Source organism: Accipiter gentilis, chromosome 19, assembly GCF_929443795.1.
Source record: "Accipiter gentilis chromosome 19, bAccGen1.1, whole genome shotgun sequence".
NCBI classification, from domain to species: Eukaryota; Metazoa; Chordata; class Aves; order Accipitriformes; family Accipitridae; genus Astur; species Astur gentilis.
In genome coordinates this window covers 19,174,375-19,246,463 of record NC_064898.1, presented here as the reverse complement: position 1 = coordinate 19,246,463, position 72,089 = coordinate 19,174,375, and the positions used below count along the sequence as shown (strand labels likewise).

Below are 72,089 nucleotides of genomic sequence, written 5' to 3'. Positions count from 1 at the left end.
AAATGCCAATAGGAAAATCACAAAAATCACCTTAGCCATCAAAATATTCAGGGCTTTGTCCTTACAATTCAGCATAGTACCTAAGCATGCTATCAGATCAATTGATGTGATAGGCAGTATTCCTCTTACCTCACTTTGGGCTTCTGTGATATAGATTCATTACTTTTTTGCTACAGCTCTGGTCATACCAAGATGCAATATCAAATTTTAATTTAATAAACCATGTTCTCTTTTCAAAAATCATGCCCACTAAGACACAGAACCTTGCTCTGTTGCAGTCCTGTAAACTGCAGTCCTCCAGGGTTTTAATATCACAACTGTCCATGTAAATTAAGTTTTATGTGTTTGCTACCATTCAAAAGCTCTGCAGATTATCATCTTGCTGTGTGACCTTCTCCTGAACCTGTTAAAATAATCAGGATTTTGATTCAAGTAGAAAAACAAGATGAGAAATAGCTCCACATATTTTAGAGCTTTCCTTTTCCTCAATTTCATATCAATTCTCTGATTTTCATAGGGGAGAAGTTGAGCAGTCAGTCTTCCAATTTGGTTTTTTTGGGGGGGGGACGGGGGACGGGGGACTGTGCTGAAATCAGTTTACAAAAAAGGATGGAATTCAAAACATTCAAATGGACCCTCAGAGAAACTTCCCCCCCCCCCCCCCAACACACACACGTCAGATGTGGCAAGTGCAGATAACTATCCTCATGGACATCAAGAGGAAGACGCAGTTAGCACATCTTCAATTTGTGGAACTGGGAATTTCACCTCACTTTACCAGCCAATGGTATAGCACAGAGATTGCTCCAACCTTCATCTAAGCCTAGAGATCAGCTAGACAAGAGAGCATGAAACTTTGGAATTAGACTCATACTTATAATCAGGATGAAAATATCCATAAATTAAATCAGAAAACTTCATCTTCCCAAACTAAGACTATAAAAATGCATGTCTATTGAAATTCCATCAGTTTGTCCACAATGCTTAGGATTACTCAGAAAAAATGGATTTTATTAATTTTACTTAAATTTTTGCTGTAATTGCAGCAGAATACACAGCAAGAGTCATCACTGTCTGGCCCTTCAGTGGACATGATGTGACAGAAGTCAAGAATTTCAGACAACAAAAAGGTTTTATTAGCCTTCCCCCCAAAATACTACATTTTGAAATAAACACCTCTATAGATAGCAAGAGTAAACAAAAATGAAATACAAGTTAATAAATGAAATACATAATTTCAAGAATTGAAAAACTCTTTGTGTGTTTTCAAAACTTGCAGACATTTGATATATTGGAAATAAAAGAATGATCTAGCAGAATAGTAAAAGCCTGTTTATACTTCTTGTATTATCCTTTACTGTCTCCTGCAAAGGACAGTAGTGCAAAGCAAATATCTCGATGGATTTTCGGCATTCACATACTCCTGAGATAGGAGATACACTTGGATGATATTCTGCTCTGACGAGCTTTTGATGTCTGCGTGAGAAAACAAGGTTGGAACTAGCATTTCTACACCTTCATACAGATACAGATTCAGATAGACTATCAGGAAAGAACATCTAAAAGGTCTTCTAATATTTAGAGACCTAGGAACTGACATTTCTTGCTCCCTCTTTCCTTCACTTACGGCAGAAAAAGCAAACAAATAGAATAACATTTCTTTTGCCCAGAATGAGTACTGAGATGCAAACCTCAACACATTTTTTTCCCCACATGCCCGTAATCAACAAGTCGTTTCTTCTGCGGTAAAAGCTGTTTGAAACGTTGCCTCAAAAGCACCGCAAGAAAGGCTGATAACACACTTCACCATTTTAGAGGCAGCAAGGACCGCGCACACTCAGTGCAGTTATCACCTAGGAAACAAACGATTGCATCTTATTTTTGGCATAAGGCTGTAGGTGTACGAAAGATCTGAAATACGCTCCCACACAGTGCTGAACTCATTCCTCATGATGCCAACAAGAGTAATGAGCGGAGCCGCTGGGAAGCACCTCCCAGCAGTCGCCAGAGAACCACCCACGGGCACTAGACGTGATGTCAGGGCTCCTCACCGCATGAATTCCCCAGGAACACTCTGCTACGGCCGGCGTAACGCACAAGTCAGGCCAGGCAATCATAATAGGTTCTTTGGGGCTGAAGTTCTCCTAATAAGATCTGCAAGGCACCCAGAAGCAGCGTGCATCAAGATGTAAAAGCATTCAAATGGATTTTAATGAAACAATTAATTTAAGTGCTCTTCAGATCTTGATGTAAATTGCCTCTGCATCACAGCATTACAGCGGGTTGCTTAATAAATTGATAGATTTTAAGGCCAGAAGGGACCATTATGATCGTCTAACCTGACTGCTTGCATAGCACAGGTCAGAGACTCTCACCCGGAAATTCTGTAAGTAAAGCCCATAACTTTGGATTAAGCAAGAGCATCTCTTCCTGAAAGCCTTCCAAACTTGGTCTAAAGACTTGAAATAACAGAGAAACTATCTCAGTCTTCGGTAAATAGTTTAATAGGGCATAATCATAACTCTTAAGGTTTTGCATCTGATTTTTAATCTTCACTTTCCAGATTTTTACCCAATGTTGTTTTTCATGCAAGCAGCTTGCAATGTAATTGTGACCTACTTGGAAAGAGCGTGATTGTGAAATCACGTGCAGCTTTGCCGATCACAAAGTACATACGTACAATTGCCTTTCCCTCTTTTTTCCTTCTTCCTGAAAAGCCACCCCTACAACATTCAGCATCATTTTTTCCATCTGCTACATGTAAATATTTGCCATGAAAATGTAGCTTTTGAAAAACAAACCTTTCCTTTGATTCTGGTGTCATTACAGAAGATTTTCCTAAAAGGAGAATGTCTGCAAAGCAATATTAGGCATAAGTTTATACAGAAATGGATATTTTACACTGTCTTTCCACATGTACATGTTAACTGCATAGTAACAGAAAGGTGATTAACTCTGATTTCAAAAGAAGAATGAGCTCATGCAAGATTATTAATGCACTACATGTTCACTTTACCTCTTATTTCACAGTTGCCTCCCTCTGTAGACAAGCACAGAGTGCAAAACGATGTCTCATTCTAATTTGAACACGCATACATTCAATCTCATTGACAGCAGGAAAGATCACTTGTGATTTATACCTGGAAAGGAAATGAGAATGACCTCTTCCAGAGGGCTGCACATTAAATGGAATCATATAAATATGATGGTTTCGTTAAATCTGACAGAGTAATGCCGATATGTACCATTTAACAATCTAGTCTGCCACCATTATGGTTTGTAACATTCATCCTATCTGTGCTGTGATGGTCCATCTGCTAGCACTAAGACTAAGTTTTTGTCTCTGCAGTGCCTGGCACAATAGGGTCCATGGTTAGGGACATATGCATGTTACTATAGCAGAAATAAGAAATGCTAACCATAGTTTACTTCAGTGGGACTCAGTGTGCACATATGGTCTGTCCATATGGAGCTGATTTCAGGATGGGTTCCTTTATGTGAAGAACCTCATGGGTTCATCGATAAAAAGATGAACTTTTCAAAAACAAAAATAAGTAGAGAAGCAAAAAGTAAAGCTGATGGCCAGAGGCCATAATATTTTTTTTTTTTTCCTTTTAAATTTCACAAGTTAAAAACAAAGAAAAAAATCAGCCACCCCGAAATTAAAATTCTGACTGCCTAGATTTGAGTTGCTCATTAATTCTGGATACTACTTTGTGTCACCTAATGTTAACACCATAACCAAGATGTATGCTAAGAGAATTAATAGCTAAAAGAAATGATCGTATGTTGGTGAGGGCTGCTTCTGTTTTTGAGCAAAATAATGGATAGCTCTCTTCCAGGCTGATAATGTTTCACAGCTTATAAACTACTGCTTGGTAGGCTGAGGTTAAAATGATCATCTAAAAATTCCATGTCCTGAGACATCTGTGAAATGATTTCATCTTTCCAAAGGAGAATGCACGCAAATCAATGTTAATTGCAACATTCATATTTCTGACTTAGTCAAACGCCTTTAAAGCTTGATGATAACAACAAAGCTGAAATCAGCAAAGAGAATGTAGCAAACTGGAGCCGAAACAAGGACCAAGTGATAAGAAAGCAGAACATTTCTGGCATCTAAGCCACCACTTTGGAAGGCTCTGTCCATTGAAAACAGCTTGACCTCTTCCAAAACATCTGTTTTTGCAAACAGCTCTTCAGAGAGGCTGTACAGCATGGTTGCCAGCAATCCTGTTGCTTCAGTGCTAGGTCCGTAACGAAAGACACCACAAAGTGAAGATCAAAGATGGTATTTTTACTTGGACAACAATGAGTTCTCATGACGTAAAGGCTACAGGATGAATAACTAGAGCTTTGTAGGTAAATTCAAAGAGGTCTAAATGTATGTGATGGATCACAGCTAAACTGCCTGTCTCTGCAGCCTTTATTAACATTACTGTGAATTTCTGCATGTGGCTAAGTGAAGAGCAGCCCCCAGAAGTCTCATGTTAGGACTGCATTTACTCCTGTAACTACTGGTATTTGTTCATTTTCATTTTGACATTCTGAAGTCAATGTTTACAGCAAACTGTGCTACCCCTCTTGGTTTTTTTTAAAGTAATTATCTTAAGACTGTGTTAGACTGAAAACAAGTCACACATTCTTTATTCCTGACTCAGATTTTCTTCCTAGTCCCTTGTCTACGTGTGGCTCAGCAGGGTTTTTCTGGAGCTTCTGTCCTTTACATGCAGTTTTCAGGAACTGTCACTTTTCGGGTACAATAGCTCCAGAACTGGCCACCTGCTTCTCACCCCCAGGCTGTTCAGCTCGTGTCTGTATTCCACAGAGAAGCTTGCATGGGATACTGGGAAGGGGCAAGGTGTGGAAGACACTACTATATTATTTTACATGTATGTGTGTCGTAATAAGTTCAGGACTGCCCCAATTTCTTATTGAGTTTTATAGTTATAATATTTAATCTCTTGTTGACTTTCTGCCTTTGTAAAGGAGACGGATTGTAAAATGACTCCTCTACAGTAGCCAGACTCATAACATGTATTAAGTGAAATGATCTATTACACAGGCTACAACACTTTAAGACTGGAAGTGTCACTTTGTAATTAAAGTGTCAGAACAGCTGGGAAGATTTATAAGAGTGATATAATGAAATTATTATTCTGAGGTTTGTCTGTTACTTGTAAATTTTGTCTGCCACTGGCATGTGCTTTAGCCCTGTGGTATTTATAGCATGGGCTTTCCAAGCATAGTTTCAGGGATTAATGTATGAAAAATTAATGTATCAATCTTTGAAAATCAGATTAGCAGGATAAAATAATAAGAACATTGTCAAGATAAGAATAACAGCCTGGCTTCCCAATGTGTTAATTCTATTTTGTAGGGCTCTGAAGACATAGCACAGGTTTAAATGTGCTGTGCCTTACACATAACACTGTTGGATGTAGCCGCGTGCAGATTCATCTCGCCCAAGGGAGTCCTCCTGTGGAGCACAAGCTAAAAGCATTGAGGACATGGCCAAGCAGAGGGAAATGTGAGTTCACAAATGGTGATGCTTATTGCTCACGATGGTGCTTCAAAGCCACACAGGTAAATAAATTCAGCCTGCAGAATTTCCTGAACGGTTTTCAAACTCTGCTCTGAGCTGCTCTTTCGTGCAGCTGAACTCCAGCTCAATGTACACGTAAACACGACATTCGACCCATGTAGGTACTACAGGGTACTTCCAAATGCCTTTCAAATACGCAGTTTATTTTTCACTATTTATAAACACTGTTTGGTTTTGTGGATAATCAGATAAAAGTGACCATGAGCTTCTTCAGTAAGATTCTGTTTCAGTTCAGGACTCCCATGTTTAGGTCTCACTACAGAGGTATAGACACAGGAGCTGGATGTCTAAGTTTCTTCCACTTCTGCCGTGGAGATGTAGGGCAGGAGGCATTTGTCTAAATATAGATATCTGCTCACATCTGGGACAAAATGGGACTCTGAGACTGCACTGGACTGGCAAAACAGCACGGGAGGTGAGGGAGACTTGCACCTTTTTGGATTCTGAGGTGGGACACTATTGGGACATCCTCAAGACTCAAATGTCACTAAGTGCCTACTCCTCAGTGGCTGAATCCCTGTCCTAGTCAACGTGCCTGGTGGCACCTGGAGAGATGATGAATCCTACAGGTAGATTCCTATAGCCCTATTCAGTTGCTCAGGTAAGTGGCATCTAGAGCCATTTGAGATGCCCAAGATTATTCCACCAGGTTTCCAGCTGCCTTGTCCAGAAGGTGCCGGTCTGTGTGGTGGTGTATCTTTGAGCCCTCTCCATCTGAAATGGCTCAAACATCTACTTTCCAGAACTAAGTCCCTGCCTCACCTGTGACGCCTCCGTGGAGATACTTGGATGCAGGTATCTAAATTTATGCATCTTAACTCCCAAAAGAAGTTGTATCTGTCAGACACAATTTGGGTTTGAATTGGTTTCACCTTTTGCTTTTCAAGACGCCACACAAAGCCTTTATAGTCTAAAAACAAACATTGCAAGAAAATGTCAAAATAAAGCTGGTTTAATTTGAAATTTAGCAATTTATAAAATATTTTGCACATATGAGTTTTCCTCTGTGTGTGTGTGTGTTTCTTCTGATGCCAGATTGTGCGACTTCAGATCTTTGAACAGATATTTAGAAGACAGCAAACCATTTTTTCATTAATAAATATAGGTTTGATCACTCCAAACCAGAAGCAAATTCAGCTTGAATTCAGCTAAAAGCCTAAGAGGAAATTAAGACAGGTGAAGATTTACTTTGAGTAATTTTAATAAAATACATGGATTTTTCATTTTAAAATGGCATTTCAGGCTAACTATCAATAAACTAAAATAAAATGAAAAAAGATTAAAAACTTTAGATAAAACATGTGGTAAACCCAAAATGTAATGAGGGGTTTGGATTTTTCTGTGAGAAAATGGTACTTTTTTTTTCTTTTTCTTTTGAACTACAGTGATTTTTTTTCCACTTTGGGAGAAGTGGAAGAAGAAAACTGTACTGAAGAAAACTATAATTATTATTATCCAAAACCAAAACTGTAATATCTATTAAAGTAGGATCAAGAATGAGGATCCTCAGTCTTCTCTACATTGCTATATTTTCAGACAAGACTGCTTCTCCTTCCCCCATTTTAATTGTACTCAAAACCCCCTCCTTTATCCCCATACAATATGTGCAATAATGCTAGGCAAACTCTGAAAATTTAATGGTTCTGTGTTTTAAAAAGTGGCAATACAGCTATTATTCCGTCTCCTACATTCCCAAGAAATATATAGCAGCAGTAAAATCCTCAAAATTCCTGATTACTCCTTGGTTCTCTGCAAAAGATGTAATTTTTTAAAATTAGGACTAGACATTTTTTTCACACATTGTTTAATGCAAATTGCTTGTTTTCATTTACACAATTTTTATGTCAACCAGTATGACATATTCTAGATCTTGCAAGCTTTAACATTTTCTGCCAATACCATCTTTCACAATATAATTTTTACTGTATTAAAATTTGAAATGTCTGTGACATATTTTTATTTCTGCCAAAAATACATTTTAAAACATGGATTTCCAGTAACTGGAAAATCATTTTAGTTAATAAAAGACTTGAAACACACCATCAAGTCGATCAGTAATACAAACAACCCCTCTGGAAGATTACGTTTTCATTATTTATCAAATACTAATTAGTTTCCAAGTTTCTCGGGATTTTTTTCTTAATTTTTCACAATTCTCTTTAAAGTGGGCTGTTTGTCAATGGGGAAATAATATGGGAAATACAGATTATCCTGTATATGTACCTAATATTCGTGATATAATACATGATAATATGGTTATGTTTAGCAATATATTTCTATATACAAATGTAAATGTTCTGCAGACTCTCTTTACAGTAAATAGTAAGAAATAGGCGCTTAGAGCATGCAGTTCAGATCATTATGAAGTAGATGTCTGTAAAGGTCATATGGATTGCAACTAAAATTGTCCATTTCTCTCCCTTGATTATAAAAACCTGGAGTGACATACTCAGATGCATACTTCTGCAGTGTTATTTTTACTTTGTAATTTTTGAAAGTGAAAAAGATTTTTACAAGTAGATACCCCCAAATTTTGCGCATTCAAAATTATTAGCCTCTAAGAAAAAAAAAAATGTGTTATTCATGCCTTGCCAGCAAAAAGGAGGGCGTAGAAGTTGAGGAATGGAAATGACATGCAGGAAGACTTTTCCTATAGAATTCAGCCTGAAAACCTTCAGCTGTAATTCTCAGCAAGGAAAAGACTTGAAATCAGTCCAGGCATGATTTTCAGCTTGGCACGCGCTGAGATATCCTCTTTGTTTGTAGTTTCCATAGTAATTGCATTCCGAAGTCAACATATGTATAGCCTCCTTTAGTCAGAATCGGATATTTTATTCTAAATCATTCTGCTTTACATTTCCAGTAATGTTTTTCTAGAAGGGGAGAAATGCTCCATGTCATGTATTTGCCTATATATCTGGTAACATCGAACTTTTCTTTCCATTTATAGAAAAGCTACTGTTCACTGTTAGAAGGAAAGGCTACATATCTCTTAATATTGTTTCTATTTCAGAAGGTTGTCCAGAAATATAATAAAGAATACAAAACAACTGATACTGCAGGAATCAGTCTTCCTCTGATTTACTGATTTACTGACTTCCTCTGTCAGTACTTAGAATTATATAGGTGACACAGCTCACATTTAAAAATTAGAGCATTTATTTATCTAGCCCACTTCTTTGTAAGGATGGCCTGTATAACATTAATGGAAATTTGTCAGTACAGCTGAAAAAATGCATAGGCAAGTTCATTTTTGTGATAGCTGTCTTTGGTAACTCAATCAGCAGCTCATTCAGGGCTGGTTTTATTTCTGTTGCTTTTAAGTAATAGGAAAATGTTTCAGTGAAGCTGAGTACGAAACCGTGCCATACTGGTGGGCAGCAAATGGCGTCTTTGCTGGGTTCGAGGACTGCTCAGGCTTATTCTGGTGTGCCAATGCATGATTAAATGCAGCGTTCAAAATCACCTTCTTTACATCTCACCCTGCTTCAGATGTCTGCGACTAGGCTGGCCACCTTGTCTTTTCTTTGTAGTGACGGAGAGAAACTGGCACTTTCTGAAAGTGATTAAACTGAACTATCCTGGTTACCCATTTTAGGGTGAAATGTCTGCACTCATGAGTTGCTGGTATGTCCTCTGAAGGAAGCCCACTGTTACTAGCTCAGGTCTGGACAACCGAAGTTAGGGCTCCACTTGGAGTTTCATTCATTTGTATTTACTCATTTATCACAACTGCTATATAAAGCTTTGCATACGATATGTCCTGTTTCACTATTGGTAGGAAGCAGAACAGCAAGTATCCCACAGTTTTTCAGCCATGAGTCAATATCTGTGTGTTTAGACTATACATAAAAGAATAAATAAAGATGTAATTCATCAACTGTCAAACACAAAAGACTTGAATACTTAAGATAAAACATCCAGTGTCAGCCACATCTCACCAAATTTTAGATTTCTACAATGTAGATATCATACAGCAGAGTAACCTCAACTCCCATAATAATAAACAGAAAGGAGTAAGTACTTCATTTAGACTATTTTAGGTATTTGCTTTGCTTTAGGATGAGGTAATTTACATCCTAAAATTTTCTGGTTCGCAGAATCACAGAACAACAGAACGGCTGAGGTTGGAAGGGGCCTCTGGAGGTCATCTGGTCCAACCCCTCTGCTCAAGCAGGGCCACCTAGAGCCAGTAGCCCGGGAACTCATCCAGATGGGTTTGGAATGTCTCCAAGGATGGAGACTCTACATCCTCCCTGGGCAACCTGTGCCACTGCTCAGTCACCCTCACAGGAGAAAAGTGTTTCCTGATGTTCAGAGGGAACCTCCTGTCTTTCAGCTTGCTCCCACTGCTTCTGGTCCTGGCACTGGTCTCCACTGAAAAGAACCTGTCTCTGTCTTCTTTGCACCCTCCCTGCAGGTATTTATAGACATGGATGAGATCCCCCTGAGCCTTCTCTTCTCCAGGCTGAGCAGCACCAGCTCTCTCAGCCTTTCCTAATAGGAGAGATGCTCCAGTTCCTTCATCGTCTTCTTGGCTCTTTGCTGAACTCTCTCCAGTATGCCCATGTCTCTCTTGTACTGGGGAGCCCAGAACTGGACACAGTACTCCAGGTCTGGCCTCACCAGTGCTGAGCAGAAGGGAAGGATCCTCCAGGAAGTTCCCTCTCCAGTAGCTTCTCTCCCGTAAGGATAAATCAGTCCAGAAAAGTAGCTCAGATTCAGATAGTTACATTTGATTAGAAATATTCAACATATAAGGTGGGCTTTCCATTGACAACAAGGAGGTTTATCTATATCCTTCTCCTTGGAAGATTTTTTCTTCATCACAGTTTAGTCCGTCAGTGAAGGCAAACAGTTTTCCTGCACGTTGGGCAAAGATAACATTGACTGAATAAAGAGTGAGACAGTCACTTGCTGGAAATGTGGCAGGTTCATATGTGACAAGAACTATTTTAACTCTCAAGCTAAACTAAATGAGGAGACGGAGAAACTGGCAATGATACTTCCATCAGTTCTCTTCTGCTTTATCTTCATGAAAATGAAATTTTGTTATTGTTGTTAGCTTTGCTACAAATTCTCAAACACATTAAAAATAGGCTTTGTGTGGCCTCGGCACAGGCTGCTTTTTTTCTCTCACCCTCATATTCTTTACCTGTGAATGAAGGCAAAATACCTAATTATATGTCACACCAAAACATTAACCATTTGCAGTTCTCTGGGTGACATGAAATACTCAAAGCCCGAGATGTTAAATATAGGAACATACTGATCACTCTGAAATCAATTGCATGCAAGGACAGTTTAAAAATGAGGCATGCCTGCAGATCGGTCTGGTGGTTATTAGCTTTTCTTTGTCCTGTCCATGTAAATAAGTTTATTAATAATTTAGCTAATAAAAACTTTGGCCAAAACCAAAAGAATTTGAGTTACCAAGATTCAGTAGATGGTCACTGCAATGGACTTGCCGTGTATTGTAGACTACTAGGCATTTTTCATGAACCAAACAGGTACTGTTGCTGTGAGTTTTTTAATGAGTACAAATTTACAAGAATTATCTTTGGCCCAATTCCACTGCAGTTAATCAGAGCACCTTAGAGGTGCAAACTGATTTGACATGTCAGGGTGAAAGGACTAGCAGAGTTCAACCCCGAGTTTTTAAGCATGATACAGGAATCAAGGGGCCATGGTCTACATTAGGGAAAAGTTCAGATGAGAGACTTTATCACTGCTTTAGTCTTTACGATGAAGGAGCTGTGAGGTTTTCCATGGCATTGACCATTCCTGATAGCAATTTCACAACCTGCATAAGTGATACTGATCACGAGAAAGAAGAAAGCAGGCTTAATGAGAGTGAGGGAGCTGTGCTATCACCTCACTGCTATTACTACGTAGCTCCCAGGAACAGAGCTTGCACAGGGCATGGGGACATGTTTAGTGAAAGGAAGGAAGGCTATGCCCCTCTACTCCCCTGATAACCCATACGAAGAAGCCTATATGCTAAATGCAGTTGCAGAACCGACATACTTCTTTGAGTAGTTGAATTCTATCCATTAAACTTCTAACATGCAAGGCATATGAGAAATAGAAAAATCAGAAAATAAAAAAAGTTATCCGTAAAAGTAACTCCCCTGCAAAACACCAGTTACCCAAATAGTAAGGCTGAAGTCCAATGTTTTTCAAGCACTGAAAGATAAAACAGGAGCTTTGCCCCCATGAAATGAAGACATTCCCAAAAGTAGAGCAGAACTGACACTTACTGCTAGTTCTGGGAGATCCCAAAATATCAGACCTAGAAAACTTGAGACATCACTCCATATAGAAAAGCTACAGGCAAATGTTTTTAGGAATTTCTGAGCTTTATATCTTTTCCATTGGGGAATCTGGTATCAGCTCATGGCATTGAGGCAGTGTTTGCTTTTAAGCACGATGTGCAAAACAATCACAAAATACTCAAAAAATAGACTCCTCAAGAAAGGATTCATACAAAAGGGGTTGAACTCCAACTCCCTCTTCATTATTATTTGCTCATTTTTGGTGCAAGGGGCAATTAAGATTAACTATATGCACACTGTTGGTAATTTTCACACTGTGACCCACTTTCAGTACTTCTTTCATGCCATCCTCACCACTCCTTAGTGAGGAAGCCATCTTTGGTCACGCTGGTAGGCACATGCTATCAGGACGAACAATATTGTCCTGCAGTTTCCACGTGTTTAAAAGCATTTTACCTAACGTAATGTTAGGTGTGGTTTTGTTTTTTTAGTGGAAGACCAAGTTCAAAATAAACTTGGCTGTATTTAATGCTAGATCACACTAAAATTTACTAACATGCACAAAGCTTCTTCTAGCAAAACTTTTTCGTGTCTGACATTAAATTTATTTTAAAAGTCTAGTAATGCATTGTTGTTGGTGTGTCAGTCCAAATCTCTGTAAATGCCCAGCTTTTCATTGGTGCAAACCACTAAAATTTCACTGTCACTGAAACAATATCATTTTACTATAAAACACCAATTTGCACCAGCTTGTTTTCCCTAACCAGCAGCATACACACACACAAAATAACACCTATGCATTTCTAATGTAGGCAGATACTTCTTGTGAGGAGATAGCTGTGTGCTTATTGCATCGGGAGATGAGCAAGTGGTGACAAAAAGATTTTAGCATAAGCACAAGGGCTTTTAGCATTTTTATGTGTTCTTATAAAAATGTAAGGAATGGTATAAAGTTCCTTTTGGGAACTCACTCTGAATTCTTTGCTTCTCCCTCCTCCCAAGTGATCTGCCAAATCACTGCTCTCAGAGCCCAGTCAGTCCTTCACACTTACTGAAATTAGCCTTTCCTCTCAAGACTTCCGATGTTTTACTGGAATGGTTTTTTGACTAAAACATACTTTGACAAAAAGATTTTGATGATAAAATTACTTAGGCCAAGTCCATCCCATGTGGCTAGGAATAATTTAAGGTTAATTTAAACATTCTAGTCACAAGAATCTCTTACACTTATGTCAGAAATCCTAAACTTATTTCTTCCTAAATAAACCTCTTTAATTTGTCTTAGTTAGTAACATAGTACTCTGCACAACTAATGCACCACTTGCTTTTCAAACTATTTATTTTGGTATCTTCTACATGTACGATGTCTGGCTTGGGAAGAAGAAAGGAATTCCAGGAACATACCTGGCCATTCATTTCTTTCAAGTGTCTTTCTAGGCGCATGAGTTCTCCCAGGACAAATGAAGCACAGATAATGTTTACAGTATCTATTTGAATAACCTTGAAGAAATCTGTTTTGTTGGCCACAAAATCTATTTTTTTTCATCCAGCTCTTTGCTTTTTTTTCTGAAAAGTTGAAAACAGGCCTACTTTTTAATTTGTAAAACAAACCCCAAATCTTTTTGCATTCTCCTTTCTAATTACTCCAGGATCCTTGCTGTCAAATATCAAGTTGATACGTGCTGTAATATTTGCATGCTCTGCAGCAGAGACCAGGAACGGCCTGGTGGCATCTGTGCTAAACATACCACTGGCTGCAATGGAGCAATATTTAATCTGCTTTTGTCATAGGAATGGTCAAAGCAAAGGGTTGTGTCGTCCAGTATCCTGCCCCCACAAGGGACCATGGCAGATGCACTACGGGTCTGGTAACAGAACACGTCTGTGGAGACATTTCCCTGGGGTGATCTCCCCTCCTCAAACAATTTAGGGTTCAGAGATTTCTGGAGCCAGAGATGGTGTGTTTGTACTGAACGGGCCTTGGTAATTTTTTCTTCCTGAATTTGTCTGGTCAGTTTTTGAACCTATGAAAATTTTCAGCTACAAGGGACCTAGCAGCTTAATTATGACTTGTAGGAAGAAAATCTCTTTTTGCTTGTGTCAAACATACCGTATCCTAATGGCAAAAAAAATAAGGAGAAAAATAATTCATAATTCACCTTCTCTGTGTTACTCAAAACTGTCAGCTATTATCAGAATCATTGTACATTACTCTGGAATTATTTTTTTCCCCCTTTTTCCCAGATGCTTAACATCTTACCAAGACATTTTGTTCTTTATTCAGGGAGTTTTCAGCATGAGAAACTGAGTTTCCTCTCTGCTATTTGCATTGAAGTGAAATTGAATGTCAAGGTCTTATTTATATATTTATTTAGCTGTGGATTAATTAGTGAAGTTCTACAGAGCAAGTCAAATTCAGTACAATTTGATTCTTCATTACAGTTATTATTAGGAAGATGAGGGGAATCAGAGACTACATCTAATATTTGATTCCTTTGTGTAGCTGGGACTTTGAGCATTGTCAGACAGTTATGGAAGGTTAATAAGATTTTTTGAATTCTAAACAATGTATGTCTTTTTCCCTTATCTTTCGTATACTGTAGAGAGGTTTAAATTAATAGAAATGTGAGTGGAGCTGTTATAATTGCCTACTTTATTATCTGCATTTTCTCCCTGCAATGACCTGGGACTGGAGAACCGCATGATCTTCTCCGCTCTGCAGAGCGGGGGAAGCAAAAGTCAGATGCATGTCGTTCTCCCACGGGCACTTCGGACTTGCAGGTCATCTCTTTCTTGCTCGTTGCAGCATAGGAGGACACTGCTTGAAAATCCTGCAATAATAAGCAGATATGCAGGTAGCAGTCTGGGAGATTAGGGAACATTTGCTTTCCACAGCTTTCCTTCTCCCATCGTGTCTCATGGAAAATGCCTGTTTATTGTAGTGTCCTTCAGCCTGTTTTTTCCCCATTTGCTCCTTCTACCAGAGTTACCAAGATAAGGGGGTTTCAGGCAAAGCAAAAGCTGCAGATTTTAAGATTCCATTAGCAATAGAAAGTCATGATGTTTAAGGGATTCTCTGAGGTATCAGAAAGTCTAGCCAGCCAAGCTGCTTTTCAAACCCAAAAGAGGTAAAGCTTACTGCAGGTTAGGATAGTATTCAGAGGAAAGAGTCTGAATGAAACATATGAGATTAATTTCTTCTGTACATATTTTCTTCCACTATAATTAGCCACATTTAATCACATTTTTGGTGGGGTTTTTTTTCATTTTAAAAGATATTCTATAGATGTGAACGTGCCAGCATCTTTTCTCACCCACAAAGTTTTCAGTTACCTCAGCAAACCTCTGGGATACGCTTTAGAACAACCGTAGCGTTATCCTCCCCATTTTTGAGCATTCAGAAGATTTTTGGTAGTACGTTAAAGGGACAAATTTATGACTAAAATAATGTGTGCTTAAAATTGAGTGAAAAATATGCATGTGAACTGCTTATCTGATGCACAGGTACCCCTTCGACCTACAAGCAAAGGCAAGGTTTCATGGAAGCCCAGCTGCTCTTGGCTCAGAAGAGGTTGTCTGAGGTGACCTCAGCCTCAGAGGGTCCCAGCTGGTTTATATACACATACCTATCCCAACTGATTCTCTCATTCCTTTTCCAAATTTAGTTTTCGACAGCGCAAAGCTGTGTTTACCTTACCACCAGGAGCTGCCGAGACCTCCTCTGTGTTAAATGTCACTCTCACGGATTTTAATACACTCTTTGATTATCTGGTTTCCAAAGCATGCACACACACAAAACCAACAGACAGCTACTGGGAGTTTTTCTTATTCTTCTGTGTCTCTGCAAAGCTGGATAAATGGAGCAGGGACACTTAGTAGACACGGCAGCTTCTGAAGAGGAGCCAAGCACGATGGGCAGCCCAGGAGGAAGGTTCCCCCCAGTCAACCTGCAGAGAGTTAAGTTTATCAGAGGACACTGGAAAGGAGGAGGAAGATTATAGGGTTTTACTGCAAAGTAAGACTCTGCAGTTGATTGAGACCCAGCTGTGGGGTACCTGGCACAAGGGCAAGGCATGCAGCTTTGAAAAATGGGTGAGCCAGTCTAAGAGACCTCCAACAGAGCCAGCTGACCTTGCCTCTCCACTAGTTGTTTCCACCACTAGTTTTGCATGAATTAGAGTGCTTGCCTGACCCCTCAGCAGGCCAGCTCCCCTTGGAAAGTAAGAACATTAACCCAGCAAAAAACATAAATCGTTTCCTTGTAGGTTGCTGAAAAACTTTCTGTGCTTTCGGCCTCAGTGAGCTGTTAGATGAGACGGGGATTTCCTGAACCAGCACGCTATTATCCACCTAGTTAAACCTGGGCCCTAGCCTGCTATTAAGGCCAAATTCACGTATCAGCCTCACAGTAGTAAAAAAATTGTATGATACTTTTCCTCTGAAAGCTGATAGGAAAGCATTCAGACCCACTTACCAAAATTTCCACTCTGCCCAGCATGCTCCCAAAAGCCAGAAGCCAGGCTGCCTTTCAGCAAATTGCTGAAAGCAGAGGTGAAGTGTAAGCAAGCGGCGTGTAACAAAACTATAGAAAATATTGCTTCAGCATCCCCCTTAGATGCTGTCCTGTCATCAAGACTGATAGATGTCAGCTAACTTTTGTGTCACCTGCAACAAAAACCCGGATCATGTGGATTGATGGATTAGTAACTACTTTCATACCCTCTTCAGTCTATAACAGGGGAAAATTGCCTTTTGTCTTTTGCTGCTGTTTCTATACTTTTATTGCTCTGATTGCATCAGCGCCTCTTCTCCCTTGCTTTGGACTCCACATCAATGACTTTTTTCTTACTCCTAGGTGTTGCCTGTAATATTTAGCCTACGTTTTCAGACCAGTTCGAATATGTATGTTGTGGTACACTAAGTCTGTAGGGCTCCCAGTATCAGTATTTCTCCTGTTTTGCAGGCACTATAAAACCCATAAAACAATAGCACTGTCCTTGTGTTCGCTAACTGATTCAACAACGCTGAGGCTGGGGATTCATGCATGGACCAGGTTACATTAGGATCAGGAAGGGGGTTGATCTGCTAATGCAAAGATTGCTTTTCGCAACTATGATAACAGAACTTTAGCCTGGGAAACCAAGCACACCCGTGAATTCTTTCTGCAAGAGTTCAGGGCTAAGGCTGGCTGGGGTAACAGGAGTGCTTTGAATTGCTGCACAAGCCAAGCTTATTTGAATCTTGCACCGAATTTCAGATTAGGGGCCCAACATCCCACTCATGACTGAATATGCCCATGGTTACATCTACCAGACTATCAGCTGTGTGGACTGCATATTAGGTATGCTGGTCCTGAGTTAAAAGATGGTTACTTAGAGCATTTGGGATAATTTCTGAGCCTGGGGTTGTCCTTCTTTCATACATCCAAAGGGGTGTTTAAGTCTTGTCTTCAAATATCTTACCAAAAAGTGTGGAGGTCTTTGTCTAAGGCTAAAAAGCTTGTGGGAGTTTCTAGTCTGGTTTTTAGTAAAGAGCTTTGATTAGTAGGGGTGAACTTAGTGAAATTCTTACTTTCTAATGAGAAACTTAATTTTTATCCACCTAAGAATTAAAAGATGATTATAAATAGAAATTGAATATTTTCCTCTTCCTTGCGTAATGTTTAAATGTCTAGCTGCTTCGTGGCTTTTAATGATAAGCAGGACTCTTCTTAAACTTCCCCTCTCCATTTATCAGTAACCAGGAGATGGCTTTTTCGTTCTGGTTTTGACCACAACATAGTATCTATGACAAGTGTCATCGTCCCACATCCACTCCTCTTTTCTTTCTCCTGGGGGCCAGGAGCCACATTTGGCTCACTGGCAAACCACTGCGGAGTCTGATAGCTCCACCTGGCACACAAGTCATGGGGTAAGGCAAAAAAAATGATGCTTTGTCCTTCTGCTACATGAAATGTGAGTTCAGCAAGAGCTCAGGAAAACATCTGAAACCAGGTGCCTTGTGCAGTGCATAAGGATGCTGATGTTGAACAGCAAGTAACAGGTAAGGATCAGAGAGCACAATCTGAGCCTACAGGTTTGTCAGACTGAATTTGCTCTCCAGTTAATAGTTTATCTTTCCTTCCATTTGTCAGTGCTCTCTCATTGTCAAAAGATCCTTGTACTTGTCCATCTCAAATAACCATGTCGGGGGTTTTTTTCCTCTTTTTCTCTTGACAGTTTTTCTTTCCACTGAAACTGAGCAGCACGAACTTTTTCTATCCAGCCTTTGTTCCTTCACGGTTTTATACTTGATGTTTAAAATAATTACAATTAAAAATTATTCTTCATTTTCCCATACCAGGTTTCATTTTTCCGCACTCAACATAAACAACTGGACCTTAAAATCCCCACAGAATTACTAAAAAGTGTTAAAAAGCAATATTAAGAGACGCTTTCTTTGCAGTGTCGTCCATCTACCAGGATTTTTTAAAACCCACTAATATTGCTTGAAACTTTGAACTGCTTCAGTATCAGCAGTCCAGAATTGAATTTTCTTGTGACATCTTCCAAAAGGAAGAAATGACTGAGTTATTTTTATAAGGTAGTATGAACCCCCATTCAATGCCATTGGTTTTTATTTGGATTGTTCCTTTTCTTTGTCCATAACTACATCAGAAAGCCATAGGCCATGTCTATACAAAGTTTGATTTAGTATTGCAGCATAGTGCTGCAAAACTGATCCTAACACCGCAAGCAAGACAGCACATGAACTTCAGGAAGACATCTCACTACTCTGTCTGGGGGGTTTCTTTCCAATAATTATTGACATCTTTATAAAGCACTTAAGAACCTTGTAATGAAAACACACGTTAGATTTTAAAAACTGTCATTACTGTGCCATTCTATTAGACTGAAACCCATACTTTAACTGATCCAGTTACAAACTTAGGGTGGAGTTAAGATTTAGGGACATGAGGCAGCGCTCCATGCTAGTTTGTTGTTGAAGGTTGCCTCTATGGGATCCAACTGTGAAGTGATTCCTGGTCATTTATGCTTTGGAATCAAGTAAAGTGGGATATAGCCACCAAACTCCTGTCCTTCATGTTCTTGGATACAGAAAGTGGTGTGCCTTAGCCATGCTGATCTTATGGTCCACGTAGCATTTGTGTATCTTAAATGAGTAAGCCTTGACCCACACTCAAATGTGGGGACCCAGGTGTGAAAAATGGGTCTCTCAGAGCATACGGCAAGATGATGTCAACCCACTGGCAGAATGCAAGGGAAAGAGTTCTCGGTCAAAAAGACTAAATTCAACTTATGCACAAACTTCATGCAGATATGAAGGCTTTGTCAGATGAACAATGAAATAAAGAGCGCTGGGTTGAAGCACAAGAGAGATGGAAAGTCCCATTAGGCCTTTTTAATGAAGATAATTTTACCCAGATGCAGCATGTAAGGTATGACTCTCTCATGTTTTGGTGACTCTACAGTCACGCATGGGAATAGGAACACATATTTTCTTCTTTGTTTAATGCTTATGGCTGTTCATATATGGAAAGTTTGATTTCCCAACTACTATCTGAATCACTGACAGTTATTCAAAACAGGACTCTGCTCAATAGTAGGTCAAGAAGGGCATGTGCTGCTCCTCAGTCACATTCCTCATTCAGAGTTTCTCATTCATACAGTTTCACAGGGGATTACTCTGGTAACCTGCTGCTTCAGAACCTTGTCATATGACAAATGTCAAGGCTCAGATTCTAATTTTTTAACATTGAACATAAATTCTGATTTGAATATAAAAATAGGATATTGAATGTACTTGTGTGTATGACTGCCTGCCTAAATATATATTTGAGGGCTTTTCTGGTTCGCTCCGAGGCTCTACCTCAAGCCTTTCCCAATCCCTGTAGCTTTTCAGTGAAAATGAAAAAATATGTATCATTATCCTCAGAGATGGCTCTCTTCTCACATATAGTAGTTTTGCACTAGCCTCCATGGGAAGAACAGTAAATGAAATAAATTACAAAGGTTTCCCAAACAGCCAGGCACAGTGAAAATAAAATAAATCAACAAGTAACATTTCTATGATGAAATCTGTTTTACAAGCCTAACATGGAAACCAGGGGAATCAAACAACAGTAAACATCAGCCTGTGGTTAGAAATATTTTTTGAAAAAGCAACTCCTTTTCCTTTGCCCTTCTTGCTCCAAGCTCCCCCATCACAGGCTGCCTGGCAGTGGGACTTGGGGATAATCTCCTGGAATACCTGAAGCGTAGAAGCCAACAGGATTAAAGCACCTCGTGCTCCTCAGCACAGTCATGTGATGACCTGCTGATCCCAGCAAAAGGCATCGTTTCCCAGCACAGTTCTCAGTTCATTTGCCTATAAGTAGTTCCTGCCCCGCTGGGATTCTCCCTAAGCATGAGGAACTAATTCACAATGTTTTCAGTAAAAAAATAAAACCAACAAAACCACTCTTACTAATGACAGTGGTAGCTGAAGAAAACTGCGGATAATTCATGCGATTTGCCCAGCAGTAAAACAACTGTTGTCCTTTTGCTTCAAGGGGCAACTTCAAAGAATGTATGACTTCTAAATGCCACCCATACAGCTCTTAGCTCTGATCAGGCTAATTTATAAGAAGAAAGAGGTGGGTGGTCTGGAGGCTGCCCGGTAACCTATTGAGTAAAGGACATAAATACAGTATTTGCAAACTACCTGATGGGACAGAAACAGGAGTCAAGGTTTGTTTTCCAGGTCCAGAGACAGCTGCTTAAAGTGCTTTCTGCAAATCTTGACCTTATTCCCCACAAAACTGTGGAGAAGATTTGGGTGCAGATTTCAGTGTGTCATTAACTGTGAAAGCATTATGGATTCTGGGGAGCAAAACCTTATTATTTTCTGAAAAGTTTATCGCTCCCCTTGTGAAGTTACTTTGCCGTACACTGTCCCGGGAAAGGCAGCTTACACCGAAATATAAAAATGCCAAACCAAACCATTTATTCTGGTTCTGCCCTATGTTCACGCTTAATCTGACTACTTTTTATGTTTGCTTCCTCTTAAAAAAATAGTTTACCCCCAAATTGTTTATTTTCTCATTTTTAGGTTCACTATGCTTATTTAACTGAATCAGATTCTACTGGGTCTTTTTTTTAAACAACCATTTGTTCTAAAGCATGTAATCAAACGAGGAATTTGAAGAGCCGACAATTGTTTCTGTGTCCAAATTTTAATTTTACTTCCTCTCTGACTGCCAGAGGAAAGCAATCATGTGCTAGGCAGAAGATGAAAGTTTATAATAAATGCCTGTATTTTGAAGCCTGTAGGGGGTGGGGGAAAAAAGTCACTTGGCTTTCACCCAGAACATGTGATAATCAGATTAACCCTGAAGTGTGTTTTGTGTGTAAATGCATCCAGGGTAGGAATGGGGAAGGACCTTGGAGGGTGCACTGTAGCAGAAGTCAGCAGGGAAGCATTCCTGGTGGAGGGCAGGAATTCCTTTCGCAACCAGGACTTTGGAGGGGTCAGGGGAAGCACTCCATGCACTGAAGCGTAACGCCGATGCTCTCCTGCTGCTCCGTGAGGATGTCACTGTTTGCCATGGGTTTTCTGCTAGTCGTCCTTCAGCCATCCACGGGGCAGTTCCCCAGAGCCTGTGCGAACACGCCGAGCTTGCTGAGGAAGGAGTGCTGTCCCCCCTGGGATGGAGACGGGTCCCCTTGTGGGGAGCTTTCCAGAAGAGGGTCCTGCCAGAACATCCTTCTCTCTCAGGCTCCGCTGGGACCACAGTTCCCTTTCTCTGGGGTGGATGACAGAGAGGACTGGCCCTCCGTATTTTACAACCGGACGTGTAAATGCGAAGGCAACTTCATGGGATTCAGCTGCGGGGAGTGCAAGTTTGGTTTCTCGGGACGCAATTGCACTGAAAGGCGACTGAGAACGAGAAGAAATATCTTCCAGCTCACCACCAGTGAGAAGGACAAGTTTCTTGCCTACCTCAACTTGGCAAAGAACACCCCTAGCCAGGACTATGTTATTGCTACTGGGACATACGCCCAGATGAACAACGGCTCCAACCCCATGTTCAGAAACATCAACGTGTATGATCTCTTTGTGTGGATGCATTATTACGCCTCTCGAGACACACTCTTAGGTGGGTCCAATGTGTGGCGGGACATTGATTTTGCCCACGAAGCCCCTGGTTTTCTGCCTTGGCATCGGGTCTTTCTGCTGATGTGGGAACGTGAGATCCAGAAGATAACAGGTGATGAGAACTTCACCATCCCCTACTGGGACTGGAGAGATGCAGAGGACTGTGTGGTCTGCACTGATGAATACATGGGTGGCAGACATCCCACCAACCCTAATTTACTCAGCCCAGCATCCTTTTTCTTCTCATGGCAGGTAAGGACAGGCCAAGGGGAAGGGGAAGGGAATTATCCTACCTGACTTTAGGAACTCAGGCGAGGTGCACAAGCTGGGAGCTTAGCCACGCTGCCTTCCCTTAGATGGTCCCGGAGAGAAAGTAAGCACTACTAGAGAGCAAATCAGATTTTATGTGGACTTAATCTTGATTTAGAGCTGTTCATTTGTCTCACACAACCATTGTAAGACAATTGGTGACTGAATGATGGAAACAGAAGCAAAGAGTTTTCAGACACTCTACCCCTCTCCCAGTGCATTTCTTCATCCAAAAGTTAAAAACTATCAAATTAAGCTAACCTGCTTTCAACTTTAAACAAACAAACAAAACAAGTCTTTAGAGCACAGAAGGACCGGCTGTGTAATTCACATCGCTAGTTCAAAAGAAATTTAAGACGTCATCTCTGCTGCTCAAAGGAACTAAGAAGTAAACTCAATAGCTGTTCCTACCACTTAAAAGCACTGCAAATTAGCTTGTAAACCAAGGTAAATTTACATATTTACTTAGGTGATATGGTCTTATATAGCTGAACTATACTGTGCTGTTCTAACACTGAGAGCTTCTAGACTCTTTTTGTCTCTTGCTTATTACTGCCACATCGCCTAAAATACAGTGACAAAGGTCTATTGGCTTCCATAGACACGCTCCATCATGACAATAGCAACAGTCGCTTCTGGCGCTGAAGTCTGTGATTATGTTGGTGTAAATCTATCTTTGTTCTATTTATTTCTGTAGCAACAGCCCAAATGAAGGTTGGGCAGTTTTAGTGATTTAATGGAAAGTGAAAGAGATAGAAACTCCAGCAGCTCTGTGATATTCTGGCATTACAAAACAGCAACTAACTGGGCTTACTGGGTGGGTTGTACTGTATTTAGTCTTGATTTATGTCTTTGGAATAATATAGGCTGTGTACATGCCTGTAAATTCAAGCATTCCCAGATACTGTAACAGACCTATTTTAGGACATTCTCTGGCATACGTTTGGTATGTATTGACTAGTTCTCCCCCAAACAGGTCCTCTTCAGGGACCATTCCCAGGAGAATGTTTGCATACAGCTACCCTGTTTGGGAGGCTAAGATGATTTTACTGGCATAGACATGGATTATTTCATGCCAAATGGCCCCAGTGGCCATTTCCTGGCCACTTTTAATTTTCCAATGTAGGCATAGCCATAAAAATAGACATAGCTACAAACATGTACTTTCATCCCATTTTCTGAGATTCTGCTCACTTCTAACAGTATCAATCTGGATAAACTCTACTAATTTACTTAGATTGCATTACCAGAATGAAGTGGATCTGATGCTGTTCTTCACTGAGCTGAATAAAGAGTTATGTGAAAATGGTACAAGTGTTAAAATGGATTAAATGAAACTAGAATTTCACTGGTCACATGTATCAAGTGGAGCTATCAATACAGTACATTGCATGAGATAACCAAGGTAGTAGGAGGCAGGTAGCACAAAGGAATCAGCCAGCTGCTCGCAGAATTTTCTAGAAGACCTGGAAGGGTCAGATAGTTATGTTTAGCTCACCTTTTCAAAGATATTATAAATCTTATCCAGATAATTAGAAATTTTCCATCCTGGTAATAAGTATACAGAAAATTGACGAGTCGTGATGAATATATTTAAGAAACAGTCAGGTTTATAACTTCCCATTTAAGGTCAGTTCCCACAAATATATTCTGACAATAAAGAAAATCTTTTATGAAAGAAGTTGCTTTAACAGATATTTTTATATAACTTTAATAGGTGCAACAATAAAAATTGTGCCATGTTTAAAACACATTCAATGTCAGTGTATGTATATAAGAGCACCTAAGTCCTTTGCTGAAGTTTTCCAAGTAATTTCTGAAAACGGGTTCTTATCACTTTTACATTTTTCAGCCACTTCTGGCAAAGTTGCACTTTTATCAAAATTTCCAAAATAGGACTACAATAACTTTACCTTCAAAGGGTATTATTCCCCCTTAGCATCTTCTATCTATGTATATCTCTGCTGTCTTATCTAGAGAAAGAATTAAAAAGACTGAACAGATATGCATTTTCAGTCAGTGAGTTTGGAGTGAAGATACAACACAAACTGGTATTTCTTTATTAGCCTCGAATCCAAATTTAAATAATTGTTTATGATGGAATAACAGTCCTTCGGTTCCTTCAAGTAGCACAAAGTAAAAGATCAGAATCTCACTCCAGAAAATCAAAAGGCAACAAAAATAGCCTTAGCTTGAACCGGAAAACAGCCACAGATCTGCTGCAGAATACGCTGATTATCCAAGCTCTGTAGCCAAACAGCAAGAGAGAAAAAAAAAGAGGAGGATCCAGAAATGTGAAGGAATTTAGTCTTTTAATAAGCATTCAAAATAAAAAGAGGGCAAGAGAAAGCTTTTGAATAACACATCTATAATATGGTGTCCTTTTTAGAATTTACGTCTCTTTACAAAGCATAACAAAACAATGCCTGCTATGTTAGGAAATAGTTATAGATTTATTAAAAAAAGGTAAAGTGCCTATTTGCACAATAGTGTGTCTTTTTTTTAATCCCTAAAGAAAGGAGAAAATACTTTATTCCATTGAGAAGTTGCCATGGCAACATGGATACCCATGAATACATGCTGAAATTCTTGCTTTTGCCTTACTTTTTCTTCAACATACTGCTGTTACCACTTAGCTGATTGAATTATCTGTCCATATTTTTCTCATGTTTATCATTGAAGTGACACTTCTGATTCCTGCCTCTGTTTTTATCAGCAAGACTATCAGGAATCTTTAGTGTTTTTATTTGTTTGCTTGGCTCATGTTTTAGGGTAGGTGGGAAGGATTTTCTCATGTTCGCAGTTACTTGTTTGTGATGATTCAAGTGTTGCATTCAGAATTAGGACTGCATGACACACTAATGCTTTACCAAATTTCGCAATTTCATGTCGACTTAACGGAAAGCTATATGGGAAATGGGGACCTTCCATGACATTTTGAGAATTTTTTTTGTTTAGTAGCCATTTCTATAATTATTCAGGATAATGAATTTGCTAAGAAGTAATTATTATGCCTCACTTAAACAGTAGTAGGTGAAATTCTCCTCTCCTCTGCACTAGAACTAAATTGGAAAAATAACTGAAGTCAGCGGAGTTACAAATGCATAAAAAGCCTTCTGCAAGTAAAAGCAGAATCTTTCTGCTGGTAGTTAACATTAGAGTTTGGGGATCCCCACAGTGTGTCGACAGACAATGAAGAAAATAAAGCAGGAGTATGTAAGCGCTGTTTTAGGTTTACTATCGTGGAAAGCAGGCTACACCACCACCTTTAGCCCCCTGCATTTTGTCTCTCCTAAAAGAAGAGTAACTTGAGAGAAGTAATTGCATAAGGTGGAGAGCTGTCTGCTCTCAGATGTGCTGGTGTAAGCCTGCAGCCAATTCTTTGTTGCAAGCACCGAGAATTTCCCTTAGCACTTCATTCTGTATCACCCTGCAGAACCACTTACACAAATGCAAAGCTACTACAAAAGGGAAACAAGTTACACAAATAGAAGAAGGATATAATGCTCCTGAACTAATAATGACAGTACTTTAGATCCATTACCTGAAAATATGACTTCATAAGGAATACAAAATTCAGCTATTCAGACACAGTTATTTAATTCTAAGCACAGTTTATCAGGGAGCTGTATTGCTAGCTGAATAGTCTGAGAGGATCATTTAAAGCATTATTTTACATCCACCTTTAAAAACTTCAGGAAATTTTCAAAAATATAAACACCAGAAGCCAACACTTCTTCAAATCAGCCAAAGCCTTACATCCATCTTCTTGTGGATGCCTGAGTATCTCATGAACTCAATGACAGTATTTTTTATTGCAACTTAATAGGTTTTGGTGCCAGCTACAGCCTGGTAAATTAAAAAGCCAAGAGCTCAAATGGAGCGAGTAACTGTAAAAGAAGTGTTTATCAAGATTGGTCTCCTAATGATATGCTTACATGGATTATAAATTTGAAACATTTCCTATTACAAAGAGATAAGTCTCCACATGCCACACCTCAGTACCACAGCCAGAGGGAATCGGGGTCTGTGCGCAGCAGGAACAACCACTTGGGCATCCTCAGCCTCTTTATGTCACTGTAATTCCAAAGCAATTCCCCTTCTTCCATGAGATCTCGAGTGGGTGACAGCAGAATTTGGCCTCTGGTTGCTTGGCTGTTCTCTAGCATATAGCCGTGCTTGCTCAGCAGTTGCGTAATTTAAAAGATAACCGTCTTCAGAGGCGTATAAATTAATAGCTAAGGAATTTCATAAAAATTGGGTTTTGTTAATAATTCACCAGAAAAAGAAGCCTACCTATACAGAGATGTGTCTTTGTGAATTTGCAGTAGACACGGAGACAGCAACACTAGCGGTACATCTCAGAGACAGCCAGAGAGCAGGGAATCACCGTCTGCCAAACCAGAAAGTGTTAATGAATATTTCATCAGTAACAGATAACAACGTTTCCTACTCTACCCCAGCACCATTTTGAGGGGCTGGATGGGATGTAAGTTACCCCCCAGTTCTGGGCTGCCTCTGAGCAAAGAGGTGAAACTCAGCCAGGCTGAGAAAATACCTTGAAGGGCCTGGGTTTGTTTCAGGGCTGTCACTTCATGTTTGTCTCATCTCCCTTCAGCTGGAGTTTCACAGCTCCTCCAGTTAATGCACACACTGTAAGGGTCAGAAAGATAATTAACGACCTTAGCCTTGCACAAAGACGTTTCTTAGAATTTCTTTGAAGCTTTGCTTTCCATATTTTCTTCTTTTCTTTCAGTCCCCTGCCTGTTTTACCTTTCCATTCCTGCTAACACCCAGGAGTACATGAAGAACCCGATACAAATATACACAGTCTCTTAAAAACTTTCTGGTTTGGTACAGATGTAGCACCTTTTAAATTTCTGCCTCTAAAGCAAGATCCCAAAGTACAGTTTGTTCTGTTGCAGGTTATTTGGGGATTTCCTTGCATTTTCCCAGTTTGGTGAGTAAATGGCTTCTGAATGCCACTTAATTAGGATTAGATTATGGCAGGCCGTAATGCAGCCAAAAAAGTAAAGATTAAACCTCTTTACGATTGCCAAATGTTTTAAATCCAGTGGGAGGGCTGCACTATAATGCCGTTCCCAAGCAAGGATGTGAGAATAAGTGGAGAAAGACAGAGAAAGGCAATGAATCGGTGCAAAATCTCTTTTGGCTGCACAATGGGGCCCAAGGCTCCAGTTCAGGAGTCCAGAGTTCACGTAGGACAAACGGAGACATGGGGATGTGTCATGAAGTGCCCACATCACCCCTTGGGAGAGCTGGGATGGGTGCCACAGATAAGCAAGTCTGTCTGCTCTGGCTGTAGTCCGAAGTGGCTCTTTTAGGCTCTATTAACCTGGAACATAACTATGAAAACATGCTGATCGAGTTTCTGGCTGGGGGCAGACTCCTGCTTGGTGGGCTCAGGAGAGAAGCAGAGCAATGCCCCAGCTCTAAAGGAAGCAGTGGTGTGGATTAACCCTTTGAGCGGCCATACTTCCCCAGCAAACTAAGGAACTTAGATCACTTGTAAGTGAGCAGCTACTTCAATACCACAGAAAATTATTCATCACCTTTTTCCAGCTGTTGAGGTATATATTACATGTATTGCATGTCCCTGTGAGTGCAGATCTGATAAGTCCAAAGCAACCACAAAGAATTTGTCACCAAAACCCCTAAAGCTTTGAATTGAAAAATATCAGACAAAGGACTGAACACTGCTGAAGGCTCCTGTAATGCAATTCACTTTATTTAGGTGCAGGGGCTGTTCTGTGCGAGCAGTTACAAACTAAAAGGCAAAAGGGTTTCCCATTTGCGAAAAGGTGCGAGACAGCAGCAACGCTTCCGCACATTTACAGTCTGTTTTCTAAGAAACGATACCAAGAGCTGTGCTAAAGATCTCAACTGCAGTGCACGGAGGGATTTTTTTTGCTGGGTTCTACAAGGCCCAGGAGCGATGCTGCATATTCTGGACTGCCATCTACTGGCATTTGCTCTGCTAACTACTTACATAAGCTTTTCCTCCGAGTATCTTCCTAATAATTCCCCGGGAGTCAGCGAATTTATGCATGCAGGAGAGCAGGCACTGGGTGCCCTTTGAATATGAAGCTTTGGCCAGGGTGAACTGAGAAATTTGCTCCGGACTGTTCTGAAAGGGAACAAAAAAAAAATCATGTGTTAACACAGCATATTTCTGGTAGAAAGTCCTCCTGCTGAATGGAAAGGCGGCAATGATGTGACCCATTTTGTGTGTGCTTTATGCAGATTACATCCAGAAAGAACCATTTAACTGACATATGTTCTGTTACCACCTGCACATGACATGATTGATAAAACAGCAAATTGTAGTTTCAGGATAGACCCATAATTTGTATTACCTAAGTTGCACCTTTCTGGAAAATCATCCTGGCTAATTTTATGGCCAGACTTTAATTTTTAGTTCAGAACAAATAGCAGAAGGTCACAAATAAGCATTTTCATTCCTGCCCCTTATGTTGGCATTTGTTGACCATGAGCTACCAGATGCCTTGTAGCATCTGGCTTCTGTTTAGGATGAATTCAGTTAATCAGACAGTATACTGAGACTTAAACAAACAAACAAAAAAATATTAGCACTCTAACCCTTTATAAGCCTCATAACATTAACAGTTGCATTAAATCCCACTGAAATGGATAAACAGAACAAAGGGGAAATGTCCCTTTGTTTAGATATATTTGCACTCATGCTTGAAGATTCCCTGTCTGAATATCTGACAAGCTAGTCTTGAAGGCAGCACGTGATTCCTCTTTAGGACACAAAGGGGATATATCCCCAGGGTGGTGGGGAGAGGATGAAAAGATAGGAGATGACAGGGCACAGAAGCCAGAAGAAGATATGGACCTAGCTAAAGTCCATAGGAAACAGAGCTAAACAGAAAATCCAAATGCATGTAGTGTCTGAGCCAAGGGATCCACTTGGGTTGAGCTTCACCAGCCAAGACATATTTGCCTTCTTCAGTAGTGCCCTTCTAGGGACAGAGGTCTGCGCATTCTTTAGAAACAAAGACGCGACTGGAGCATCTCCCTCAGCCTGAGTCATCCCCCTCTTTTCCTTCTAACAGGAATAAACTCAGTAACACAAAACAATCATAAAACCAGTACCACAGTTACACTTTATGTTTTTAACTGTAGGTCTCTCCCTGTCGCTACCTTTCACTTCTCAGTGGGGCTTCTTAGAAGAGGCTTCTTAGAGGCACACAGTACTGACCCACTTGGCGAGCTTCTGGGAGGAATGTGTACGTGAAACTCTCCGCTGGACCACTACCTACGGCCTCCAAGGGCACCTTAGTACTTTTAACAGACTAGGGCAGATTTCAGCTTATAGAGCAGTCTGTAAGGATAAATTTCTCTATTAAGATTTCTTATCTCCTCAAAAAAAAGATGAGAATAATTTATTCATAGGAAATTCCTCACTTAAGAACTCCAGATTCTTAAGAAATCTAGGTTATATCACCAGCTCCATCATACATTTTCTGTGAATTTTTGGTCAAATCACTTTTAGAAAAGGACTCATCTCATCTCCTTCCACTCATTCAAAAGTTAGTTAGGCAGCACAGAAACTTGCCTTTGGCTCTGTCTTTAGTCACTTCAGAGGCACATCGGTGCCTCCAGGGTGTGATTCATCCCATCCTAATGCAGAAGCAGAGCGTTAAGTTGAACACTCTTAATTTTGCTTCCCTTGCTAACTGCAGTCTGGAGACAGTTTCTGCATTGATTTTTTTACAAATTTTCTTTCATTGACTTAGTCAATGGAGAGAGTTAGGCACCCCTAGAGGGAAGTACATCTCACCTACCAGACATCTGGCTTAGGAGGGCTGAATCACACTCAAGAGATGCCTCTCTCTATTGACTGCAGAGGTCGTCCTAAAGTGTTGCTTCAGTCTGGCAATTTGTACACAGCTAGTGTTGGTGAAATGAATGTCCCCCTCATTTCCTTCACTAGCAGAGAATCTCATGTTCTTCCATATCATTCACAGCGGATATGATTGCTTACACTCACTTTCTTGTTCATTGTTTCAGTCCTTGAAATAGAAATACACCTCCATGATGAAAAAAGTCTGGAGTTTTCAGTTACGTGTTTTCTCCCCATGATGTTTCGCTCAATAACGAGACCTGTTCTTTCTCCACACAAAGTTCTCATTAACCACGTTGATTTCCTGCTAACAACAGAGTCCTACATTTTGATGGGATCCCTGGTGGTTTGGAGTTTTATTTGGTTTGGCGGGTTCTTCAGAAAAAAAGCAAAACAACAGAAAGCAATTTTGCTTCAGACCCTCAGCCTCACCTCAAAGGGATACAAAAAAAATTCTGGGAGTTTTGAGCCACTGTTGCTCTGTTTCATTTTCATAGACCCATCAACGGTACTATTATACACACCCACCAAACCCTCTAGTCTGATTTTCTGTTTGCCATTTTGTCATCATATTTTTTCTCCATCCTCCATCCTGACTCCACATCAGGCAAGTTCCTGAGTATAAAGAAGAAATATGAGTTAGTACTTGTACTAACTCCCTGTAGGTTTATTGTAACAGAATATGAAAAAAATCCTCTGTCTCATTCTGATCACTTCTCTGGCCAAGCAGGAGATGCAGTGAGAACTACTAGAAAAGCTCATGGTCATCAGAAGACCCGTGTGCTTTGGTAACAAATAAGTTACTGTGCTTTAAAAAGAAATTGAGAAGCACCATAGTGATACTTACAGTCTGTGGGGGCACATTTAACCCATGGCAAATGTGAAGGAGTTTGACTCAGCCAAAATTAGCTGCATATCGTTTGAAGTTACATTGAACTACCTTGCTCTTCCAGGAGTCTCAAAATGGACTGGCAGCTTCTATAGAGCATCTGAAAAATAATGACTTGTTATGCCGTGGTAACTGGACTTTGCCTGTGAACCCAGAACATTTGTGTAAATGATGCTGGATTCTGACAGTATTTAATATCTGTATCCGTCTTTCTGCTTCAGGTCCTTTACTAATACCCATCACTACGGTATGTCAGTTGGTGATACATGTTCATCCCCACAACATTCCTGGGAAGTAGAGCAGCGTCTTTTCCCATTTTGTACGTATGGCATCAGCAAGACATAGTGACACTAAGTGCCCATTTAGTCTGACAAAGCACAGACAGGTATTTTCAGAATAAAAGATATTTTTTTTTTCATATTCCAAGTTAACAATTCCCCCTCTTACTGTGTGGGGAGAAAAATCTGTGATAATGGCTTTGTTCAGCAGTCTGCTGAGGCCAAAAAGCCTCCATTTAGCAACTGCAGCAGCAGATTTAACTCCGTTTGTGTCCTGCTGCACTGGTAGGTAACACTGAATTTAGCCCCGGTGAGTTTTCAAGGGCATAAATGAGAATTGATGCCTTAGTCCACATGGGTAGTTTCAGATACAGACTAATGTGTTATTTCAAAATGTGCATGGTACTAGAGGGGTGTCTTCTATGAAATAACCAAGCTTATATTACAATTGTACATAGAAAATTTAAAAATTAATATATATTCTTGCAATAATCTTATTACATTGTACATTTTCTATGCTCCTTTAAAAAAAAAAATCAAAGTACCTCTTTTGTTTGCTTTTATTTCTTACAATTGCAGCTCTGCTAATAGAAAGTATTTTATACAGGTAATTTGTACTCGATCGGAAGAGTACAACAGCCAACAGGCTTTATGCAATGCCACAAGTGAGGGGCCTATACTACGAAATCCTGGGAACAATGATAAATCAAGGACCCCAAGGCTCCCATCCTCAGCTGAAGTTGAATTTTGCCTATCACTGACTCAGTATGAATCTGGATCCATGGATAAAATGGCCAATTACAGTTTCCGAAACACTTTGGAAGGTAACGTGTTTTATTCTATTATGCCATTTCCATCTGTAAATTGATTCTCTTTGGGGTTAGAGTCTTTAAACTCTGGGCGGTTTGAACTGATTCCACGAAGCACCACTCAAAAAGAAAGAAAAAGTTATGTTTTCTCCTGGAATAGCAACAGACAGAAAGAACCACATTAACGGCATTTGATAAGACAATAGAAACCATAGACTAGATCAGACCCTAAATCCATCTGTTAGGAGATTTTATCTCCTGCTATAGTCAGCACCAGGCACAGCAAAGAAATGTAGCGCTGCATAAAAGGAGATCATCTAATAATGTACTTACACATGATCGTAACCATGTCCGTGTGGGTTACAGGTTTGCCCTGGAATCCACTGTCTTCCATAGGCGAGGCTGGACAACAAGGGTGAGAGAGGATGCTGCCATTTGGCATGTTATGTCTAAATCCTGCCACTGTGAAGTCCATAGCAGACTTCTCCCCAGACTCTAAGGATTAGGGATTAAGTCATACCTCAAAAATTACCCTTAGCATCATTTCCAAAAGAATTTATTTTAATTATCTAACTATCCAACCTGTTTTGAATGTTCCTAATTTGCTAGTAAACAAGGGTTCTTTGCTAAAAGGAACAGTTATTCTTAATTATCTGTCTACTCAATCTTTTTTGCATCTTGCTAAATTGCTAATAAACAAGGATGACATTTCATATATTTATCAGTAAATATTCCTACAGTATCACATATCATCTGAATCAAATATGATCTACTTTTGATGTCCCAGAGATTTTTGCTTACAAGGAACTGTGCAAGGGCCAAAATAATGCAATATAGGAGTGGGTGTGAGGATAAGAAAGCAAATCTCTTAATATGTTCAGTATTACTCTTAATGCAGTGTGGAATGCCAAAAAGCTTTCTTGGGGAAAAAAAAAAAGTGAACCAGTTTCTGCTCTAAAAACAGTCAAAACTGTGGAATTTGTCTGCTGAAGCCAACAGAGAATCCAGACATTAATTGACTCCAGCTCTGGACATAGCAGTGCTTTTTACCTTTGAAAACAGAAACCACATGAAGTATGGGAGAGAAAAAGGTGTCATAATTGAGTAGAGGCTCATTCACATTTTTCTCCATAAATTACGTGAATAAATGAAGAGGGTAGAATAGGAGGAGTAGAGAAAGGAGAATTGAAGTAAACAGGTCATGAAATAATGAGGGTCTACAATCATGCTGTTAGTTTTGTAAACAAAAGCAAAGGCACATTCTATGGAAGTTATGCAGAGCAAGTTATATGGGTTTACTGGGAAGCGGAGTCAAAATGGACTGCTCACTCACAAAGCCTAAACTTCAGTATCATGACTGCTCATTAAATAACAATAATTCAGTGAGTAGTTGCAGAAAAAGGGCAAAACCTGCTTATTGTCAATGTTAAGTGTGAACTGGCAGCTAAACAGTCATAGATCAAGTATACCCTTTTGATACAAATGGATACATTTTCTTATTGAAAATAACATAGCTATATGAAAAAAAGCAACAAAACAGATGTTAGACAGAATTGCACAATGACCGGGAAAGCACCTACAGTTCTCAAAGACCCTTGAAAAAGTTATTTTAACTCTAAAATCAGAAACAGAGTTTTGTCTGATTAATCTATCAAACCTTTTCTCTATTGCTGTCTCTTTGTCACATTAATTTCATGGCTAGCAAGCACAGTAGCGGCTGGTCTTTGTTAATATCATAGTGTCATCTGCCAATCACACTTGAAGAGGGTCAGGCTTTAATCTGAATAATGGCAATGTCACTGCATCTGAAAAGAGCTCTTCTGGATCAAATTTTCCTCCAAGTGAGTTCTTTTGTTCTGTGTAACAACCCTTCAGAAGCTGAAGAGTGTTCGTCTTTCTCCTAACTGAGGTTATGAAGTTCCAGCTTACCACTGTGGCCATTTGAAGCCCTCCAAATGCCACAGGAGACATGCCAGGTTGCCACCAATAAGTTTTAATGGTTTTCATGTGATTTAGATAGTTCTCCTAATAGACTAGGGAAAAAAACCTGCACGTTCTTGAGGATGTATGCAAGTCAGATATGATTCAGAAGCCGTACAGCTTAGGTAGCTACAGAAGCAGCCTATATTACCTTGGTCATAGTGTTGCACGGCTTCTGGATGCATCCAGTTAGCTCGAGGCAGGGGCAGAGCATGCCTGTTTTATCCGTCCATCCAAACGTGCCCTCCCTGACACGCACTGTAGCCCTTTCAGGCCATCTGTAGGATCCCTCCTCTGTGATTCTGAAAAAGAAGAAAAGAGACTGAGCAGCGCCTTTTCTCCTAGAAGTGAAGGTGGACCCTTGTAAGTCCTGGGATGCATGTGGAGGGAGCCTGGGAAGCTAAGGCACAGTGAGGAAAAGCTCAGTAGGGTAAGACTGAGGCAGTGAATGTCCCTTCCTTAGAACCTCTGCAGACATGAAACAAAAAAAAAAAACCCAAACCACCTCACATTAGAACCTCTCTATTCTAGGGGAAATCCTGTTAAGAAAGTGACCATGTTTGCTCATAGTCCAACTCCCACTGCAATTACCAGATCCTATATTGTCTAATTTTTATAGCCTAGCTAAAGGAGATCTACGGTGCTCAAGAGCTGATACTGAAGAGAGTAAAGGTCAACAGACTGATGTTACCTTTCTTTCCATAACAATATTTCATTAAAGCTAGAGATCACTGAAGTGAAACTGTGTCCACAGCGTTCCATCATAAGGGGCTTTTTTGGAGATGAGTCTGTCTGAATGTAAGCTGGATGTGGCTCAGTAGGTATTTATCTATTTACTATGGAGATGGAGCTTATTCTGTCAGACACACTGTTATTCTGAGACAGCTTTTTGTGGTTTGTTTTTTTTTTTCTTTTTTGATACTTTGATATCTTCGAAGATATTTTATTTTTTAACCTGAATTATTTCAGCAATCAACTTTACACCACAGGACCACAAACATTTCTGTCAACTAACTTATTTAGCTAACAAGACAGTGAACTCCAATGTGAAGCCAAGAATATATGGCTAATGTTGAAAAAGTTGGTGAAAAGTTTTCAAACAAGCTTTACTGCCAAAAAAAACCCCATATTGTGTTACACATAGTGTTACTCCTTTCTTACAAATGGGCTGCTTAGTTTTTTGTTGTGTACAGATGCCAAGCTTAAATTGCCAGGTTACATTTATTGTGTCAGTGCCCACTTCTCCGTGGTGGCATTCTTATGAACCTGCTAACACTCTAGAGTTCCTAACATCTACTTATTTTTCTAAGCAAAAAGCATTTCAATCCTTTACTTGTTTACTCAAGTTTGTGCCAATACACCTAAGGTCAAATTCTAATCTCTTTCAGATCCAAAGTAAATCCAAAGTTCACTGACTTTACTGGAGTTACACTATATTTACAAAAGATGACCAGAACCAAGCTAGTGACTGTAATTGAGTGGCTCCTGATTTGCACCAATATGAGATTTACTCCTCAGTTTTAGTTCTGTAATAAAAAACACCTGTGATCACTTAGAAGAACCAGTCACATAGGAGAACCCCTTCTGGGCAAAATTTTATGCTCTTCAGTGCTTGAGTGCACTGGAGCAAAGACAACACCTTTTAACCCTTCAAAGGGATAAGTATCAGCATCATTATAAGCAGATGCCAACAACACAGGCTGAATCTGTGTTTGTCTAATAGAAAACACTGCAATAGTGACAGAAATTGTGTCACTGAAGGGTGACCACAACAGCCATAAACAGCAAAGGTCAATATTGTTCAATAAAACAACAACCCCCTGAGGCTGAGCGCATGAGCTGCCCTCTCACTCTGGGACAGGCCAGTGTCTGCTTTGACTGAAAAATAACAGGTTAAAAGCAGTTTGCACATTGCCCTTTGAAGTGAAAGCAATTATTTTAAATAGGATTTGTTGAATCGTGCCCTAACCGGGGAACACTGTTGGCTTCATTGGACAATTCCTGGATACAAGAAGAGAACAGTTCTAGTTTATAAGCATCAGGTGAGATCGGAAATGGATTAGCTGACTGCAAATGAAATAGTTGGGTTTCTTCTTTGTGCAGTTCAGTTTGGTGTGACATCTTGAATGCTACCTCCTAAGAATAAGAGATGGCTGAAAATCTTAGAATTTATTTTTATTTATAAGCAAATTCCACATTCAAAATTATTTTATTCATGGCAACTCCAAATGAAAATCAGTGCCTTCTAAGTTTTGCACAAAGTGAAAAAAAAAGATTATTATTTTTTTAAATTCTAAAAACTCTATATTACTTTCATTATTCAGGAATTAACTCATGACACATGGTATCAAGTCAAGCCATGTCATAGCATTCCGCTGTCTGTCACAATTATGTATTCTTACTGCTGTTCTGTCAGGAAATAATAGAATAAAAAATCAAACATTTCAAAATGTAATTTCATTTTAATAGGACATTTTCCTTTTCTTCTGAAATGAGAGATTTTCATCTGGAAAACTTTTTTCAGTATTTTTCATAACTATCCATATAGCTAATGAAAAATGGTTATTCAAAATGAAGTTTGCCAACAGAAAACTTCTAATTAAAAAAGTTTTAGCCTACAGCCAGCATTCCTCACCCAGCTCAAACCTCAACCTCTGGATAAATTTATGCTGCACTTTGAGAAAGTGCTGTCAAGTTGCAGAGGGTCATTACTAGAGAACTAGAAAGACTATTCAGCCCAGCCCACAGTGAAGGTCTACAAGAGTCATTTTAAGAAAAAACCTAGATGTTGACATGGTCTAAATTAGATAATCACAAACTTTCATTTACTATAGCCCCCTAGGCCAAATTCTGCAGACCTTGCAGCTACCTCACTCCGGAGAGATTACAGTAATAAGATTGCTTGAGAAAATATGTAAGATTTAACCCTGAAAAATTTCCTGTGAGATTGCCAATGGCAGAAAAAAATCAATGAACATAAGCCAGAAGAACATCACTAACTAACTTCAAAGACCAGCAAGGATATGGCCTTAAAATTCTTTATATCTCCCTTCCTGTTTTAAACTAGATGGATCTATCTCACTTGAAATCCTCTAAAATGTGAAATCCTTGTTAAAGAAAAAATCAACCCCAGGGAGAGTGGAACTAAATATATCAGCCAGTTGGACTCAGCCATAGAATCATAGAATCATTAGGTTAGAAAAGACCTTTAAGGTCATGGAGTCCAACCATCAACCTAACACTGCCAAGTCCACCACTAAACCATCTCCCTGTGTGCCACATCTACACATCTTTTCAATACCTCCAGGGATGGTGACTCAACCACTTCCTTGGGCAACCTCTTCCAATGCTTGACAACCCTTTTGGGGAAGAAATTTTTTCATATATCCGATCTAAACCTCCCCTGGTACAACTTGAGGCCATTTTCTCTCATCCTATCCCTTGTTCTTTGGGAGAAGAGACCAACCCCCACCTGGCTACAACCTCCTTTCAGGTGGTTGTAGAGAGTGATCAGGTCTCCCCTCAGCCTCCTTTTCTCCAGGCTGAACAACCCCAGTTCCCTCAGCCGCTCCTCATAAGACTTGTGCTCCAGACCCTTCACCAGCTTCGCTGCTCTTCCAGCCCCTCCATGTCTTTCCTGTAGTGAGGGGCCCAAAAGTGAACACAGGACTCGAGGTGCGGCCTCATCAGTGCCGAGTACAGGGGGACGATCACTGCCCTGCTCCTGCTGGCCACACCATTTTCTGACACAGGCCAGGATGCCGTTGGCCTTCTTGGCCACCTGGGCACACTGCTGGCTCATATTCAGCCGTCTGTTGACCAACACCCCCAGGTCCTTTTCCACCAGGCACCTTTCCAGCCACTCTTCCCCAAGCCTGTTAGCGCTGCATGGGGTTGCTGTGACCCAAGGGCAGGACCCGGCACTTGGCCTTGTTGAACCTCATACAACTGCCCTCGGCCCATTGATTCAGCCTGTCCACATCCCTCTGTAGACCCTTCCTGCCCTCCAGCAGATCAACACTCCCGCCCAACTTGGTGTCACCTGCAAACTTACAGAGGGTGCACTCGATCCCCTAAAGGTGCACTTGATCCCCTCAACATGGAACATACAAAGCAGAATTTGACCTTTAAAGTCCCAGCTCTCCTAACCACTGGCCTATAAACCCATACAAAACTGAAATTCATTTAGTAAGAAAAACAGTTTTGCAGTTAAAAAAACATCTGTAAAACTGTTATGAATAGCTCAGTGTTGTTAGGGATGCCACAGATGTTGAGCAGTCCGTTAAGACAATCAGAGGAGATAGGATTGTTGGAATGGTTCCTCCATTCCTGTAGCACTGAGCACTGCTAACGCTCTCCGAGTCCTGCGTACCCTCTGCTAAGCGTACTTACTTCAGTCAGTGGCAACTGAGCAACCGAGCAAAACACTACCTGCTTTCAATATATAAATCTTTGCACTTGACTGACTGTACACGGACTTCTGTGGCCTCTGTTGTTAGATTGTAAAACCCACAGTTAATATAATTAAATACTCTATTAAAAGGCACACCTGACCCAACCGCATGTTCAGTGACAACCACCTATATATCATCCTAAAAACTGTCAGGCAGCCTTAGTTTTGAGTGGCATCATTAGCTCCTCCTATAATAAACTTTGGGCTAAATCCCCATCTGATTTAATTTGGCCTGCCTCCAGTGAAACTACTTTAAATCCACTGCGTCACTGTTACTGTTTTACAGTGCTATGAGCAGCAGCAGAATCACGTTTATGATCTTTTAAAAATGTGATTTTTCTCTTATTGAAATCACTGGTAGAATTTCCATTCGCTTCAGTGATGTATGCCCTATTGGCTGTTGCTAATGCACCATAATTAAATGAGGGTTTGAAAGGATGTCTGAATGCTACAGCTTCCTATACTGGCCAGGTGATTTAACAGCTCACTGCCGCCGGCTGCAGTCCTGCTTCCCTATGCAATCTTCTCCATCCAACCGCCAGTTGCTCTCCCTCCTTTTTCGGTACCAACACTGGTTCTCATCATACCCTTACATGAGATACTGTATCTCAGCCTGGAAAAAAACCTGACATCCCACACTCCAGGGTAGTTTACTGCCAGACTAGTGAGTTAAATCAGTTCACAGAAGGAGTGAGGAGGTGCAGTTAACGCATGCGAGAGGAAGGCACAGCGTGGGGCAAGGCAGGTGGAGAAAGTGGACTTCCCCTATCTCGAGGCAGGGAGCTCTTATCTCAGCTCACTGGGCTTGTAGATCTGTAGCCTCACATTTGCTGTAGAGGTGATTTTACTGCAGCCACCTTAGTAAAGTTTTCCGTACTCTGAAAAAATTCTCCTGTTTTCACACATTCTTTTTTAATTGCCTCTACCCCATTTCAGAGTATGTCATCCCGAATGTACTGATGCCTATTAAAAACTCTGAGAGAAAACAATAAGACCCAGGTTAATAAAATTAAGTGACACCACATTGTGGTTTTATTCCTGCTAACTTTACAATTTATATGGAGTTTTCATAACAAGAAAGCAGATTTTAGAACTTCTCATGCGCATGGTTAAACATGATGTCACCTTTGACACTGACTGAATGCACCCCAGTTAACTGGGAGCTGGGGGGTGAGGTTGCTAAAGGTGTCCCAGTTACAGAGCTTTTGATTTTTAAGATAAATGGCTCATGTGCAGATGTTCCATGAAAAGCTGTCCAGAGCCAAAATGCATATTCTGTATATTTTTTTATGAATTACTAGATCAAGAGTTTGCAACGTGTTAAGAAATTTTAAGAAGTATCCCAAGTGTGATATAAAAAATCTAGCCTTCTGCCTAGACTCTGCATAAAGTTTATCTTCCCCTTAAACATACTTATAAAGCAGCTGAATATATGTGGAAGAGTTGCTTCAGAATGCTATACATATAGATCATTTTCATTTAATATTCACAGAAATTTCCTAGTATCGCTACATCAACTGATCCCAAGGATCACGCACTGTGGCCATCAGCAAAGGCCAAAATTCTTGCCGTCGGTTCCTGTGAGTTCTGGCCAGGCTGTCAATGTACATCATTCTTCATAGGTGATATTTTAGTCTGCTGTTTCCCCTGATTGACAGCTAAGTGACACAGCATTCACCATCAGACAAATTTCTGTGGGCAAGATTTTCCCTTTGAGAACTTCTGCCCACTTCTGTTTATGTCACCATGCAGTGTCTTCAATAATCCCAGTCCACATCTAATTTATTCAAAACCTGCTGTTATCTGTAGGTGTTAACATGTTCCTCTTTGTCTCCTAAACCCAGACTCACTCCAGCCTGAAGCCTTACAATTTTCATCATAAGCCAACTTTACCTCCTCCAACTCTCCTGATTATGTTTTCTACTCTGACTTCCCTTGAATTTCTCAAAATCTTTGTCATACTATTACAATCAGAAAGATGGATGGTTATTATGGTATATTGGTTCCTAGGCATCACAGCTATGATTTGGTCTTTATTATAATTATCAGTGTTTTTATGCCAAATGCTTTTCCCTTGTTTGAAGAGGTTAACAGACAAGGCAAAGCCCGATGAGGGAATTTAGAGTGACAAAGCGATGCAATCATTTGATACAGAAGATGAGAGTCCCAGTGGTGTCTAAAACTCAGGTTTTCAAGTTCACAGAGTATGACTCTACCCATAAGGCATCTCTAGCCACATCTTAATACTTTGTGTGGCTCGAAGAGGAACAAATCCAAAGAGCAAAACAGTTGGTACTGAGGACCCGACTTCCATGTTATAGATGAGGGTTTTGACAGGGAAGGGGTCCTTTCACACTAGCTCTAGTTCAGTCCTATGAACTAAACACCCACTGATCGTTGGCACATTTTAGGTTTCCTCCAAAAGGGATCCAGATTGCAAAGTCAGACATTGCTCTGTGATGTGAGTCACAGCATGAAACAGGACTGTTGGGAGATTCACTTCAAAAGTATATTGCTGACCCTCATTCAGATGCTAGTTCTTGGTCCAAACAAGTAAGTCAAGCAAGTGTTCACAGTGCGTGAGGCATTTCCCAAAGAGAAGAGCTATCATCTTTCTTTTCCTTACCTTGCAGACCTGATAAACTGCAACAAAATTGCGAAAACACTGAGGATCAGCACAACAAGCATATTGTTCACAGCCCTTTTTATCTGATTGTTACATTGTAAAGATGTTTTAATCTGTCTCCACTATGCTTCCTCATCCTACAGCTTACAGAAATTGCGAAAACAAGACATCCTCAGGAACCAAATCAAAGAGAGACAACAGAGAGGCTTTGTAGTGAGGGTTAAATAGTAGAACTAGCATCAGGTTAAGAAATAGACTGGGAGGGCAACGCATGTTTCTGCTTTTATTCTCCTGGAAAATCCCAGAGAAGGATCAGATGGTTGACTTTTATTAGGAGTCCTTACAAGTAGGGAGGAAGCTTGGCTGTCAGGATGCTGAGAAGGGCTACCAACATCAGAGATGAGGTATGGACAGGCTACCAAAATAAACACTCATGGAGAGACTCATCTTCCAGTACTTGCTATCTGGGGGTTGGTCTGTGACCTCTTCTCAAAGCCCATATTTTAAGTGCCCTCCAAAATAACAGCAATCCACAGACTTTCATCCTACAAGTCTGACTGTGGAAGATTATTGATTATTCACCAAATCCTTTTGTAAGGATTATATCTCATATTGTGTTGGCTCCTATCGAGAAAAGAACAAAAAGTGTTCTGTAGAGACAAACATTATTAAATGACTGAGTATATGATATGATAGAATAGCCTGTTTTATCTTAGGAACCTGTAAGTATAGAGATCAAAATGAAAATAAAGTGAATAAATTTTCTCAACATGAATAAACGTACACACATAAATGTCTGCAGGGATTACATTGCCTTTTAACAGCCAGACAAAATGGACAAAGAAATTTAAAAATATAAAGCAATTAAGCAGTACATTTGCTGACATGCTGCATTAGCTACATGGCAGGAGTTTTAATTTAGCTTATTCTAATTTCATCTTCGCTATGCCTTTGAAATACATTAGCACTCCTTTACGTGTTTTCCTTAGCCGTTGTCTAAAAAGCTGACTGTAAATGAAGTGAAAGTAGGTCCTTTGATCTTGAGTCTTACTGCAAAAAGCATTATATGCATTGTCATATCAGCATATGATTTCCTCTTGAATATACAGGTTTTGCTGATCCACGGACTGCAATATCAAACATATCTCAAAGCGGTTTGCATAATGCACTTCACATCTACATGAATGGCTCCATGTCCCAAGTACAAGGCTCTGCAAATGATCCTATCTTTGTACTACACCATGCATTTGTTGACAGGTGAGTTTAATTCTTCTTAGTAAACCTCATTCATTTTGTGTTTTTACAGTGTGCTTTTCACTTATATTTCAAAACTGCAAATATTTTACATACCTTTACATGCACAGCATTTTCAGACATGTAGAATTGAGGTCTGCTATTATTTGAGAGCAAATATATTTCCTAACCTGTCTGTATGTTCACTGGATTAAATATAATTTGACAAGTTGACAAATGCATTAAGCTTTTATTACCAAGATAAAAATAGTTCTTCAATGATGTCACAATGATTAATATATATAGATGTGTGTGTCAGGAAGTTTGGACCAAAAGTGCGTGACTCATTTTAACATGACTATAATCAGTTCGAACAATTCCTTTACATTCTAAACGTCAGTGCTGTTTTAATTTCTATTCCATAAGGAAAATCCGAGCGTGTTATTCATAAATAAAGAAGAAAAAATCCGTATTTCAGTGTGACAAACAAAATTGTGACTGTCTCTTGATGAAAGAGAAAAGTACAGCTGTGCAAAATGAAAGGAAAACAAACAGAAGGATATCATGTTTATTAATAAGAAAGGGTAGGGAAGCACAGTTTTGCAAGAAAAGAGTGAAATTGCTACGTTAAGGACAGCATTCCAAGATTTAATGGTGACTTTAAAAATTTCTTTGTCACTATAATACATGTGAATGGCTACAAACAATTTACTGTGGACGGCATTACACCAAACTGTGATGACTAAAGAGCAATAAAAAAGGAAGTTAGCTAAGCAAAGGACTGTGAAAGCCACACAAACACTTGTTCTGGAGCAGTTTATATTTTCTTACCAATCTTCCTCTACTTTCCCACCATGCACTGACTGTGAGTTGGCTACTGCAATGCTTAGAACAAAAAATCTATTACCCTGTACAAACTTCTGGGACTCTCTCATAAATTTGTATGCTCAGAAACCTACTGACTGAGACCCTGCCTGCATGCAGCAAGGCACTTACTCAGATGAACACCAAAATGGTTTCTTTATTTGGGACACTGAGGCGTGCAGCACGGGAGGGATGCAGATTACATCTTGCAGATGTCATCTTGCAGTGAAGTTCTTTAGTTTCAGGCAGTTCACACCAAAACCCTTACATAAAACTTCACCTTATTTAACTAAAAAGCTAACCGAAAGCTAGGTGTAAAAAGGCAAATTTGAAGTCAGGCTTTTTCTCCTCAATTTACATATTTAATGAGCCTAACGGTTGTATTCTTCATAGTTCACCTGTCCAGAAATAGGGCATCAAGTCTAAGCAGGTCACCCACGCATCAGTGGAATGGATCCTTCAAAGGGTGACCCACCTGTCTTCTGCTCCTAATACTGTAGGGTATAATTAGCCTTCTGGAGGTGTCAGTTTTGAAACTCCTTTCTGTGAAAAGCTTTTCTTCAGAACATTTTCAAAGTGAAAGAGTGTAGCTTAGCTGTAATTTAGCATATCCGCCCATTGACTTCTTGACAGGATGGATGCACAAGGATTTCAGGTGTGGTTACAAATTTTGAGTTTGGCACCTGGAAATAAACTTTCCAACATCTAGGCTATTAAAAAATGGATCAGTTGAATATTCAGAGAAAAGGAACACAAAAGAGAAAGCATTATGCTCCGCAGTATCAAAAGGATTGTCTTCCTTAGACATTCACACTTGTATAAGACCTACGCATCTCTTAGCTCCCACTCATTGCAGGGCTTAAGTAGCACCTTGGTCTTCATGCTGACCCCTCCCGCAGAGGAATTTCAGTCATAGTCATTATGAGCCCCTGGGAATACTTTTCATAACTGTAGTTGTTATCTGTTCTAGAAGGTGAAGTTATTTGCAAAAGATAACATCATTAAATCCTACTAGTGTTGAGGAAATAAATCACTGCACAGGCACTGGGGGGGCAATACAGATATCCATGATGCAACCTCGTCCCACCTGTGGCAGAAAGAAGGTTACCAGTGCTCTGCAGCTGCTGTGTATATGGGCTTTAGTATACACGGATGTAAAAACTGATAATAATGCTGCCTTTTGTATAAGTGACAGAAATGCATTAGCATGATTAGGGTTACTTAGCAGCCTTATCCATGACAGATTAATCATGCTTTTAGTTATAATTAATAAGTAGGTGACTGATAGGTACGTACAGTACATTTTAAAAAACCCTCTCCTACATAGACTTTAAATCTGAAGGGTTGCGAAGAAGTTCTTTTCTGAGAGGCAAGCAAGAATAAAAAGAATAGAAGAAACAGAAGAAGCAGTCTCCACAGCAGCAGAGGCATTTTTTTTGGTCCATATTAACTTTTCTCATTTGGGCAGAACGCTTTTAAGCTGATTGCTGGCATTACATTGGGCCAACGGGCTTTTAACTAACTTTTTAACTAAATCTTCTGCCGAGGACAGCATCTCTTCCAGGTCTTGGTGGGAACATGGAGAGTTGTGAGATGGGGATTTACTGGCAAGGCATGTAAAAAGACTGGACACCAGCAACCATGGGTCTGCTGCATCTTGCAGAGGCAGGGAACAGCTCTGTGTCAAGAAATCAAGAACGGTCCAGCACTTTGAGCATCCATGTAGGACCCAAAAGAGGAATTCCTCACTCCACTGCAAATTCCTTGAGTGAAACTGAGCGTGTAGTTTGCTCTCCCAAACTCCCATCTCCTGGGGATGTGTCTCCTTCCCATTGATTTCAACAAGACTTTTGAGGAGCTGTTGATCTGAGCTTCAGCTAACCCATCTGTAAAGTGGGTGATATTAGATGCCTACGCAACAGGGACCCTGTCAGGGTAAATGCATTAACGACTGTGAAATGCTCAGTTACGACCATAATAGGAGTGATAGAAGTAAGGCAATAGATCATTGGAACTGATTTTACATAGAAACATATGGTACAGAGGAGGATAAACAAGTGTATACGGAGTCTGCTGACAGGTGTGAGCCAAATGTTAGAAGCTGCTTTCCAAACTGAGCAACAGTCAGCCTCCCATCTGCTACCTCCCAGCCTTTCCTACCCAGGCCTGATGCACAAAATGAGGGAAGGATGGATGGAGCAGAGGTGTAGTTGAGATCTCTCAGGTGAAAAGTAAAGTGTTTGCTTACAAACGCTTCACTTTTTTTTTTTTTTAGGTCATTCCCTTTCAGCAGTGCAGAAGTATGAAAGTACCCAGGCAACAGCTCTCATAGCAATGATAAATCAGGCTTCTTGCCTTCTTATTTGCTAGCTAGAAGACCTAGGGATCAAACTCCAGTGCTTGGTAAAAGCAGGTGACCACCCTGAAAATTATTAATTGTTAATTGAATGGCTTTAAAAAAAAAAAGAAAAAAGATGCAACAAAATATATATTCAGCAAAAATGAGAGCTTTTTTAGCTCTCTGAAGCATTTCTCTTAATTGCAAATCTCTTTGCTATTCAGATATGCTCTACAGTCAGCACAAGGGAATAACAAGGGAGGAGTCAACCCACTCAAGCTGGAAGGAGCAGCTGCACAAGCAGTGAAAGCAAGGGCCCACAATCCCACTTGAACTCACTAGGGTGTTTTCTGTGCTCTGAAAAGGAACTCTTTCCTCTCTGCTGACTCTTTCAGTCCCTCCACCCCTATAGCCACATAGTATCTTCATCTGTTCTCCTTGCACTTCTGTCCTTTAAATGTTTCCTCCATCTTTTTTTCTCATTTGTTCTGTACTTTTCTTCTCCTTGACTTCCACATCCCACCCCAGCAATTCCCCTTGAAAATTGCAAGAAAAACTAAATAGCAATGGGGAAAATAAGTTGCCATTAAAGATCTCCACACTACTTTATACCTGTACAGCAGCTAATGCAATAGGGCTCCAGTTCTCATATCATTTCTAAGTTCTGAAGTAATGGACGGGGTTTATTACAATATGGATGACTTTCAAAGGCCCTGATTTCAGAACAAGCAATTTAGAACTGATTTTCTAGAGACACACAATAGGGTGTAGAACTTCAGTCTCTTGTGTCTCTACAGTCCAGTCTTGTTAGACTATTGTACAGATATTCCCAGATTGTCAGTTCTAGTGATGCCACCACTACAAGACCTTTTTTCTCCAGCTTTCATGAGTAACCACACAGCTCAGAATACTGCTGCAATCGTCACTGCATTAACCCAATGCTCTGCCCAGGTGTTCCTCTCTGTTCATGCCCTTCTAACATTTCTTTGCTCTCTGTCACAGCAGATGAACTGCTGGTCTTGATTTTCAAGGCTCTTCACTGCCCATCCCCAAATCATTCCTTGTTCATTGTTAAGGAACTCGCTCACCGCTCCAATAAGTTCATGATATCAGTCTCTATCGTACACCTGTTTGGCATTCAGACGAGTCTCTTCATACTCCTCCTGGTTGGGCATTGTTCACCCTCACATCCACAGATCCAGGCGCTGTTCTTCCGTTCGACATGACACTTGCAGGAAAGCTCAGACACTAGTAAGCTGTATCCTTCACTTAGTGGGTAGACCACCGCGGTCCCACTGCATGGTTCCCTAGTCCTCCTCCCATCTGCTTGTAGCTATCTGTTGTCCCTTGTCCTACGTGTATATTGTAATCTCTGTCATTAAGGGCCTGTCTAATTGCACTGATCTGTGCAGCGCCTGGCGTATTCTTAGCCTCTGACTATGGCTCTCAGGTATCAAAGCAATGTGAGCGACAGCAGATACCAATCGCTTCATTTGCAGGGATATGAAATGGCAATGACAAGAGACAGCTGGACATCCCTATGCTGATCTTATTGCTCCAGTTACTCTTTTGCTTGCTATCACACAGGACTAATTTTTTGCATCAAAGGGACAAAACCTTCAGGGCTGGGGTGTGCGCGTGTGTATTTGCGTGTGTACGTGCACTCTGCTAAAAGTAATCCAAGTCAAGCATAAGGTCCCATAGGGAACGGAGACACTCTCATTTACAGCCACTTACATACACGCACACTTCTAAGCGGGTGCAGAAGAAACTCTTACATACAAGCACACTTCTAAGCGGGTGCAGAAGAAACTCTCCTACGCATCAGCTTCAGAGCCCAATGAAAATGCCACAAATTCTGCCTAATCAAGGCAAATGTCTCTGTGCTGTTCAGCAACATCAGCTGCCATAAACTCCTCTGCAGGATGCTAAAATAACCCCTTCTGCTTCAGTGGCAGGCTGGAGCTGGCAGCTTTAGGAAATGCCAGACTGGCTTATCTGAGGATCTAACAATAAAATGTTCCTTATCACACTGCTTATCAGTAAAGGGTTAAACTGAAAAGCATGTGTGGAGCAATCTGTTAAAAAATGTATTAGAACCCCAAATCTACACATCCTGATTTGCATGCCAGCAATGCCCCATTCCCTAAGCCAACTTTATGGACACTTTCAGTCCCTGTGGACTCAATATATTCACCCTCATGCCAGTCTCTTCTTCCACTCCATAGAACAAAAGTTAGCATTATGTCAAAAGTGATTTTATTGGAAAACACTTTAGCAAGAGGAAATTTGATTTTCACTCCCAGGAGATGTCAAAATAAAAGCTTCTTATTTTTACTCTGTTTTTGAAACAGAACATTTTCATTTTCTCTTAAATGTCATCTCAGTTTTTTTAAACCAAAAAATGGCATGAGAAAAACCCAGTTATTCTCTTGTTTTGAAATGTTGACAGGAAACAAGACATTTTTTTTTAGCAGTTAAAAACTATTTGCTTCAAGAATTTGGAACATTTGGAGTGAAAGCACTCAAAAAGAACCATTAGAAATTCTTGTAAGGCAACACTGCGTTTCCAGACTTGTTTAATACATGAAATAAGAGTCATTCCTTACCCTGAACTCTCTCCAGTGGGAGACAACACAGACAAAGCATGAGGCCAAGGAATTATTTTCCCCATTTGGTATATGGAAACTCAGAGACACCAAAACAAGTGACTTAAGCACAGCTGAGATGGATATTGCAATGAAATGATACATCGTCTAATAATAAAGCGGTGTAAAATGGAGAAATCACTGCATAAACACTAAAGGTATGATTAATTTTCTTCCTTGATATGGGCACAGCAAGACTCTTATTGCTTTCTGAGGTGTGTTTGCAAAAAACGATGACACAGCCTAAAAGTTGTATTTTTCTGGAGCTGAATGAACTATGGCTTGGAGCCACATGAAATCTGTTAGACTAAGGCAGGTCAAGAGGCTGCCATTAGCAATATACCTCCTCCCACAGTAACAGAAAACTCACAGTGCTTCTGCATCATGTCAGCTCAGGATCTTACAGCCTGTGCCCAGCACTGCATCCTCCCATTGCCTGCATAAAGGCAGTGAACGAGGTGAAGTCATCTCCGTAATTGTCCCTGGCATGAAGGTGAAACACGGATAAAGTCCTTCCATTCAGTGAAACCATGAACATCACTGAGCTACTGCTATGCCCAGGGGTAAGCAAGTACCGCTTTTATGAGTGAAGCCCCTGGGATTTGCTCCTGACCTGGGGATGTTTTGCACCATTTCCAGAACAGAGCTGAGATGATGGTGTGTAGCCCCTAACGCTCCCAAATACTACTTTACCTCCTAAAAGCTTTTGCATTTTGCTAATATATCTTTTGATACCTGGCAGTTGAGTGAAATCTTGTGGAAGCTGGTGGGTGCTACAGTTCTTTCTTACTCAGGATACATGTCCATAAACTTTAGGTTGCCTTTTGGAATTAAACAGCTGGATTATGAAGTGCTACTGCACAAAAAAAGAACCATGTTCATGGTGTGGCAGAGATGGGAGTGGTGGAAGGGTATCGGTGGGGGCTGTATGGTTTCAGTGGGACTGTAGGCACATGCTGAATGCATGCAAGAAGGATAAAGAAGGGGAAAAAAAACCCACTTCAGAAGCAGACAGGGAAAGCAGCAGGAAGCCAAGGACAGCTGGAGAAGCACTTAAAGGTGATCATCGTGGAGTGGTAGCACAATATCCAAAGAAGCCCCCGTAAACCATTTGATCTGTAGGGCTCTGAGGAGTGCGGAGGCCTGTGTAGGAGATTACCTTGGCCCTCCTGTCCCAGAGAGCTCCCTTGTCCCCTGGCACCTGGGTGAGCGAGGGCATCAGCACTGGAGCTGAAGACCTGCTCGCACTGTAACTATCCGTTAACATGGAGCCCTGCATCCGAGCCACAGCTGGGGGAGATGCTGGTTTCTCCCGCTAAGGAAACACACCTTCAGCATTGGCTAAGCTGTATTCTTCTTGAGCTACAATGCAGACATCTCCTTTTGAGCCCCGCTTATAGTCAGTAAGACTACAGTCAAAGAGTTACTGACTAGCGACCGGTTCAGATGCAAACATCTCTGCTGAGGCACCTTTTTATCTTTTTTGATTGGATAAGTCCACTCAAAATACTTCTTTTTATCTCTGCACAATACCTAGCACAGAGGGCTTGTCTAAACCCAAGTTCAGAAATTACTCTAATAGAAACACCCAGAACACATGTAACGCTCAAGGTCTATGACCCATTACTTGTGTGTGTAATAAGACTGAGCCTGGGAAAATTATCTCCCTACCTCCAAAGCCCTTGGGGCAATTAATTACATTTTTGCAATGCATCCTGGCTGGCAGTTGCCTCTTCTACCTGCCTCGTGTATATTACGTGGCTGCTACTGGGAAGAGACTCCTGATCAGCATGCACAGCTACGTCGCCCCAGCAGGCTCTGTGACACGGCAGCAAGGTAGCCCAGCTCTCATCCCTCTCTGATCCTTAACAAAATCACCTCGTTACCAGCAGCTGCTGTGCTGGATGTCACCGTGTCACAGAAACCAGCTTTGTTTTACCAGGAGGGACATCAGAGGAAGGAAACTGCTTTCCAGCAGAGCGTTTCATACGCGGGTGAGCCAGGAACGACTTTGGTCGCCAGCTTTATTGGCACACAAAAACTCCTACAACAAGTACGAGATACAGAGCAAATCAGTACTGAAGGGGTGGGAAACTCGAGCATGGAAATTTTTAGAAACGAAAGCAGGGGAGGATTTGTCTTAACTTTGTTTCCCCTTGGGGATGTCTACAAACATGCAGGAGGACACACACTCCCTCTGTTACCACAGGTCCTCACCTGGCACTGAACCGGAGCTGCTAACCTTCCCCTCTTAACCTCTCAGGCTTAGTAGCATGTTAACCAGAGCTACTCAGCTTGTTTGATGGAGCTGACTCACTCAAAGTGGGCTCAGTATGTGGGTAGAGTGAGTTCACATCTACTGCAAAATACCACATAAATATATCTATGGAAAACAGAGTGTAAGTGGGAAGGTTGGGGATGTTGCTGAGAAACACAGCTCCCCAGTATCTCTCCTTTGATATCCCTGCGTCTGGGGCTGAAAGGCAAATCGTACACCAAGATACTGGAGATGGACTCTAACATGTATTTCAGTAAGCTTGGGCAGTCCCTGCTACTGCAATTGCAAAGCACCCAAAGGGATGCAAGAACAGCCTTGGAGGGTCACACCACAGGTCCATCTAACCTGTACCATGGTTAGATGATGGTCAGAAGCAAAAGTGAAGGTGTATAGGTTTAGAGCAACCCTCCTCCAGGAGACCTCCCTGCTTTGCCCATTGGACAGACAGGAGCTGAGTCTATACAGTACACTTGAGGTTGCATCTGCGTCTAAAGTAACCCACACTCTTCAGTAAGTCCTCTGGCAATCCACAGATAGACCATACAGCATCAGAGACAGAGAGAAATAAGGACAAGGAACAGGCTCTGGAGATAAATGTTCTTTTTATCGATGAAGCATACTTAAAACCTATCGTGCTGCTGATCCACCTTGCTTTAGGGGAACAGCAAGAGCAAGGTTAAACAGACATCTTCTGGATTATATGTGAAATATAGCAGTTGGCAGTCTCACCTGCCATGTCATTATTCAGGCTAGATGTTTGTAATGACCCATTCTGCTCTTAAAAATCAATAATATAGGCGGTTCAGTTCAAACAGTCCAATTTAAAGTGCATGTTGCCTATCACTCTTACTGCAAGATTTTTGTTCAGCCAACGCAGTTACAGAATGGATCACTTTGTACACTACATATTATGCAAGCGATTAGTGTTTTTTAAAAGGAAAGGTTACTTTGCCCTGAAACTTGGCAAGAGCCACATGGCTAGTCTTCACCTATTCTCCTGATGCTGAAGGAGGAGAAATCTCTCTCTCTGACACAATGATCAAGACAAGGTCTGATGCAGACAGCCAGCATAGTGTTGAATTTCCTTCCTGAAGCACTTCTGCAGTAATAGCTGATGTAATTGTTCAAATTGTAAAATATCACAGGAAAACACGGTAGTTTTCTCACCCACGTGTAGCTACCTTCTATTCATCAAAAGAAATTATCACTTTGCTACGGTAGATATGATTTATATATTATATGCCCTTGTGAACCTCAATAATGACAATCTCTCAGTCTCAAAATATTGAATTACAGAGCACAGAAGTGGGTTACATAGAGTCAGTCCCGCTACCTCCATAGCAGTCCATTTTAATCTGCTTGTTATCTTTCTCTTCAGGGGAAACTAGTTATTAAACTTTGGAGCAGCTGGCATTTGTACTCTCTCTTACTACAAGTCAAGGTTTTCTGTTAGCTGCAAACCATGGCAAAGATGAACCTAAGACAGTTAACACAGGATATACACTCCAGCAAACGTTAACTATTTTTTCCCATGCAATACACGGTTGCATTTGTATTTCCTTGTTTATGAAGCACACAGGACACACCATCATGTCTCATCTCTATTGTGGCTTTTGCAGTGTTGGACAGCACTGGAGACATAAATCTGAATTAGAAACAAGTATTTCTAGCCAAACATTGCCCTGGTTTGACAGCAAGAGGTGAAACAACACACATGATGACAGCTATATTAAGGAACAAGAATTTCTCTCCTGCACCTAGGAAGAGTCATTGCTGACTTCATTGGTGTAAAACAGAAGCTGGCTTGACTAAGAAAAGTGATAGAGTTTAGATGGCATGTCTGACCAAATCTCAGCCCAGCTGAGCCACACCTAAGCTCATCATTTCTTTCCAGCAGAGGTGCAGAATAGGTTTCCGCCAGCGTTAGCTTGCTTTGTCAATAACTGTGTTACAATGAGGTACTACCTAGTACTACACTAGAGAATACTGACGTTCCTCTGCACAGATTCCTACATTATTTCCAACACTCAGCTCCTGCCTTTAGTGCCGTGAGCAATGTCTCATGCTCAGCTTATCCATTATCTCCTTCTCCAGTAGGAATAAAGCTCTTTATGTTGTAATCCATCAGCAATCTATCAAAAGTAAGCTGGGCTCAGCACTTGTTGGTTCATCCTACCCAATTTTCTGAGAAGGCAGAAAACAAGAATATTTCTGTGACTGGGAAAGTGGGTTACAGGGTTGCCCAGCATGTTAGGCTTTGTGGTACAGGAGCCATGCCCCAGACTTATATGCAATGGTTTTGAAGCCCCAAGTAGCTATATGGGTTTCCTGGGAAGAGTTAGGCATTTCACAATGTGACTCAAGGAAATTGGCACAGGAAATGGGAAACAGGAATGGAGGAATTCAGGAGCTCTCTCTGAGAGAGGAGCAGCCTTTGGTCCTATACCACCAGCAGCGATCTCTGCTCAGGATCATTTTATTTGAATCCTCTGCAGGATTTGGGTGCCTGAGCAGCTTTTTCTCACAATAGAGGCTTGAGAGGCTGCTGCCTTTTTGATTCTAGAAGAGAAACACTTGGAGCACTACATGATTATTGGAGCAATGACTGGAAGTTGTGTAGCCCTCTGCACTCAGATGAGCATGCTAAGCAGCAGTGAGAGATCCAACTGCATCCTTTTCCAAATGGCTATGGATACCCAAATTGCTTGACATAAAGAGGAACAGTTTCAGCTGGAAAGGCTGAAGACCATTCCCTTCCCTTAATCCTACAGAGGTGTGGAGAGCATTTTAAAGATAAAGGGAAAAACTGCACTAAATCACATTGGTAGAGGGAATATTAAAAATATCTCGTAACCCCAGCAGCTGTAGTAACCTTGAAGCGTTTGTGCAGTGCCACAAATGAGAACAAAGGAGGTGGAAGGTGTACAAGTACAGATGCTTGTAGTGGGACGGTGAAGCAGAGCAGTGCCAAGGTCCTCAGGCGCCACATGCCTCCCCAGCTCCGGTGGTACTTTGTAATGGGTGGGACGGTGTCAGTACGATGCACGTTATTATGCTTCATCCAGAGAATGGTTCTTTAGGCAGCAGCCTGCAGCCAACACCAATCTGGCCGGATAAATAAGGGGCTTCAGGTCATCTGCACATTGCCCCTCAGTGGTGCAGGTGGTCTATTCCACTGTGGTCCACAAAAGCAAACAACCTTTTCGTTCAGAAAGTAAAGGGAAACAATAAAGTAGGCCTGACCTTTCCTGAACATGAATATTCATATTTCAGAGACATACAATCAATCTACATGGGAATATATGCTCCAAGAAAAAAATCAGAAGCATGTTATATGAGGGAAGATCTCCACTGGGCTAAAACGTCCTTTTTTGTCTGTTTTGTGCAAGTCTGTGTTTAAAGTGTTAGCGGTTGACAAATATAGAAGCCCAAAGGTGGTATGGCTACCACAGCTCCATGTTCTTGGGTCCAACCGGTAGTGAGGCAGAGCATGTATTCCCAATGGGCACCCATACGCACAATAGCTATATATATATGTATATGCATATATGCATATGTGCTTGACCAGCTACACAGATCAACTCAAGAAATACTGCACTCACACAAATTCCAGCAGCACCAACAACTTCATCCTCTTGCTCTCTTTGGCTGACCAGGATGAAAGCCTGTTACAGAAAAATATACATACACATATATATAAATATATACACGCACAGTCTGGATTCCCCAGTACCTGGCCTTAGACACCCAGTCTACCCATTAACTTCCCCCGGATGCCCTGATCTCCCAGCTGCCTCACCCACAGGCAGACACCCACATGCACGAAGGGGTCTCTCTGGTAGCTGGTCCAAGGAGTGGCACAGAAGAACCTTGACAGGGGTACTGCAAGGGTTTGTGGAGGAGGCGTTGTGCCCAAGGACGCTTGCCGCATGCTGCAGCTCGGAATTGATGGTGTGAGCCTGGCTGTTCCCCAGCAGCTGGGACTAGACACAGAGCGAGGACTGTAACCCAGGGCAGTCCTCAGCAGTGATTCAACAGCGGGGGAGACATAGCCTCAGAGGCCTTGGATGGGTTTCTCACAATAACTGAGGGCAGCATCTTAATTTTTAGACACTTGCATTATGACCGGCGTTATTTGTTTACAACCTGCCTTAGAGTCCCTGTAGTGTCTTTAGCCAAGTTAAAACAAAAAGAAAAAAAAGGACACTGTAATATAACCGCATACATTGGCAAACGCTACAGTGCCTTGACTTTACAACCTCAGCATCAGCAGCTCTTCCAGGACTGAAGCACTGATGTTTCTCCCAAATGCTTGGGATGGGAATTACCTGAGGTGACTTTGTAATACCAGCTGACTAGTGCCAACTTTTAAAGTGATGACTACTGTGTAATCACAGTCCTTGGACTGGCATTTCAGCTTTCCTCAATTTGTTTCCTTTTCCCTTTCTTTCCAAATGCAAATACATGTTGCTTGCCAGATTTCTTCTACAGAATGTCAGATCTCATGATACTGAAATAAATTGCACAAATGAGCTCTAAGCAGTGATGTTCTGCCTTCCTTCTGCCATAGTCAGCCTGATCTAGGCTCAGTCTCACAACTGCAGATGAGGAATGAAAGTCTCTGTCAAATCTGGCACAACGAGTGACATGGCTTCAGATTTGAATGCAATAAAGTTATTAGTGCCTTACAAAGTTGCCATCTAGCAGCTGAACCCTTAGTACTGTCTGTGTGAGGCTTAGCTGAGGAACGGATTTATCAGGCTACTGAGAAACAAATGGCACAGTTTCACTGTTGCTTTAGTCAGCTTAACGTGGCACATAGGTGAAGAAGAAGAAACAGTCCTGCTCACCAATTAAGTGCTGCCCGGAGGTGCTCACCTGTGTTCCTCCCTTCTGCCGACACCGGCCATCATGCCAAAGCATGACGAATCAGGTCTGTGACTTTACCTCACGTCAGCAAACCCAGAACAAATAAAATTTAAAAAAAAAAAAAAAAATAAAAAAAAGAGATGTTTGGTTTTAAACCCAATCAGTCCCTTAATCCTGGTTATGGCATGGTTGTGCAAATGCTTACAAGGAAAGTGAGGACAAGAAGGTAGGAGAGAGGAGGAAAGCAGGACTGTGTCCTCTGCCGTGGTACCGACCTAGAGTGACCATGACCCTTCTCCATAAGGGGACTGTCGTCCTCCCGCCTGGGACATCCGCAGCGTCACACGTGTCCCCGGTTGCGTGGCAGAGGAATTCGCATAGAGGTACCGAATGCTCTTCTTGCCCCTCTCTCCAGCTGTCCTTAATTGCAAGGTAAAACACACCCCATTAAACTTCTCGAAAATCTTCCTGAAGGGCCAGTTGGGTTTACACTACGTGTCAGTGTCTCTGCGGTAGTTCAATACAAGGAAATCTTTAATAACAGATATTTAAGGTCTGGTTTCTCCTCCTACACTGCAATTGGTCAAGTGTAGCTCTGATCGTGACTGTGGAGCCACACTGTTAGGAAACAGCTCTTAGGAGAGATGCTTTTCAAAATGATAAAGAAAATGCCTACTCTCATTGTTTTACTCTACTTTTTCTAGGTTTTACAATTTCTTTCCTGTGAGCAGCATTTTTTTTCAGAGCACAGAACACTATCTGGAACAGTATGAAGTTATCCAGCCTATATACAGCAGTGCTTTTATACTCTGCTTGGTATTTCCCACTGGCAACATAAACCCATTTATTTCCTGACTCATCCTTTCATTAACTATAATCCCATTGCATATATTATTCATAGAATAATATGAATTCAGAAATATATATTGGTGGCCTTTTTTTAATCATCCTCAAATCAATCTTATTTTTCCCCCCACTCTTTAAACCAAGATTTTTTTTTTTTTTTCCAAATTAATTTTCCACTAAGACTCATTTCATTTCACTTTGTATAATCTGGTATGTATGGAGCAGAACAAGGAAAATATTCAGGTCTATTTATATGCAATTAAATGGAAGTGATATATCCATGTCTTTTACAGATGGCTTTAATTTTCTCTGTAAAAGCACCTTACCACACTAAAACTCTTTGCGAAAGCAAAGTATATTTCCCTTGAATGAAAATTTAAACTACCAAAGCATCAACATACCAGATGGGAGTCTTTATGACTTTTTACCACATACCAGCTCTTTCGACCTATCAGTGCTGGTACACACAAGTATTAAACTCATTAACAGTTAGGGAGATCTGTATATAGATATATAGCAAAAAAATTAAATAAAATTGAGACTCCATGCTTTGCAATGGTATAACCTGATTCCAAGAGGTATCACAGTCTGGTAGGCACAAAGTGGCCCCAGAGTTGGGGTTCCACTCCACCGCAGCATATCTAGTGTGAACTGAGGCAAGTCATTTTTACTCTGTGCCTATTTTCTGTAAAGTAAAATAGGCCCTCTAACACTTTCTAAAATCTCTCTAATATGCAGGAAGAATATTCTTTGCCTTTATGACTTTTGGGGAATCCTTCTGACAAGATAACGTTCCTTAGCTGTTTCTGCATCAAGCATGTGGCTTCTGACTGAACCAGCGAGTTTACGTGACAGTGACGTTATCATATCCCTAGATCTGTTTTTCCAATGTTTAAATACAAACACTGAGCCTTATTTTAGCCTACATTTGTCTAAATTTAACCCATTCTACAATACTGTTTCTTACCACAAAAATAATCTTTGTATAGACTGTTCATCATCAGAATCTAGTAATTCTAAAACCTTCAATATTTACTTTAGTAATACATCCACTACAAAATAATTACTGCTTTGGAAGTGCAATATAGAGAGACTGAGCCTCTTTGAAAGCTAAATGTGAGACAGGGCATTTTTCAAAATTCAGATTATTCTCCTATACCTTCTGGTTCCTTAGTCTCTTATTTGGGACGTGCAATTTGGGTACTGTGATTTCTTCAAGTGAAGGGAGATGCCTTCCAGACAGAAACTGTCTTTGCTTTAATCTAGATAGAATTATTTTTTAATGTGTCCAAGGCCTTTAAAACAATAAGTGACTCTTCCAAGTCACTTTTGCTTGCCACTGAAGAAATACAAAGGGCATTAGGCCTACCAGGAGACTGATCTCCATTTCAGTTAGTTCATTTCCATATTTAAAATTTCTATTTCTTAAGTTCTGATTACCCATGACCCTTCTAGGTAAGAGTTGTCACCCTAGAGGATTTATGGTTTATTTTTGCTAGATCCCAGTTTGGGTTCCCCCCATTTCCATTTCCTGAATAAAATTCCCAATGACTTCTGATTAGCTCTTCTCTTCTTTCCTTTACCCTGCCTTGTCTTCCCCACCACGCTCACATCCCATCTGCTCTCTTCAGCACTGCCAACATCTCCCAAATGACGCCAGTCTAGCTGGGATTGCAATGCTAAAAAAGTCTCCATGTCTGAAAAATATCACTCCTACCTATACAAATAACTAATTATCTGCTTGCCCTCTTTGTCTACGTGCTGAGGAAGAAAGTAACCAACCAGACTGCTGTAGGAGTCAGACAGATTTCTCTCTCACTAAACTTCTGCCCGGTACTTTTTTTGCCCAGAAGAAATATGGAGATTGGATATCACAGAGCCCTGTTCTGATTCTTTAGCTGTCTTTTTGTTACCTTTAGTCTCTTTATGTCAAGAAAGGGAGGAAAAGTGGAATAAAATAGCCCTTCAGGTATCATTTAATTCATAGTCCTGCTTTGTTAGGCTCTCAGGACCAGGGGACGATCCAGAGGTTCATACATGGAGAACATAATAGCAGCGGTTTACCAAGATAACCAACAATTCTAGGGAGTTCAAGTCTGCTGCTGCAAACTGGCTTTTCTACCAGGAACTTTGTCACTCCATGAAGGGACCAGCTAATTGCATCAGCATTTTTTCTCTCTGCATGTAGCTTTAATTCTGCAGCCCTAAGCTCTTCCCAGTTTGCAGCTACTGAGCAAAGCAGAGAAAACAAGTATATATTTTCAAGGAGCTAAAAGGAAATAACTTACATCATCGCTGCTTTTAAGCAAAGAAGAGAAGAACTTCTATCAACAGTAAGTGGATCAACATCTGATGATGGAAGTACTGATTTCTCTCTGTCACGGAAACCACACGCCCATTATCAGATAAAGCAACCGTTTCTGTAGACCAAGGCACATGAAAGAATTGTCAGATGATCCATCATAGCTGTTCAGATGTGATCTCTTTGCCTACAGGAAAGGACAGCACTGCATGAAGGAGAGCACAGTTGATGCTACCTGCCTTAAATGTAGCCAGAGATTCAGAAAACACCTTATCTGAGGAAAAAACTATCCTACAATGTGTAATTCAGTGGTCCCAGTACTCTGAAACAAAAGACAGCGTGGTTATTTTCTCCAGATACAGGATTTTTTTGGCCCCAGTCTTTTCAGTTAAGACAAGTCCCCAAGGGTAGGAGGACTGTGCCAATGTCACTGCCTGGCTGATAGCAAAAGCCACAGGCTACTTCAGGATTTCAGTTTTCCTTAACAATGTATGAAGGGAGTTAACAGCCTCAGCTGGGGAGTCATAAAGTGTGACTGTCTGATACAAAATGGCTTACGGTGCCCAACAAGAGCTATTTGTACTTCACAGCAGAGGTACAGCTGAAGTCATACCCTCTCCATTGATTTTCTCCCCAACTGGATGCAACTGGGAGGTTTCTTTTTCCACTCAGCTGGGAAACCTTTCTTGAAAGGCAAGGGAAATGTTCCTTCTTTCATAACTTTGCTTACAAAATACGAGCAAGGCAGGGAAATGGCAGTGCCTCTCTTTTAAAAGGAGAAATACAAACAGATGAGAATGTAAAAGATACTGCCGATATATTAGATCTAGATCTAGATCTATTAGTCAGTTTTCTCAGGCAAAAGAAGAAAAACATGAAGATCTTCATGAAAATACAGAGCATCGTGCATTATCTTGCCAAGGAAAGATGAGTATTGTGAGCCCATCTTACTGAACAAGCTGGGAACAAGCCTATAAGTGGAAAGAATAAATGCAACTTCACCCAATTGCTTTACTAGCAAGCACAATATCATCCTAATCTTCCAAAGTGCCCTCCCCCAAAAAAGCCAAGATAAATGCACAGGGCCAGCTATTCTAAAGGCAGTAATGGAAAGTGTGACTCTTAAAACCCTAACGGCTGTTTCTGACATTTCTACAGTGGCATACAGATATGGTAGATGAAACAGATTTCAGTAAAGATTATACGATTTTATGCTGGCTAAAGGAGAGAACGTAACATGTTCATAAACAACTCAATGAACTGTGCAACATATCTTGTGCATCAGCACAACCCATCATATCAGTAATTAGAGGCATATGATTGCGTCTAAATCGAAAGATCAGCTGCAAGGGCGGACAATTCAATGCTCCTGCTACTGCTAAGAAAAGCTTGATATCTAATGTGGGAACCTCACTGCAAATGAACGAATCCAAAAGTACATATGTTCATTTCCATGGAAATGCTTTGCATTTGCATTCTGTTTGAAAGATTACTGGCCTAAGGATTCTTCTTGAAACTGCTTATGAAACTGCAACATTTAAGTCATCCAGAGAGGATGCTGCATTTCAGGGCATGTCATATGAAGTTATTTCAGGCAAATGATGACTTCCAGCTCTGAACTGTGTGCTCATCAGCCCTTCAGATTTTCAGAATGTGGCTGCTCAGCATTTTCTAAAAACCAGACCCCAAGATGTACCTTGGAGTGAGCATTCAAAAGTTAGGGTATGGATCATCACCAGACTTTGAAAACCCGATCCAAGTGCTATCTCTGCCTTCTTAAAATATTACCATGTCCCCATAACCAAAGGATCTCTCTACCTCTAACAGTGCTGTGCTGCAGAGAAGAGCTGTCTCAGCTCCCATCTACAGCTGCCAGGAAAACAAGGCACTGATAGTCAGGGTGCCTTGCCCAAGACAGGAGTAAAAGCCAGGCAGGCAAAGGATTGGAGTCCAACACCCACCCCACCCCACCCCCCCCAGGCTAAATTAATGCCCTGGTTTCCTTTATATTCTATGCCTTTTTTAATGATTACTGAATTTCTCTATGCTGTTCTCCAAAGATGTAATTTGATTACAGAGTTCCTGTTCAAACTTTCTTGTGATAACTGCAGCTGAAGCCTTGATACCATTGTTTAAATTTATCCATCTGAAAGCTTCAGCTGAACATTATTATTCTGACAAGAGTTTTTCTAGACAGGGCTGATGAAATTAACTGAAGATGAGAGCCACAAATGAAGATTTTAATCAAGATTAATACCTGCATTGTTAAGGGTTGACAAGGTGTATGAACATAGTGATGTTTTCATCTATTAAATCTTTTGATCCTAAAAAAAGAACCAAGGCTTTGGCCCTACTTCTGTTTCAATGAGCGTGAGAGGGCTTTCGTTTGGTGGGGTAAGCAGAGTGTTTCTCAACGTTTCTGCCCAAAGACAGGAGGTAAAATTCTACCGACAGAATTCCTGGATGCTCTGCAGAGATTCTGATACTGCCGAGCACTTGCATTTAGGGTCCGTGTTTCTGAGATTACCTGAGCCCCTGAACAGCTGGTTATTAATTACAAGAGGAGGCGAAAAGTGTGTGTCCTCCAGCCAGCAGCCAGTGTCAAGAAGCAGCAACTGTTGAGCCAAGATCTCAATTAAAGTACAATCTACAGGTCTCTTTAGAGCATTTCCATCCCTCGTAACTCATAAATTAATTCAGTGATCAGTCCCTGAGCTTGATGCTGATAATCTCCTCCTACCAATACCTTCTGATAGAGCATGGGGCCCTCTTTCTTCACGTATAAGATACTTGCATCTGCTCTCCTTGCAGCATCTTCCCACCTCCTCTATTCCAACCTGGCACATCTAGGTGTCTGCTGGCAAGCCAAGGTCACCGTGTAAACAGCAGGGGATTGGGGAAAGGATCTGAGGATTGTAACAAAATGAAGACTTGAGCAGACAAAGCCCAGACACAAAGGGAGGAGAACTGAGAATGTTTTGGAGAATGTTGTTAATTTTGCTTTCCAAACACATCCTGCAGTTGACTTGAAAATATCAATACAAACTCTTCCCATACTGCAGCCTTTAAGCTTTCTGCCTCCAAGTTAAAGAACAGACATATAGCCCTGCACTGACAGACGGCTAACGGGAGAAATTTTGGCAGAGAAAAAGGGAAAGGAGCAGCTGAGGTCAGAGGTGTGGGTAGCAGCTTGTATTGGGTTTATGTGGTAAAGTTTTGGTAGTGAGGGGGCTGCAGGGGTGGCTTCTGTGAGAAGCTGCTGGAAGCTTCCCCCATGTCCGACAGAGCCAATGCCAGCCGGCTCCGAGACGGACCTGCCGCTGGCCAAGGCTGAGCCCATCAGCGACGGTGGTAGCGCCTCTGGGAGAACAGAGTTAAGAAGGGGGGAAAAAAAATATCTGAACAACAGCAGCTGAGAGAGACAAGTGAGAATATGTAGAACAACTATGCAGGCACCAAGGTCAGTGAAGAAGCTGTGGCTGGAGGAAGACTCTTTCCTGAGAGCTGACCTGCTTTATCAAGTTTTTGGATTCATACAGCTTATCACTTCTTCCTCAGATATTGCCAAACCCTTGGTGATGTCAAACCAACCATGGTGTAACCATACTTTAATGCAGGTGTGAAAACTGTTTGTAACAGTGGAGAGAAAAAAGAGGAAGGGGAACAGGACTGAGCAGCTAGCAACAAGACCATTCAAAACCAGCCATAAAGATTTCTGAGGGTGAGGGACTGAGGTCTTTAATCCTTTTCTCTCTATCCTTCACAACCATGTGAATTACTAAGCAGAAATCGGAGCCAGGTCACAGCTAGACAGTGAATTGCATTTATGGAATTTCAAAGCATATTCAGCCTCTCTGCAGTGCTGCAGGCCTTTGCTTTTCGTAGGCTTGCATAGGAACTCAGTACTGAAGTCGCTAACCCCAAATGATTTGGAAAGCATTACACGCACATGAACACATGTGATTGCATCCCACTCTGTCCCCAGGGTTCACAAAAAAAAAGCATCAACACTTTTCTTTAATCTTCAAGAAGAAAATTTCTGCCAATCTCCACCATTAATTGGCATGCTTTTCCTTCTACAGCATTTTTGAGCGATGGTTAAGAAGACACAGGCCCATGCTAGAAGTTTACCCAGCAGCCAACGCACCCATTGGGCACAATCGAGAAAATTACATGGTCCCCTTTATCCCCCTTTACAGAAATGGAGAATTTTTTAAATCCTCAAGAGAGCTGGGATATGACTATGAGTATCTGCAAGAACCAGGTAATGTTACTATTTTGCGTAAATGTCAAATTTGTTGCCTATAACCTGGCATATGTCTGTAAAATGAGAAGATATTAAAAAATCCTTCTATTCTAGATTTCTCCCTGAATGTAGTCTGAAATTGTACCTGCTTGTTTTCACACTTCTGGTCTGATGTAGAGTTAACATGACACCATAAGAATAGTTCCAATCAAAAATCAGTCACTGACATCAATGCTATCTATCCTAGCCTATTAAGAGCAGAATCTGACCCAAATGGTCAGCTCATGACAGAACTGGGGAGAAAAAGTGCTGGATTTTGAGGCTGCTGTTTGCCCAGCTTGGCTGTTACAGTGCAACACAAATGGGAACCAGTGGGATTTTCTGAGTTCTGGTCATGGTTTAAAGGAGGGCAGATAAAAATCTCTCTTTCTGGTTTACAAATGTAATCTGATCTCTTAAATATCCAGAGTAAAATTCACCTTGGTACCAAAGGCCAACATAAGGTCTGTGCAGCACTTAAAACAGTGATCCATTGACTTTGTGCTTCCCCTACGGTTATTCATACAGAATGCAACTGAATCACTCATAATGCTCCTTTCACTTAATCAAATGAATTTTGCCCTGTTTAGTGATGGTTTTGACTTGCATTGCTGTTCAAAGATAGTTTTGACTTGGGTATCTTGGCCATCCTCAGGCACAGGGAGGACAAAGACCCTTGAGGCTGTAGCTGCTGGGGAACCTCAGGTAGATCAGGTCTTGTGCTTAACGTAGTGGACCTCATAGTTTTGCTTGAGCAGTACAGGTTTCCTTATTGTCTAAGGGAAGGGCGAAATTCTGTTAAAAAAATAACGTTGCCTGGGACTGAGGATTGCTCAGAGGTTTTGGCCCAATCCTTTACAAAACTGGGCCATTGGAACGATCAGACACATCTCTTATGTTCACCACTGCCAAAAGCTACCTGGGATGTGGGATGCAGTTATCCTTGCAAAGTATCGGTCGCTGAACAGGTAGGTTACTGGGCATGTTTGCTTTACTTGTCTGAGGCAGAAAACTTTCTGTGAACACAGCTCTTCAGTTAAAAGGCAATTAAGAGCTAAAAGTCTAACAACTACATAGCAAAAGCACCAGGGACATTTAGCGATGTTAGCATTCTCATAGCTTGCTTTTTGTCTTTATCAAAATAATATCAGTTCCCAGGGCATCCCTGCTTTTCTGACAGAGTTTGCTTACTAATGGGGTGTACGGTTTCTGCATATTGAGAAACTGTCCAATCATGCATTTAGCTTGTTCGTTCATTTCTCAGGTAAAATCTGGCTTGATTCACAGTCACCCAGAAAATGCATTTCTGGTTACTTTATGTTTAATGAAAGGAATCTGCAACCCCCCCATATAATTGTTCAGGCTGGTTTAGTACAACCCGGAGACAGAAGTCAATATTTCTCCTAACATGCCATAAAAAATTTGGTCAACCCCAAATATTCAGAAAGAAAATAATCTAAGAAATGTTTCAAATATACTCTCAAAATTTTTATTTTGGTCTTATGAGTAGTATTTTTGCCTTTTTATTCATGTTGCCATAGTTTAATTCCTGATCAAGACCAGAAATATTTATATATCATTTTAATTAAAGCCACTAGTTTCCTAAAACCACATTATTCCTAGAATTGTATCACTAAAAAACCTGCCAAATCCCATGACTTTCAGACATACCAAGTCCTGAATTGGTACTGCAAAAGGAAGCAAATCGTAAACTATTTATCATTAACAATTCACTTCTGTTGCCTCCTGGTCTCTTCCCTTTTCCCAAGGGAGCACATGGTCCTCAGAAAATGAAATTCTTATTAAATTCTGCCCACGTTCTTAACAGAGAGGTAAGGAAAGTAGTTCCTTAATTATTTTGAAAGATCAACACAAAGAGTGAAATTCAACCTTGTTTAGAAAGCCCAGATAATCCTCAAATGTCGTTCAGCCCCTTGTTAATCTCACTGAGAAGAAGAGAGCTTAAGCTACTTCTTGTCCAAAGGGAAGAACTTGTTACAAACAGAAAATGGCTGGAATCTCAAAATGCAGATACAGACTTTTCTTAGTACTCTGATGTTTAAACCCAGACTTTTCTCCAGCTAGGAATGCTGGATTCCTGTTCAGAGGAACATAGGAGTAAACAAGAACTTTGTAGTGGAGGAGCTGAAGCAGGAAAGCCTGTCGACCCACCCTGAATGCTCCTGGGTACTCGAGGGAGAAGAAAAAAAATCTGTGACTGGCAGCCAGGAGTTATTAGACAAATACGAAAAAGTTACAAAGGAAGAAAAATAATCGTAGTAGTCAAGATCTGGGTGGTCGAGAAGAGGCAGCGTTTCTGCAGATCTTCCAAATGAGGAGGAAGAGGAAAGGCAGAGGAAGAGGAGGGGACAGAGTGAGGGGTGAGCACACAAGCCACGTCTTGTCTGCTTTTAAAGGAACTAGCTGGAGGAAAGCATCAAGGGCAGCAGTTCTGAGTTACAGCACCAGCGACTTGGTAGAGATGAAGCAAGACTACACAGAGCATGATAAGGCTCGTTACAAGAAATAAAACTTGGAAAGAATCCAATGAATGACAAAATGGCATTTTAATGCTAAATTATATTGTTGCTGTTCCCTGGAGGAAAAGCTGATACCTGGAGCTCTGCTTTCCGCTGAAAAGCAAATCAGTGGTTTGTGTGGTTATTTTAATTGCAGCTTCATTTATTTTTATACATACAACAGCCCCGAAGCAGAAGTGGTCACAAATAGTGTGCTTGGAAATCCATCCCTCAGGAATCAAAGACACATGTCAGACTCTAGTTACCAGGGAGCTGATCTGAGCAAAAAACCGGAGCAGACACCCAGCTTTCCTTGACATGAGAACCGTGTACTGTAAAACTACCACAACCCACACGGCTTACTGGAAACGAACATTTGTTAGCATCAATAAAAAAGATTTGGAAGACTAACGGCACCACCTAGCAATAGCTGTCAAAACAATTTTCTACGGCAAGAGCTATTCCAAGCATTTTCGTTTCAGGGCCTGGGCTAAGTCTTTTCTATTTATTTTTTTTCTTCCAGAAATAAGAACAGATAAATCTGTAGACACAGTCTTGACTTTTCCCTAGAAAATCTCCCTCTCTGTGGGAACAATCTGATGACCACTACATGTGTAGCCGGGTGATTCTCATTTTTTTTGGAAAAGCAGGCAGCTACCCAATTATAAACCCAGGAATCTAACCATCAGTTGCAATTTTTGGACACCTTAACTAAGGATCTTTGACACCGAGGGCAAAGCAAGGGATAAGAGCGTTGTGATTACAGCGTAGAAGGCCAGGTTGCTCATGGATGGGTTGCAGGAGGAGAGCTCAGATCCAGAGTCTGACTGCAGCTCACTTCTATTTCTGGCTCTTCAGCAATTTGGTTGCAAAATCACATCGGGCAAGTAGAAAATGTGGCAGCTGGCAAAAGCTGTACCACCACGGAGGTAGTCTGCCGAGTCTCCCAACTCAGGAGCACACACTGTTGGCCATAATGTGAAAGGGCGATGTTATGTATGTAAGAGCCCACGATAAAATAGTGACACACACAATAAAATGTGGATGCTGGGAAAATGGAAAGCAATTAAAGGTGACAATACTTGAGAAATGCTACCTTGGAAAGTGGTTTACATTTATGAATTAAATAAAAGATGAGAAGAGAGCATTTTGGTCCCTGGATTTTCTTCAGGCAGAGATAAGGAGGTGTAGATTAAGGTTAATTAAAACAGAGGAAGACAACCAAAGAAAACAGGATGCAAAAATATATTGCTCAGGAAGAAGAGTATGAGCAGATATTTTGCCGGTTATATAATGATGCTTAATGCAGGAACAGAAATACGGATTTTAAATACTGGGTTAGGTTTTTTTTGCTTTTTCCCGGAAGCCATTCGGGGTAGGAAGTTACCTTTTGGAGAGTTATTAACACCCTAGTTACATATAGTGTGGTGATATCAGGTATCCTGTAGCCAAATTTCACCTCTTTTTTGAGAAATTTATATAAGCAAACTATGCAAGAGCAGTTATGAAGTACAAGTGTTAACTGAGGTTGTCAAACAAGAAGCAAACAGTATTGCTCTATAAATACACCCAAGAATATTTGATTTATCTCCTCTCAATGCTCCAGAGTAATCAATTTTTGCCAGTAATCTACTCTGCCGATGTGCCATCATTGCCAGCAAGTGGGCAGGACTCTGTAGCAATGTTACTACACAGAAGTAACAGGCAGAGAAAACTCTAACCAACTTCAGCGCTGAAAAATGAATTACAAAGCTGTTGTCAGCTGTGCAGAAATGGTCTGATTCTCACTGTTTCTAGAGACAGCCACATGATGAAGGGTGAATCATAGTTTCCTGATTTACCCACTTAGGGCTGAAGGCAGAACTGAAAGGGAGCAGCTTGAATTTACACCAATAGATATTGTAGCTCTACCATAAACAACCCACTACCGCCCATTGCACAGCATCTTTTGCAGTCCAGAGATAGTGGACTAGGGCTGACAGTCTTCTCCAGACTTTCTCTCATTGTTGTCAGAAGACAACATTACAAAAGACTTTGCAAGCTGTTATAATGAGGAGACTCTGATGAAGTTTGTGGGAGCTGTGAACTTGCCATCACTGCAAAGACAAGTGATCCTGCCTTAAGACAGATGGAGGGACTCCACAACTGGAATCCCTCCCAGCTCATCTTCCTAGTTCTGAATGTGGAAGTCTCCCTGGTATTTCCTCTGACCATCCAGAGGGACACAATCAGTGAAGCATGCACAAACAAGAAATGGCAGAAACTAGATAGAAAGAACTTGCTCACCAGGATAAGAAAAAATTTGCAAGCTTGATCTAAAAAGATATGTTTGTGCTGCATCAAGGTGTGCTTTAAAACCTGATGCCCATTAACTATCTGTGTTATGAATAGAGAAGCATGTCAAATGGAACAGCAAGATTGCAAACATATCAGTGGGGCATATGGCAATAGATAAATAATAGAAAATTTTGTTTTGTTTATTTCTTGGCTAGCCAGAGTTTTTATTTTTAATTTGTGGAATTAACACTGGAAAGACTTTGCCATCCTGTAGTTTACAGAGAAGGAATATCTAAAATATATAAATATTCTTTCAAAAAAAATTTAAATATTAAGGGTTTTTTTTCATCCTTGGAATCCATTGTATCAATAATGTAGTTTGACATTATCACAAAAGGAAAATCTCAGGATGCCCAATAACAGACTGGCCATGGCATGTTTATTCATCAATCATCATGGAAAGTACACATTATTACCCTAAATATAGGAGACACACATTGTTTCACCTTAAAATTACACTGTTGTGGTTTCCTACCCTCTCAACGACATTCAGCAACCCACACAAAATGGACTGCCTGGTATTTTTAAATTACATTAAAAAAGAACAATCTGATGTATGAAGAGTAAGAAATTATTTGTTGCGGTTACGTAGAGCTAACACTTTCTTTGAGAAGAAAGAGTATATCAAGAGTTGAATGCTAAGACCATGGCTGAGGTTAATCACTGCTATTTTCCTACCAGAAAGAGCAAGATGAGGAGATATTGGTGGTATTAGTCACTAATAGGAGGGTAGATATCAAGCACCAGCCCAACCTCGCTTCCTCTTGCTTTGTCATGAACCTATTGATTGAAAGGGCAGTTTTAATCGATACTCATGGCAGCTTCCAGGAAGGATTATCATTTGACTCTAAACACTGATAAAGAAGTAACGGAATTGGCATTGGTTAATGTTTCCCATAAGGCAGCTATATGTTGTCATCCCCACCAGCACTCCGTTGACATTTTTCCCAGGTAGTCATCAGCAAACACAGTTGCTGCACTCCTGGGCCTTGCACAGTTAGAGATTAAAGAATGATGGTAAGAGATGCTTGAAATGCGAGTTTGCATGATTTTGGCTGGGCAGCCAGTCCAGTCATAGGTTTATTGTTGTGTTAGAGTCACAGATTAACAGATTATAGGTTGTCCTGGGGTGCTCCAGCCTCTGACACCCAAGAGTTGCCATGGAAACTTCATGACAGTGATGCCAAACACCTTTTGTGTAGCAAAAAGAAACAGGCAGTAGATGCCAGGAGGTGGCTTTTGGCTTTGAGCTAATTACAGAAGCTGTACAACTGAGGCTTAAAGCAAGAGAAGAGCATGTTTGACTGATTATCAGGACATAATAAAATAGCTTAATCCCTTCTGAAAGGGCCTGCCGCGAAATGTGACATCTCATCATCTCAAAGTCATGTTATGTTTTAGTGGGAAGAAGATAGCTCAGACCTCCAACGAATATTGATGGAGAGAGAGATGGTTCAAGGACAAAGTACAAATTTAAGACATCACTTAGAAGACCCTCATATCCCAGATAAATTCTGCAAGGAAGACAACTATATGATATTTCTCTTTTTCCATAACATTAAAACACTATAGAGTTCCTGTTATGTATCAATCTTCTTTTCTCATGCGCATAATCCAGTTTAAATAGGCAGATTGTTTCTAATTTAGACGTTTGCAATATAAACATAAAAGAGTTGAGTTAAAAAGCATTGAAGTTACAAAGTCAAGCACACAGAGTTAAGAAATGCCAGCACTGGAGTTGTCTATATAGCCATAGTTCACCCTCTGCGTCTACATGTATGCATTATCTTTAATTGCACACTACTTTTATACCCAGACCCCCACCTCATTCACTACACAGCATAGACAGCATTCATTAAGAACAAGATATCCAGCTTTTTTTACTTTTGATTTTCATTTTCTCAGTTAAGCAGTGTGTAGCCTAATGTATGATTTATTGCACATTTTTAAAATGCTATCCTGAAGATGTTTCCTCTAACACTTTTCTTTGGTGCCGATCGCTATAGCAGCTGAGTCCTGCAGAAATATTAATTTACATTCACAATACAAAGGATTCAGTGAATGGTACTGTCCTCATTTGACAAATGAGAAATGAAGGATTAAAAAGATAATGTGCCTCATACTCAGAGGTTTGTGGAGTTCACTCTGAAACATCAAGAATCTAATTTCTTTGTAATTCTTAGTGTTATATAGCATTTATATGTTTAATGAGGTCAGAGGCAGAAGGCTGAACATGCAGACTCTTGCAAATACGATCTCAGAATACAAAGTTGGATTAACTGGAAAACAAGGACCAGAGAAATAGCAACCGAAGTGAAGCTCAGTTATAGGCACAAACAAACTATATTCAGCCTAAACTGGAATTACATCTCAGAAAGTGATTCAGACATCAAGTGCTAAGGACAGCTTAACCTTAAAGGTGCTGCAAACCAAAAACATCTTTTCAGAGCACGGTGCACGTAACAGCATATGCTCAGAAGCACCATGATCCAAGAAGATATATGGGATTACTTTTCTAGGCACTAAGGAAAATGCAGGATGGCAGGAAGACAATTATAGCCTTTGTGGGGGTATAGCACACTAAATATGGTTGAGTACATCTAAATCAGTCCAGATGAATGAACGCTATTGAAAAACAAACCACCACAGGCGATCCCAGAGAAGTTGCCCAGAGAGGTGCTTTTTTTCCCCCTGATAGCTAGTAATTACAGCTAGTAATTGCGAGATGTGGATTCCAAATCCTCCTCGGCATTGGACAGGTATTCCCACTTCTCAAATTTAAGACAACAGGTTGATGGGTGCATTGGGAAGAGGTCACTTTCCAACCTCTCTCATGAAGTGAGAGTCCTGTACGGCAGGGTTTTCATAACTCATTAAGCCATAGTGAGAAAAACAGAGACACAGACACACACACTCACACCACAACCAGTGAGACGCTGTCCTGGATTCACCAAAGAAAGAGGGCTCCCTTTCTTTCTTTAAGGATTTCTTGTGAGTGACCAGAGAATAGTCTACTGCCTCTCCCCACACAAGAGCTATCAAATGAAACGAGCAGGTGGCAGGTTCAAAATGAATGAAAGGAAATGTATTTTTTTCACCCAACATGTAGTTAAGGCAAGGATGTCCTTGCTGCAAGCAGTTGAGATAGAAGTTCTAAGAGCAGCTAGAAAAGCTGATGGAAGGAAAAAAAAATAAATCCTCCAATAACTATTATATACAATGACACCACATCTGGATCAGGAAATCCCTGAGCTGCAAATTGTTGGAGGTTGGGTAAGTATTTTGTGGAAAGATCATAATAGGCTTGACCTGTTCTTAAACTCTTCCTAGTGCTCTGCTTTGGTTATTGTTGCCAACAGGATGCTGAGCTAGCAGGACCTTTGGCCATACTGTATCGGACTTCTTAGTTATAGTCTTACAGTTTTGCCAAAACCATAAAGAGCACTGTTTCTGCCTTTAATATGAAGATTGACAAACAGACTATAAGGGCTGAAGAGACTTCTTTAAAATTATTTGTGACCTTCAGACAAATTTCTACCACCGTAGTTTCTTTTTTTCAGTCAGCCTTCCTGTATTATCCATTATACAACCTCTATAAACTGACAGTACAATGCATCATGTAAAAGTACTTTTTTTTTCTGTTTTGTTTTGTTGTTTTGGTTTTTTTTTTTTCCCTAGCACTTGATTCTTTCCAGGAGTTTTTAACACCCTACCTTGAGCAAGCCCGTCAGATCTGGCCTTGGTTGGTTGGAGCAGCTGTGATTGGAGGCATAGTTACTGCTGTGCTCACAGGGCTCATTCTGTCCTGCTGGAAGAAAAGAAGAGGAACTGCTTCAGAGATACAACCCTTGCTCACAGAAAGTGAAGATTACAACAATATGTGTTATCAGTCCAATTTCTAGAGGCCTCCAGTAACTCAGTGATGTTACTAAGGTGCTAATCAAGCATGCTGTGTTTGATTCATGTTTACAAATACCTTGATGAGGTGTGTTGCACAAGAAGGCTGGACAGTCTTGCTCCTCATGCCTCTTGTAACCTCCAGTCTGGCAGTATCTTAACAGATCCACTCCTACAAAAATCTCCCAGATCCAACGTAAGTTGACACACCACCCAAAGAACATCATGTATTTCTATGCTTGATTAAATAATGCTCCTATGAAACCAGACCGGCTCATGTGTTGGTGGCTTTAATGTATAATTCTCTGCTCTTCTACAACTGTAGTCTCCAATTTCGCAGTCCAATCCGTGTGCTTGGTGCATGGATTTAGGGAGAGCTGCCTGACTGCACCATTGGTGCTACATTCACTGGTTTTGCATG

General features: G+C 40.7%; 1 protein-coding gene across 1 annotated transcript; it reads left to right on the top strand.

Annotated features, from left to right (window-relative positions):
• Nucleotides 1–21,360: 21,360 nt before the first annotated feature.
• On the top strand, nucleotides 21,361–71,849 carry TYR (tyrosinase). Its single transcript, XM_049823460.1, has 5 exons — nucleotides 21,361–22,269; nucleotides 31,992–32,208; nucleotides 42,362–42,509; nucleotides 62,713–62,894; nucleotides 71,450–71,849. Exons 1-5 carry the CDS (start codon nucleotides 21,427–21,429, stop codon nucleotides 71,671–71,673), a joined length of 1,614 nt encoding a protein of 537 aa, XP_049679417.1. The 5' UTR covers nucleotides 21,361–21,426; the 3' UTR covers nucleotides 71,674–71,849.
• Nucleotides 71,850–72,089: the final 240 nt, after the last annotated feature.

What these genes read in the sequence shown, in the direction of transcription:
- TYR (XM_049823460.1), top strand. Translation starts at nt 21,427, where the DNA reads ATGCTCTCCTGCTGCTCCGTGAGGATGTCACTGTTTGCCATGGGTTTT. An exon ending in TTTCCGAAACACTTTGGAAG is followed by an intron (nt 32,209 to 42,361) that starts GTAACGTGTTTT and finishes TTGAATATACAG; the next exon opens with GTTTTGCTGATCCACGGACT. An exon ending in TGAGTATCTGCAAGAACCAG is followed by an intron (nt 62,895 to 71,449) that starts GTAATGTTACTA and finishes TTTTTTCCCTAG; the next exon opens with CACTTGATTCTTTCCAGGAG.